This window comes from Pan paniscus, chromosome 5 (assembly GCF_029289425.2).
Source record: "Pan paniscus chromosome 5, NHGRI_mPanPan1-v2.0_pri, whole genome shotgun sequence".
NCBI lineage: Eukaryota > Metazoa > Chordata > Mammalia > Primates > Hominidae > Pan > Pan paniscus.
Genome location: NC_073254.2, coordinates 132,348,135 through 132,420,223, shown reverse-complemented (window position 1 = coordinate 132,420,223; position 72,089 = coordinate 132,348,135). Strand labels below are relative to the sequence as shown.

Genomic DNA, 72,089 nt, shown 5'->3' with positions numbered 1-72,089 from the left:
TGGTTAGCTGTATGCAGAAGATTAAAATTGGACTCCTTCCTTACACCATATACAAAAATTAATGCCAGGTGGATTAAAGACTTAAATGTAAAATCCAAAACTACAAAAACCTTGGAAGACAACCAAGGCAATACCATTCAGGTCATGGGCATGGGAAAAGATTTCATGACTAAAGACACCAAAAGCAATTGCAACAAAAGGAAAAAGTTGACAAATGGGATCTAATTAAACTAAAGAGCTTCTGCACAGCAAAGGAAACTATCAACAGAGTAAACAACTTACAGAACAGGAGAAAATTTTTGCAAACTATGCATCTGACAAAGGTCTAATACCCAGTACTTATAAGGAACTTAAAAAAATTACAAGAAAAAAACAAACGACCTCATTAAAAAGTGAGCAAAGGACATTAACAGACACTTTTCAAATGAAGACATACATGTGGCCAACAAACATATTTAGAAAAAAAAAAGCTCAACATTGCTGATCATTAGAGAAATGCAAATCAAAACCACAAGATACCATCTCACATCATTCAGAATGGCTACTATCAAAAAGTCAAAAATAGGTTGTGGAGAAAAAAGAACACTTACACACTATTGGTGGGAGTGTAAATTAGTTAAACCATTGTGGGATAGTGTGGCGATTCTTCAAAGACCTAAAGTCATAAATACCATTTGACCCAGCAATTCTATTACTGGATATGTACCCAAAGGAATATAAATCATTCTATTATAAAAACACATGTACACATATGTTCATTGCAGCACTATTCACAATAGCAAAGACATGGAATCAACCCAAATGCCCATCAGTAGTAGACTGGATAAACAAAACATGGTACATGTATTCCATACACCATGGAATAATATGCAACCATAAAAATGAATGAGATCATGTCCTCTGCAGGGACATGGATGTAGCTGCAGGCCATTATCCTTAGCAAACTAACACAGGAACAGAAAACCAGGTACCACATGTTCTCACTTATAACTGGAAGCTAAATGATAAGAACACATGGACACATAGAGGGGAACAATACACACTTGAGCCTATCTGAGGGTAGAGAGTAGGATGAGGGAGAGGATCAGGAAAAATAACTAATGGATACTAGGCTTAATATCTTCATGACAAAATAATTGGTAAAACAAACCCCCATGATATATGTTTACCTATGTAACAAACCTGCACATCCTGTACATGTAGCCCTGAACTTAAAATAAAAACTGAAAAAAAAAAAAGATTGCAGATGGAATTAAGGTTGCTAATCAGCTGATCTTAAAATAGAGAGAGTATCCTGGATTATCTGAGGATGACGTAACCATGAGAGGCCTTAAAAGTGAAAAAGGGAGGCCAAGGAGGAGAGTCAGAGAAAGATGTGATTAAAAATAAAAAGTCAGAGAAATGCTAAATGGCTGGTTTTAGAGGAGGAAAAGATCACAAGTCCAGGAACACAGGTGGTCTCTCAAAGCTGGAAAAGGAAAGAAAATGGTTCTCTCCTAGGGTCTCCAGAAAGAAACACAGCCCTGCCAGGGCCTTGATTTTAGCCCAGTGAGACATGTGCTGGACTTCTGACCTCAAGAACTAATAAACTGTTGTTTTAAGTAACTGAACTTGTGATAATTTGTTGCAGCAGCCATGGAAAACTACTACAGTGCTAAATGAATAGAAAAAGCCCACCCTCCAAGGCATCAAGGGGAATTCAATTATAGCAGGGGCTGCTGAGACCAAATCACTAAACATAGCTGCTTACGATAAGTACAGAGATTGATAAAATGAGCCAGGTCTGGAGATTGGTTGCTCAACAATGTGATGTACTTAACACTACTGAACTTTACATTTAAAAACTGTTAAGACAGTAGATGTGATGTTATGTATATTTTGTCACAATTATAAAAACCCAAACAAACCAACAAAAATTAAAAAGTCAAGCTCAGAAAAGTTTCACATGCCCCTGAATACTACAGGTCTAGGGTTATTATTTCACAAGGGGAAAGTCTAAGTTACGCTAATAGAAGAAATATCCTTTCTTCATATAAGACCAGGCAGTCCTTTGGAGCAAAAACAAAAACAAAACCAACAACATTGTTCTCTGTGGTTACATGTGTTTTCTTCTTTTATCTAAAGAAAAAAAAGGAGGGAGACACCTACAACCCCTGCTCCTGTACATTGAGGAGTCCAAACCACTACAGTTAGTCACCCCTTTGCCTTCAGAATCAGCAAACATGAAATGCAGAGAGGCATCATTTATTATCTGATCAAAGCCTGAATCTCTCTAGTCTTCAATTCACAAGACTAGACCAAAAGGACAGATCAAACACCTCCTGTGAAGACATGTGGAATTAGAGAATGAGGAAAGGGAGAGGATAGAAAGGTGGGAGGACTTTCACGGGCCCAAAATCCAATATTTCCCTCCAACAGACTCAGTCACTTTGTCAAGTTTCAACCCATATCCTCTAGGTATAACTGAAGTCTCTGACTGTCTGTAAAAGAGTGTGAGAGAGCTCCAGTTAGATATGACTGTTTGGTTTCTGGAAGACTAGCTCCTCAGAACACAGGAGGGACTTGGAGAAAGAACAGTAACAATAGAGACAGGAAGCAGACAAATGCCTAGGCAGATATGGATGGGTCCCAGCTGAAACCTAACCTTCAAGCTGAAGACAATTTAAAACCTAAGTCTCGGGTAAATCCACAGATTGGATTGAGAACCTGTCTTCCCATTTGGCAATGCTTTCCTCTGATTGATCCTACCCTTCACCTATTTTACATATACCTACCCATTCCTAATTGGTTCTCTACACTGTCGTGCTCACCTTAGAGTGGTGTCTTCACTTTAACCTCTTTTGCCTACTCACAAACCAATCAGCCTGCACTCCCCATTCTGAGTCCATAAAAAGCCCTAGACCCAACCACACTGGGAGAGAAATCACCTGACTGGGTGTGGGAGACCCTCCCAGATGCCCTCTCCACTGAGAGCTGTTCCATCACTCAATAAAATTATCCTCATTTGCCCATCCTCACCTTTCAATTATCAGAGTATCCTCATTCTTCTTGGACTCGAGACAAGAGCTCAGGAACCACAGAATGCAGATACAAGCTATAGCACAAGTGGGATGAGTGGGTGGGGCACCTCCAGTGGCAGGCTGGGGGCTGAGCAAGGCCCTGGCAGAGGGGTGTTACTGGCTATGGAGGTCCCTGGTTGGCAAAGTGGCCAAGAAAACTCCTGCATCAGTGACATCTCTCTGGTCATTGTGTGGGCTCCAGGAAAAAAATGAGCTTAGAGGTGTGTTTCAGTAAGAGTCTTTTTATTTTTATATGCATGTTAATATATATGTTATATATATGTAAGTAGGTAACATATGTGTAAAGAGAGAGAGGGATTTTAAGGAACTGGCTCACTTGACAATGGGAGCTGGCAAGTGTGTAGGGCAGGACAGCTGGCTGGAAACTAAGGTGGAATTTCTATGGAAAACTTCTTGAGGCTTTGAACTGATTGAATGAGGCCTACCGCATTATGGAGAATAATCTCCTTTATTGAAAGTAAATTGATTGTAAATGTTAATCATATCAGACAAAACACCTTCATGGTAACACCTAAATTAGTGTTTGAAGAAACAACCGAGCACCATAGCCTACCAAGTTGACACCTATAATTAACCATCTCAAGGAGCCTCAGTTCCCTGTGCTTTTCCCACCTTGGGGATTGCAAAGCACAGCTGCAACAGCAGAGGGACTCACAAGCAGCGGTGATAGAAATGAACCCACGAGCTAAAGGCCAGGGACGAGTATTACCCTGGTTGCCCCTGTCCCCTGGCGTATTTCAGAAAGGACTATATTCTGAGACAGAGTTTGTATGTCCCCTGGTTATTCTCACCAAAAGCAATTTTTCATGAGTATGTGGTGTTTTGCCAAGAAAATTAGAAGATGTCCTGCTTCTTCAACTTTCCCACAATAAAATGAAATGTGATATCTTCTTTTCATTGCGCATTTTGACTTCTTCTGATTGTAAAAGTAATATATGCTCATTTTGGAATATTTGGAAACTTCTGAAAAGTAGAGAGAAAATTAAAATCACCCTCATAATCCTTCTATTCAAAGACAACAATTGCTGACATTTAATGTATTTTCTTCTTCTCAGATAATTCTTTTTCATTGTATTATCTAACATATCCACAAAAATATTTTTTCCAAGAAAAAATATTGTTAGTAAGGCCAGGTGCAGTGGCTCATGCCTGTAATCCCAGCACTTTGGGAGGCTGAGGCGGGCAGATCACGAGGTCAGGAGATCGAGACCATCCTGGCTAACAGGGTGAAGCCCCATCTCTACTAAAAATACAAAAAAATTAGCTGGGCATGTTGGCGGGCGCCAGTAGTCCCAATGAGATCTGGCCTTGCAAATCTTGCAACCAGCCACATATCCTACCACATACCCAAGGGAACCTGAGATCTAGTCACACTAGGTTACATAATCTGTCTTACCTCCATACAGGCACTCTTTATCTTCCATCTGTCTCAACCAAAAGCCCTCAACTTTTACTCTGCTAAGTTACATTTTCAAACAGTAGAAATACTATCCAAGAAGACAGTAGGCAATTTCTAAGAGTGGGACAGGGGGAAATAGTCAACCAGATTATACTTCCTTGGTTTAAAAAATAGAACAAATGCTAGTTTTAAAAAGAAAATTATAATGACTAGGAATTTTCCATTTTTATATGAAACCTATGGTTATGAAGTAAAACCTTCAAGAAATATGGCTAAACAATAACATCAGTTATCCAGCCATCTTTACCAGCTAGAGTCTGCCAGGTGTTTTGCATGCATCATTGTTCATGTTCATGACACTGAAGCCTTGCACTGTATAAGCCATTATACAAAGAAAGAAACTGAAATTCAAAGAAGTTAAGTAACTTGTTCATTATAGATATAAGGGGCGAAACTGAGATTTGACCCCATGTTGACCAACTCCAAAGCCTATGCTCTTAAAATTTCTTTTACCTAATTCATTGGCATCAGAGCTTTGGCCAAGAAAAAACAAATGGCCAATTGTGATTTGGTCATAACTATGCCAGAACATATTTTGTCAAATTTGAAAATGTTTATTCAATTATGACAGATCAGAGAGTTTTCTCTTTTGAGGATCACCCACCATGAAGCAGTACTACACAAACAGAACTCATTTAACATGAAGAAGAAAAGGTTATGGAAAGAAATGAATGTGCTTTCTGATGATAAAATTCATAGTATCAACAATGAAATTAAAAGGTGAGAGCTGGATTCATAGTACTTACAATTTATTAAAACTAGTAAACCCATCAGGGAAAAATATAGCCTCATACGAATTACGTGTGTGTTATACCATTCTTCTGAAAAAGTTAAGGACTGAGCAAAAAGTCCTTGAAAACAAGGTTGCCTTCATCCAAAAGTGGCTAAAACTGAAACTGTGGTCTGTTTAGCTGTACCAAAAAAAATTACATAAGGACAGCAAAATGAATAGAAAAACAAATAATCCAATTTTTTTCAATAAGCAGTAGAAAATAAATGAGACAATAAAGTCCTTTCCTGAAGATGAATGAGGCAAAATATTTTGAACTTATAAATTGTTATTAATTTTGCCTGCCCAACCCCTCTTCATGCTGTAGACTCTACTGAGAACACCACAGAAGGATGGGATTTTTTTTTATTCATTCATTCATGCAATAAATACTTATTGAATAGCTACTATATGTCAGATGCTATGATAATCACTGGGAAAGCTGAGATAAATACAACAAAGAACTTGACCTCATCTCGCTTATATTCTAGTGGGAGAAATAGACAATAGCTATTTAAGCAAATAAATAAATAGTAATAAGTGTTATGAATTAAAATAAGAAAGGAGAATGAGGTTGGGAAAGGAAAAGTTTATCTAAGGTAGTTGAAGAAGGCCACCTTGAGGAATAATATTTGAACAGGGACCTGAATAACAAAAAAAGAAGCTGATGGGAGAAGACAAGTGTTCCAGGAAAAGAGAAAAGCAAAAGTAAACCATAGATGGAGGAAAAGTTTATGCCTAAGTAAAATCCAGATTACTCTGCCTGGGTGGAAAGAAGTTACAGAAAGAGAGGAGATTACATCATAGAAAGGGTTGGCATCCAATCAGGGACTTTTATGATTCGGAATCTGGAATGTTTATTTTTAGTGAGACTGAAAGCTAATAGGCAGCTGCCAGCAGTGGAGTGACAGGATAGAGAAACAACTGTAGAGGAGCAAGAGATGATGGTGACTCAGACCAAAGTGGAAGCAGTGGAGGTGAGGAGAGCTGGTCAAATTCCAGGTATATATTCAAAGTAGGGCCATTTGTGGTGATGCAGCTATATGGAATCAAAAGAAAATCGAAGACAACTCCGGGGTTTTCTTTTAATTTAAGCAGAAATTAGACCCCATTTGTCACTCCATACAAAAATCAACTCAAAATGGATCAAAGACCTAAATGCAAGACCAGGAACTATGAAATAATTAAAAAGAAAACATAGGGAAACTGTTTTAGGACATTGGTCTGGGAAGAGATTTTTATGAATAAGACCTCGAAAGCACAGGCTACAAAAGCAAAACAAACAAACAGAAAGAAATGAGATTATATAAAACTACAAAACATCTGCACATCAAAGAAAACAACCAACAAAGTGAAAAGACAACCTACGGAATGGAAGCAAATATTTGCAAACTATTCATTCAACAGGGGATTAACATCCAGAATATACAAGGAACTCAAACATCTCAACAGCAAAAAAAAACAAAAAATCCAATTAAAAAATGGACAAATGGTCTGAACAGACGTTTCTTAAAAGAAGACATACAAATGGCCAACAGATATCATTTCACCCTAGTTAGGATGGTTATTATCAAAAAGACAAACAATAACAAATGCTGGTAAGGATGTGGATAAAAGGGAACTCATACACTGTTGGTGGGAATGTAAGCTAGTACAACCAATATCAAGAACAGTAGGTTCTTCAAAAAAACTACCAATAGAACTAGCATATGATCCAGCAATCCTACTGCAGGGTATATATATCTAAAGAAAAGGAAATTAGTATATCAAAGAGATATCTGTACCTCCATGTTTATCGCAGCCCTATTCACAATAGCCAAGCTATGGAATCAACTTAGGTGTCCAACAAGAGATGAATGGATAAAGAAAATGCTGTGTATATGCACAATGGAATACCATTCAGCCATAAAAAATTAATAAATACTGTCATTCACAGCAATATGGATGGAGCTAGGTGACATTATGCTAAGTGAAATTAACCACAAAAGGAAAGTTAAACACTGCATATTCTCACTCATATGTAGATGCTGAAAACAGCTGTTAAAAGTAGAACAGAGGATAGCAGATACTGAAAAGAGTAGAGAAAATGGGGGAATAGGGAGAGATTTGTTAAAGGATACAAAATTACAACTAAATAGGAGAAATAATTGCTAGTGTTCTATACCACTGTAGGATGACTATAGTTATTGAATGTTCTCAACAAAAAGAATTAATATGCTAATTACCCCCATCTGATCACTATACATTGTATGTATCAAAACAGCACTATGTACTACATAAATATGTACAATTATTGAATGTCAATTTTTAAAAATTAAATTAAGCTTTAGAAAAAGTACTTGGTGATACCACTTCACACTAAGAAGGCTCTTTTTTAAAAAGCAATGGGAAGTAACAAGTGCTAGTAAGGATATGGAGAAATCAGAACTCTCATACATTGCTAAAGGGAATGTAGAATGGTACTGTTACTTTGAAAAGCAGTTCAGCAGTTCCTCAATAAGTTAAACACAAAACTACCATATGACCTTGCAACTCTACACCTAGGTATATACCTGAAAGAACTTAAAACAGGTGTTCAAACAGGAACTTGTACATGAATGTTTATAGCAGCATTATTCACAGGAACCAAAAGGTGGAAATAATCCAAACATCCACAAAACAATAAATGGCCAAACAAAATATCCATACAATGGAATATTATTTAGTTACAAAAAAGAAATGAAGTACTGACACATGCTCCATAGACGAACCTGTAAACATTACGTGAAGTGAAAGAAACCAGACACAGAAGTTCATGTCGTATGATTCCATTTATATAAAATGTCCAGAATAGGCAAATCCACAGAGAAGGAAAAGACTAGTGATTGCCAGTGGCTTGGGGAAGGGAAAAATGAGGAGTCATTGATTAATGGGTATGGGGTTTCCATTTGTGGTGATGAAAATGCTCTAAAACTAGATAGTGGTAATGTTTGTACAACAATTGTGAATGCATTAAATGTCAATGAATTATACACTTTAAAAAGGCTAAAAAGACGAATTTTACTTTATATAAATGTTACCACAATTTTTAAAAAACCATTTGTCGTCAAAACAAAAACAAACCAAAAGAAACATTCTGCTCAACAGGAATCATGGTAATTGTCTTGCCCAAAGTATCTTCCTTTAATATGGCAGAAATATTAGTGTGAAAGACAGAGGACTCTAATCAGCAGGAGCAGGAAATTTAAGAAAAACAGCAAAAGCAGACATGAAGCGGAGGAACCACAGAGGAGCCAAATTACAAGTAAGCAGAAACTTTGAGTCAACAAAAAGTATACCATAGAGTAAATCTGTGAGTAGAGGATGATAGTTAAGCAGAAGTCACAAAATCAGAGGGAACCCAGCAGAGAATTGAAGGCCTGAGCAGGCCCCATAAAGCCTGGTTCCACAGAGAAGCCTTGAATCTTGAATGACTCTTCCTTCTAGTGTAGCCTCTAAATTGTGTCTGTAAGCATGGCCCCTGTTCCTTTGGAATGACCTAGCTCTTCACAGACTTTGTAAAACCCCATCTCCGTTACTGCCACATCAGTAACTTAATAATAAATCCCCATTATTTGAGATACCATCATGGTCTTACAGCCAAATATCCTGAATATTCACAAACTCTATTTTTCAATGGCTTTCACTTTGCCATCAACAATTAATTAGCAACTGCAATTAATAGGATAATTAATTGCAACTGCAACTGCAATTGTAGGATAATTTTCTATTTTGTGGGGTTTGGAAGCACAGAAATGAAGGAAAGGTTTATAAGAGGAGGGAAATAATGGTAAGGAGCCTGACTGATGAGGCTTCAGGGTTTGGGGTTGCAGGGGTCTCATGGGTTTTGCAGTAAACTTATGTGATTATGTTGTAACAAATTCCCATTAGGTGACTTTATTTTCACAGCCAATTAATGCCTAGATGTTGGTGCAAGTTGCCCCAAACAGCAAGAGAGTAGTCCAGGTTTTAAGCGGATCCCGTGTTCCCAAACTAGAGTTCTGACAACCAATGAGACAGCAACAATCATCCTGATATCTTTCAGACCAGCAGATTTGCTTGGAATCCCAGCTTACATAAATCAGTGATCGTTTTCTCAATCTATTTCCATTGGCATTATGAGTAAAAGTCTTCACAGATTTATTCTTCACAGAGTCTAGCAGTAAATTGCTTGACAGTTCTAGTTTTCTGTGTGGTGAAATTAAATATTTTATTAAAATGTTTTTGTATAGATTCACATGTGAACTATGCAAGTCTCTTTCTCTGCTTCTTTGTTCCTTATTTTTTCTTCCTTCTTCTCTTTCTTTCCTTGGATTGGGTAGAGTAGGGTGGGTTGCAGGTAGTGAAGGCAGCAGACAGTCAAATGAGTCTTAATATTTAGTGTTTATAATAATCCCCTGTTCACTTGGCAGAAGATGAGCTGTAGATCTCTTCATTCTTATTACAGGCAGTACCTGAAACACATTCATCACAGTCAAAAGGAAGTGAAGAGACACAGAAGGGAAGCAAGATACTGAGATGCTGCCAAGTATCCCAGAGTCCATGATGGAGTAGAGATGAAACAATAGACCCAGGTCATTCCTCTGCTGGAGGTTCTGAGGCAAGCAGTAGTGCTCTGCAGATGAACATTCATGACAACTTGCCTTTCAACTGGAGGTGTGTGACAGCCAGAAAAACACCATCGAGGTAAAGCTTTTTTCTCCTAGAGGAGCAACTGACTCACCGCAGCATGTTGTTATGTGGACCTCGAGTCTGTGGACTAGTGGACCTTCACCTCCTTCAGTGTGTGGGTCTGTCCAGGGCTTCCATCCCTCCAGTAAGAACCCTAACCCACATTCCTGCATTTGATAACTTTGAGTTAAATCAAGAAAAGCTTGGAAATTTGGACATAGTTGTTTATAAGTCACTCATATTATCTATTAAAGTCTAAAAATGTTGTAGTCCCTAAATTTAGTAGAACAATGTCTGTAGTGAGAGCAAAAATCTTTCAGGGAAAGCTTACTCCTCCTGATCTTCACTCCACATACTTCACTGATATTGGACAACTAACCCTTTAAAAAGGTTTTGCTTGGGCTCCTTCAAAGCCATGACAAGTACCAAGGTATATCAAAGTTCACTATCCTTTCCATATCTTCCATAATCCCAGTCACCCTTTCTATCAGACACAAAGTGGGGGCACAGGCAATGCCTTAAAGCATCCTATCATCTACACCTAATTTGGGGCACATATCTGATAATACTGACTCCTAAACCTTAATTCTGAAAACCACCATCTCTCTATTAAATGATCAAGAACATCCCACACACAACACCGGGCAATGATACATCTTCATGTATTTCCTGAATCTAGGTTAATTAATCTACATGCAGCTTCATTTGGCCTAGTTTCTTCCACACCTTTACAACCCTGGTATTCATAAGGACTCTGAGAAACAGTTATAAATAATTCTTAAATATAGACTGTCAAATTATCTTTTTACCAGCCACTTTCTCTGGAATGCTCCCTCTACAGTCTGGTGTATTATGACTTTGTTTGAAGTCTACCAGCTTTAACAGAGCTCATATCCCACTGATGAAGGCAAAATATATGACTCCTAGCTCATAGCATCTCTTTTAATCTTCCTTTCTGTTCCCTGGGCACTGTGACGCTGCTAAAGTTAAAGCTGCAACGGAAACAGGAGATACATCCTCATACATTTCTGTCCTCACACTCACCTTCTGTCTCATCCCTGAATGTTTCAAATTTCAAAGATTTTAATGTGAGTTGAAATGAATAAGGCTCTAATGACTCTATCATCTACATTTATGTTAGACAAATATACAATGTAATCTACATAAATACGCATGCGTTCTTAATGCATTACCCTAAAGAGAATATCACAAAAGAGGAATTTTAAAATAATGTACCTAAATTCACAGCTATCTATCACACTTTACACATAGGTGAAATTATCTGAAATCACTGTGCATGTATATTTGGGGTCAGAGAGTTTCTGAAATTTTGAAGCAGAGAAAATTATAACAGTAGGGAATACTTCTGACTAGTCTCCATTAATGTTTTTGAAAACTTGCACTTACCAAAATATGTTTTCTTGCTTTTCAAAGTCAAGCATTAATTCTTAGGAGACTTTTAACAATTAAAAAGATGTGTTTTAAATTTTGAATATTCAGAGGCTAATCTACTTACTGACTATCATTACCAGCAATAAATCAGGTCTATGATATCTGCACTGATACACAAAGTAAATAATTCAATTTCCTCATCTTCAAATTGCAGGGAAGGATAACTCAGTATTAAATTATAAGTCTTGAATTGTTTGCACTTGCTTGAACAAGCTTAAATGCAAATTGTAATTCTTAACAAGTATTTTTAAACAATGAGAATGTAAAAATCACTGTGACAGCAAACCAACTGAAGAAATTCAAATTCAAGTTTGTGTCAATTCCTTTGCAAGGTATCAATAACTAGCTCTGACAAACTGTATGCGCTGAGGCAAGACGCAAATCTTCTATTTCAATTTATGTAATTTTATTAAATCATTCATACGCATACACCAATCATATTGTCAGAAATCACTTTAGTGACTGACTTAATGGCTATCTATCATGTTTTAAAGTGATTCTAATTCTAGGTTGGACATTTCACTACCATCAATATCCAAAATATTTACTGAGGTCTATTATGTTAAAAGTATTTTTCAATCCAGCATCCTTAACTCTGTTGCTCATAGTTCTGGTTGTCAATACCACAAGAAAGTTTTCCTGTTGAATGAATTGAAGTCAGTAAGTGCTCTCAGACTTCCTTTTTTTAAAGTGAACTATCAGTTTTGTTGCTATAAGCTGGTGTTTTCAGAGTAAAAGAGTGAAGGGTTTGAAATGACAAAAAGGTTTCCTTTGCCTCTCATAGCTACACTTTAAGTTGATGTGTATAAGGAACATAGCATTACCTGTATTTTGAACTTAGAGAAAAAAAAATGCTCCACAACTTTTTTGAGGACATGCCGCTGTCACCACAGCTTCCCTATCTAAATGATTCCCTTGGGAGATAACCCAGTCTTACCTGACCCCATGCTATGGCCTCAGTTGATTGGCTCAGGAATAGACACTTCATTCAAGCTGTGCCAAGTAAAGCCCTTCCCAGGGATATCTTTGGACTGAAATTGAAAAAGTAGAACTGTCTTTTGTTTTGGTGGAAGATATAGTATCGAAAACTCATGAACTTCTGGTGGCTTATATTCAGCCCTCTGTCGTGCAAACTAGAAATGATGATGGCGATATACAGAATAGCAAATATGAGACAGGTTATGTCCTGCTGTCATTGAGGTTCCTGGTCACGACCTTTTATGAGAACCAGATACTTCTCAGCTTTACTGTTGAATTCTTCTATGGATTCTGACAGATAATTTTTAGTTTGACTATGGTTAGTTAGAACCCAAAGAATCCAGGCTGATATTTTTAAGTTATTATCCAGAAAAAGGTTTTCACAAGGATAGAACCTAAAATTTTGATGTGGCTGAATCCAAATAAAATGTAAATAAGTATATTTTTGAAGGTTGAGGTTTGGAATCCAAGAATTCCATATGAACACTTTTATTACTATGTACACTTTTTGAAGGTGGTAAAGCAGTTGGTTAAACTACTGCCTGTCAGCTCTTGGGTTCAGATCAAGTAATCACGGAGACTTGAGCCTTAGGGAGATTGATAGGAAAATGCTGCCATAACTATCATAGGGTGTTGGCCACTTCCTTCAGCATTCACAAAAATAAAGTATGGGAGAGAGAAGCTGACTCACTGAAAACTGACAGAGAACAAAAAAGCATGTGGGATAGCTTTGTTATAAGACAATATTGACTCCATAACATGAAATTTCTGGAGATCAGATAATAATACAATTTGATGAATTGCAGCAAACTCTTTCTCACCCTGAAGTGTTTAGCTGACAGGCAGAATATTGGCTCCTAGAAATTGGAATAGGTGTATTCCAGAGGATCTAGAGTTATTAGTAGTCACTGATTCCTCACCTTTCCCAGAAAAAGGTGATAAAGCTTCCCATTAAAACAATGTATTTGGGTTCTTGTTAAACATGACAAATTAATCCTAGGTGCCTACTTCTTTGAGCACCACCCAAGTGATTACTAAGAGAAATAAAAATATATAAACCTAAAGCCAAAAAGAATGAGATAGAAGACAACTGCAAAGAAAATATATTAATAAAATTTTCAAAGGTAGAAAGAGGAAAGAGCAGTAGTAACTAACTGACTAAACAGAGTTGAGAAATATTTAACTGAAGTGCTTATAGAGGTAAGATACTAACAGGAAATGAGCTAACATATCCCACCCATGAAAGGCTCAGGGTTGAAGATACCAGATAAGTGTTAAATGTAGTTAAATGCATTTCAATTGATGGATTTATTGACAATCTATTTAAATAAAGAGTAGCTGGAAGTCCTATCTCTCCTTCTCAAAGAGAATAAGTAACCACCCCTTCAACAATTTTCCAAAAGAAAATAAAATATTTTTTCTTTGAAGAAACCTAACCAGAGAGGGTCCAGACTAAAGGATGCACAACATCCTTTAGTGTTGGCAAAGTATGAGACAAAAATGGGGATTAATGAAAATGCACATATTGAACTATTGGATGCCAAGAACTTTCATTGCTCCCAGAATTCTTCTCTGGAGAAACTGAACAGCTCTAGATGAAAGATATCTATGTACTGATTTTCAGCATCCTGCCAAAAAAAAAAAGAGAAGGTTTATCATGTTGACATCATACAGTGAACTCCATCAGAAAAACATTCTGGTGCTTGATACACACATTTACAATTTACAATCAACTTTTTAGTGACTCTTAATTATGAACAGCCAGAGATCACCAGACATTTGAGAAAATCTTCCAGTGTCAAGATGGGCACCAAATTAAACAAAAGGGATGCAAAGGAAGCAGACAAACCAGAAAATTTTTTTTTATCCTGTAACTAATAACCTCAGAGAGATAAAGAAAGCAGCAAATGCTTATGGAGCTCTTGTTACAGGTCAAGCAGTGTTCTAAGTGCTTTAAGTGTATTCATTCATTGAATAATCACAACAGTCCTATGATGAAGGCCTTATCCTATTTTACAGATGAGAAAATTTAGTAATTTGTCTGAGTTTGCACAGCCATTAAATGACAGAGCTGGGATTTGAATGTAGGTGGTCTGACTGCAGGTCTACCTCTTAACCACACACTACAATGCAATAACATAAGAAACTACTGTGTGTCAATAAAACAAGTTTCACCAATCAGAATAAGATAGAGCTCTTATAGATAGAAAAAAGGTAATCATTCTTTAAAATATAGTAGAAGAATCAAAAGATAATTCCAACAAATCTCCCAGGAAGCTGAATAAAAATACAAACAGAAAAATTTAAAAGATAATAAAATTAAAGACTCAGTATATGAAGCACAGAATATCCTAAAAACCTGCAGAAAGCAAACAGAAGCCCATGTATAAAGGAATGGAAATTCAAATAGCACTTTTCTTTTTTTTAATTAATTTATTTTTTAAGTTTCGGGGTACATGTGCAGGAAGTGCAGGTTTGTTACATAGGTAAATGTGTGCCATGGTGGTTTGCTGCACCTGTCAACCCATCACCTAGGTATTAAGCCAAGCATGCATCAACTCTTTTCCCTAATGCTCTCCTCCCACTGCCCTTCCCGAACAGGCCCCAGTAAGTGTTGTTCCTCTCCCTGTGTTCATGTGTTCTCATTGTTCAGCTCCCACTTATAAGTGAGAACATGTGGTGTTTGATTTTCTGTTCCTGCGTTAGTTTGCTGAAGATAATGGCTTCCAGCTTCATCCATGTCCCTGCAAAGGACATGATCTCATTCCTTTTTATGGCTGCATAGTATTCCATGGTGTATATGTACCACATTTTCTTTATCCAGCCTATCATTGATGGGCATTTGGGTTGATTCCATCTCTTTGCTATTATGAATAGTGCTACAATGAACATCCATGTGCATGTATCTTTATCATAGAATGATTTATATTCTTTTGGGTATATACCTAGTAATGGGATTGCTGGGTCAAATAGTATTTCCAGTTCTAAATCTTTGAGGAATCACCACACTGTCTTCCACAATTTACATTCCCACCAACAGTGTAAAAGCATTCCTATTTCTCCACAACCTCACCAGCATCTGTTGTTTCTTGACTTTTTAATAATCGCCATTCTAACTGGTGTGAGATGGTATCTCATTGTGATTTTGATTTGCATTTCTCCTGTGATCAGTGATGTTGAGCTATTTTTCATATGTTTGTTGGCCGCATGTATGTCTTTTTTAGAGAAGTGTCTGCTGCTCATATCCTTTGCCCACTTTTTAATGGGGTTTTTTTATTATTGTAAATTTGCTTAGGTTCCTTGTAGATTCTGGATATTAGACTTTTGTCAGATGAATAGATTGCAAAAATTTTCTCCCATTCTGTAGGTTGCCTGTTTGCTCTGATGATAGTTTCATTTGCTGTGCAGAAGCTCTTTAGCTTAATTAGATCCCATTTGTCAATTTTTGCTTTTGTTGCAATTGCTTTTGGCAATTTCATCATAAAGTTTTTGCCCATGTCTATGTCCTGAATGATATTGCCTAGATTTTCTTCTAAGGTTTTTATAGCTTTGGATTTTACATTTACATCTTTAATCCATCTTGAGTTAATTTTTGTGTGAGGTGTAAGGAAGGGATCCAGTTTCAATTTTCTGCATATGGCTAGCCAATTCTCCCAGCACTATTTATTAAACAGGGAATCTTTCCCCATTGGTTGTTTTTGTCAGGTTTGTCAAAGATCAGATAACAGTACATTTCTGGATTATTTCTGAGTTCTCTATTCTGTTCCTTTGGTCTACATGCCTGTTTTTGTAGCAGTACCATGCTGTTTTGGTTACTGTGTCCTTGTAGTATAGTTTGAAGTCGGGTAGTGTGATGCCTCCAGCTTTATTCTTTTTGCTTTGGATAGTCTTCGCTATGCAGGCTCTTTTTTGGTTCCATATGAATTTTAAAATAGTTTTTTTCTAATTCTGTGAAGAATGTCAATGGTAGCTTAAAGGGAATAGCATTGAATCTATAAATTGCTTTGGACAATATGGCCATTTTCATGATATTCATTCTTCCTATCCATAAGCATGGAATGCTTTTCCATCTGCTTGTGTCCTCTCTGATTTCCTTGAGCCATGGTTTGTAATTCTCCCTCAAAAGGTCCTTCCCTTCTCTTGTTAGCTGTATTCCTAGGTATTTTATTCTATTTGTAGCAATCATGAATGGGAGTTCATTCATGATTTAGCTCTCTACTTGTCTATTTTTGGTGTATAGGAATGCTTATGATTTTTGCACACTGATTTTGTATCCTGAGGCTTTGCTAAAGTTGTTTATCAGCTTAAGAAGCTTTTGGACTGAGACAATGGGGTTTTCTAGATATAGAATTATGTGATCTGCAAACAAAGCCAATTTGATGTCCTCTCTTCCTATTTGAATACCCTGTATTTCTTTCTCTTGCCTGATTGCCCTGGCCAGAACTTCCAACACTGTATTGAATAAGACTGGTGAGAGAGGGAATCCTTGTCTTGTGCCAGTTTTCAAGGGGAATGCCTCCAGCACTTGCTCATTCAGTATGATACGAGCTGTGGGTTTGTCACAAATGGCTCTTATTATTTTAATGTATGTTCCTTCAGTACCTAGTTTATTGAGAGTTTTTAACATGAATGGGTGTTGAATTTTGTCAAAGGCCTTTTCTTTGTCTATTGAGATAATATCTGGTTTTTGTCTTTGGTTCTGTTTATTTGATGAATTACGTTTATTGATTTGTGTATGTTGAACCAGCCTTGCATCCCAGGGATGAAGTCAACTTGAACATGGTGGATAAACTTTTTGATGTGCTGCTGGAATCGGTTTGCCAGTATTTTATTGAGGATTTTCACATTGATGTTCATCAGGGATACTGGCCTGAAGTTTTCTTTTTTTGTTGTATCTCTGCCAGGCTTTGGTATCAGGAAGATAATAACACCACTTTTCATGAGCAACACTGAATGCTAGAGCACAGAGCAGGAGTACCGTTCAACTTCTGAGTTAAAATTATTTTTAACCCAGCATTCTGACTCATCAGTGAAAAAGTTTGTATATTCATAATAATGCAACAAAAATATTAACCAAAATTTGAGTTATGACTGTATTGGTTGGCAGAAGAAGATAAAAGGATGTCTTGTAAGAGTCAATGCCTCAGCTGCGATAAAAAATGTTACAAATAAAGTCTAAATCAGCTAAATAAATCAAGAAGGAGCCCAACAAGTAACTTTTGTAAATAGACAAATGTAAATCCCAAAAGAAAAGGCTAAGAGTTGAAAGTAGTTACCTCTAGAAGTGGAATTAAAGATGGAGAGAGATAGGAAGGGAAAAGTCTTCTTAATATGAGCTTTTTGGTAATTCTTTGATTTGAAAACTGTGTGCTGACATTACTTTGATGAAGAAACAACTCGATAAAAACAAAAATTAAATTTTGTGAGTTGCATTCAACTAGGACTCTGAGTGACAACATTCTAAGGTACTCTATTCTCCCCACCACAGCCTGTGGTTTTCTTTCCCTGTTCTGTGAATGGCACAGCCCACAAGCTTAGTCTTAAGAAAGGGAAACTCTAAGTTCAGAATAAAGATTCAAAGGCTTGGCTGAACATGATTATTAGATAACTGAATCTCCCAAAATCAAGGTGACAAGGGACTCATTAGGCTATTAAGCTGCATTGCCATCGGGGGAATACAATAACAAGTAAGTCTGTGATTGTTCAACAATTCAGGCCATGCCCAGGTTTAAGTAGCCTCACCAGTGAGAAGGAAAAGTTTAGGCAACACAGAAGACTCAGCAAAAGAATTGTCCTTCACGTTCCTCTCAAAGTGATGCATAGGATACTAGAAAATGAATGTGTGCTGGTAAGTGGACCACAGGGAGGCTGCAGGCTGAGAAATTCAAAGATGCCCATGAGATTCTTAGGTCCTGCCATGTATCTCAGTGGTCTTCAAATTATTTTACATCTGTAGAATTTTGAAAAATTATGTACCTCTCACATACTGGCATTTAATATGTTTCATCAGAAATTTAAATTGTTGCAAATAACATAATCCCTGATATATTATAAATATTGAAACCAAAATAAAGACATTGTTGTCTAGTGTTTTCATCATCATAAATGTAAACAGTTAGAAGTAATTTAGTTGTTGGCCTATTTCAAGTATTGACCTTTTAATATCTTAAAATAAAACTGTTATATTACTCTTTTAAGTGTATCCAATGGAATGAAAAAACCATCAGGATTTTACATCTATCATCAGCCACTTAAAAAATACATGAACATGTCCATCTTTAACAGTCAAAATTTTTACATGCATTTTCTCCTTTATTTCATATTTCCAATCTACTTCTTCACATACTTTTTACTACTGAAATCTAATTTATGCTTTAATATAGTTATAGGTTTTTTTGGTCACACATTATATTTCTCTGTAGCCAAATTTCATATGTAGGTTAAAACATTAAAACATATTTTAATTTTATGATTATATGTTTCCAAGCATTAAAATAAATCTTAATGACATTTGTTGTTAATAAAGCTCAATTGGTTAAAATAATCCAATTGCACAATTCTGATAAACAATTATTAAACATAAAAATAAATGTAATGAATTTATATACTTAGGTGCTAGAATAAAACAGATCATTTAAATGTACAACCAGGGCTAATAACCAGTGTTTATAGAAGAGCCTAAGGAGTCAACTTCTAGGTGTTACAAATGGCCCATCCAGCTGCAGCCATGCTTCTCAAAGTGTAATTGCAGATGAAAATGCAGATTCTGACCTGACATGGTAGGTGTGGGGCCTGAGGTTCTGTGTTCCTGGCAAGCTGCCAGGTGATTGATGCTGATGTTACTGGTCTAGGGGTCATACTTTCAGTAACAAGAAGAAGTAGCAGTGAAGTAGTGGTTCTTAACCTAATCTACACTTTGGAATCCCCTGGGAATCTTTAACATGTCCCACCCACTTCCAGACATTTTGACAACTGATCTCACAGTTTGGACTGTGGCCTGGGCACAAGGGCAGATCATCGTGTAGTGTAGGAATTCACCACTGAGGTGAAGGAGCTAGTGCTAAATGCATTGTGAATGTTTCCTCTTGGGCCTCCTTTTGACTGAGCCTCATGCCCTGGAAGGCCTGCTACTCTAAAGACAAATCGTGTAAATCTCGAGGTGCTATCTGAACAAATTGACTGTTGCAGGCAAGGCTGGTTCCACGGCTTTATAACCAGTGCAATTGTACAGGAAGCCATGTGCAGAAGAGCCCTGCACTTGGTTTCATGCTCTAGCTGTCATCATCTTTGGATTCTTAATGATACTATCTTTGAACATTTTTGTAAGTGAAGTCTGAAAACACAATGAAGCACGAGCAGAGGAGCTGCACACAGTCCGCATTTAGGGCTTGCCTTGCTGCCCTATTTGCATATAGCATTCAAGAGTCCCATGAGTGTAAAGTTCCAGTGGACCAGCAATGCATGGGAGTCCAGCAACACTCAAAGTGCAGGATGAATGTGTTATATCCACGACTGAGTAAATGGAACATTGATAGCCACATTTTCCATTCAACCCAGAACTCAGAAAGGAGGCAATGATGTTCTAGAACATTCATGACTAAGAAACTATCATATTCTTTCTTACTTGTATCACTTTCCTGTATTATTCAAGGACTTACACCGAAAGTGATGACACAGAAGGAAAGGAAAAGAAAGAGAAAGACAGGGTAACCCATATTGCACACATATCAAGAAGTAAAATAAAAACATTTGAGTTATTTTCAGCAGGTTTTCCACTATGCTGGGAAGAACAAAATACATATGCACGTATAAAATTCAAATTATGTGAGTTCAGTGATTCTGCATCCAAGTTAAATACTTTTGTATTTGCATTTAAAACGGGCATTGTACATTATAAAGATGAATGGTAAAAATTTATGCTAATAATTTATTTCATTTAGGACATTAAATAACAAAAACCACCATGAGAAGACGAGAGAGAGGGCCCATGGAATACAGAAACAAAGCTTTATACTTTAGAACCTTAAAAGCACTTTTTTTCCTGTGTTTCATTAAGGGGACCAAAATTTTCATTTTGCATTGGGTACCAGAAATTATACAGCCAACTCAGGTAGTAGATTAAAGGCAGCATTGTTCCTGGTGACCAAGACTCAGTAGAGTTCCCATCTCCCACTCTCTCTTGTCCACCAGGGCCTGGTCTTCTCCCCTCAGTATTCCACATGCTAAGACTCTTAGAGCAGAGGTGGGAATTACTTATCCTTGGCTTATTTACTCTCCAAGAAGTACCAGTCTAATTATCAAAAGTTGGATTGCTTTATCTTACTTCAGGAAACACAGATTAAATTCCAGTTTAGTGACAGAATTTAAAGTATTTTGGTGGCTCGATTATGTTAATCAGTTTTAAATTGTCTCTATTTACTTCAAGCAGAAAATTCTGAACCAAAATATACTCAAAATCTGAATCCAAACAAATTCATTTTGACTCTTATTTTAGCTTTTCTTAAAAATATATATTTTGAAACTTTCCAATGCTGTTCTTTATTTTACAATCTGTGCTTTATATATTTTTCCAATATACACATCAAGGGAATTTAATTAGAATTGCACAGTTAATTGTTTTCTCAAAATAATCTTGAACTAGACAATTTAAATAATGCTGTGGATTAAAATTATGTCAACAATTTATATTTCTTAATGAAACACTTGTAATTTCCGTTCTTAGGAAAGTACACTATACTGACCTGTTAATATCTTGCAGAGTGCTTCCCTTTCATTCACCAAAGACTCTGCCTTGTTCCTAAATAATCAAAAAAATCATCTCTATGTGGTGCTTAATTCCTGCTAGAAAATTAAACAGGGCTGGACACAGTGGCTCACGCCTGCCGTCCCAGTTACTTGAGAAGCTAAGGCAGGAGGATCACTTGAGCCCAGTGTGTGGAGGCTGCAGTGAGCTGTGATTGTGCCACTGCACTCCAGCCTGGGCATAGAATGTATAAAAATAAAATAAAATACATAAGTAAAATTAAACAAAATAAAGCTTGCAATATGCCCTATGTGATGGTAAACTAGAATTACACACTAAATTCCCATTCTGCTAACAGGCAAGATCTGCCACACCAGAGAAGAATCCCCCTCTTCAGAAGCCCCACCAGCAACCATTTTACTCTCTACGAGCTTGACTTTTTAGGGTCCACATATAAATGAAATTGTACAGTATTAGTCTTTCTGTGTCTGGCTTATTTCACTTAGCAGAACGTCCTCCAGGTTCATCCATGTTGTTGTAGGGGGGATGTGGGGAAATGTTGGTCAAAAGGCACGAACTTTCAGGTATAATAGATAAGTTCTGCAAATCTAATGGTTAGCCATGGTGACTGATTAATATTGTGTTATTTACTTGAAATTTGCTGAAGGAGTAGATCTTAAGTGTCCTAACCACAAATACACCCCCAAAAAAGGAGTATGCATGGTGATGAATGTGTTGATTAGTTTGTGGAAATCATTATACAATGTATAGGTATATCAAAGCATCACATTGTACACTCTGAGTATATTTTTTTTGATTTCTCAACTACACCTCAATAAAGCCAGTGGAGAAAGAAAGAAAGCCTTCTAAAGAACAAAATGCCTTCTGAGTCCAAGGAGTGAATTAACTCTGGTGTTGATTAAAAACTGTAGTAGAGAATTCTTACAATTTGAGCAAAGCCTTCTTCTGGGGGTTGGCACCTTTAACCATTTCAGTTTTACTCCAGATATCTGCCAAGCCATCTTTGCCTCTCCGCCATGAGATAGTCTGGGACTGTCTTGCTTTTCCTGACTCTAGAGCTAATAATGGCTTTGTTCTAGAGAGCCCACTCTGCTTTTAGTAAAAGCCCATGCAAAGAATCGTGATCTGGGGGCTACCTGCAGGTGATCTCATTCCAGCCAAGTACTGGCAACAGATGCTCTTCCATCCTGCAGGTTGCCTTTTTACTCTTTTCATATTGAAATAGATAGAGTGTCAGCAGAGTAGAAAAAGTTGTTTTTGTTACTGAATAAGAATTTTTCAAAATCACAAGTTCATGCAAATGTTTTCTATTTAGCACTGTTTGTCACTGTCTCCTCTCTTCCTTTTCTAATTAAATCCCTCAGAAAAAGTACTATCTCTGCCCAACTTTCATTGTCTCGGTTTTTTTATATGATATATATAAACTACTTTCTTCAAGTTGCTTCAAATGTTTTCTGCACATTTCTATAAAGTGTTATAGCAAATAATGAATGTTAATTTATTTGAGTCAATATGCTTAAATATTGAAGGTTTCTGGATTCACTATCTCTAATCTACTCATTATATATATAATGGATTTGAGAAAGTATTTCCAAAGCTATTTATCACCCAAGGTTTCATTTATTTGATAGGATCTGATCATGTGAAAGCATATTAATAAGAAATATTCATAGTATGTGCCACAAAGACTCCATAAATTTAACTACTTAAATACTTACAGAATAATTTGGGATACAATCCATTCCTTGTAACAATAGTACCATTATTCAAATTTAAAAATATTACATATTTTTTAATTGTGCTACCAGGTTTAATTCATTGGATATCCATATGGAAAACAAAACGTATATCATTCTCAAACCATTAAAACACAGTCTAAGTAGACTGCAAATATAATTGTAACCATTAAAGCAATAAAAGTTTTTGAAGAAAATGTTGGAGGATGTTTTCATAGCAGACAAAGAGTTCCAAACAGAGCTATAATAAAGAAAAGATTATAAATTGGACTGCACCAAAACAAAACTCTGTTCATCAAAAGACATTATTGAGAATAAAAAGGCGACCCACATAATGTAATATATTTGCAATATATTTACCCAATATAGAATTTGCATCCAAAATATACCAAGAACTGCAAACTAATAAGAAAAAGACAACTTGTTGGAAAATGGAGAAAATGACTTAAGCACTTAAGGTACACAACGTGATTAGGCATCATGACTATGCAAATTAAAAGTAAAACGCAAAGAAAGAAATACCCAGTGTTGGCAAGAATGTATAACAACCTAAACTCTCATATACTGATGGTGGGAGTGAAAATTGATGCAAACATACTGGAAAAACTATCTGGTAGTATTTACTAATGCTGAACATATGCCTGTCTTATGACACAAAAGATGTGTATACATATGTTCACCAAAAGATACAAAATGAATGTTCATAGGAGCACTTTTTATAGTAGCCAAAAACTGGAATATACCCAAATGACCATCAAGAATGAAAAATAAATTGTGGTACATTCAGATAATAGAATACTATGTAGTTCTACTCCCCATTGATACTATTCAGAAAGAGTATATACAACAATAAACATAAACCTCATAAACATAATCCCAAGTGAAGGAAGCCAGACACAAAAGAGCAAATACTGATTTCATTTACTTCAAGCTCTTGATTGTTTTTTGATCTGGCTGTTTACATGAGTGTGCTCATTTTGGAAAAAAAAAACAAAAAACACGTAATTTGTACTCTTCGCTGAATGTGTATTAGACTCAATTTAAACAACTAAAAATACTGTGCTACATGGACAGTGTCTATATTCTTAGCAGAATATTATGACACCTTGCTGTGTTAGATAACATCGTCTCTATCAATAAGAAGCTAGTGTGTGTGTTTATGTGTGTATTTGAGTAAAGAGTTGCGTTTGTGGCCGGGCGCAGTGGCTCCTGCCTGTAATCCCAGCACTTTGGGAGGCCGAGGCGGGCGGATCACGAGGTCAGGAGATCGAGACCATCCTGGCTAACACGGTGAAACCCCATCTCTACTAAAAATACAAAAAAATTAGCCGGGCGTGGCTGCGGGCGCCTGTAGTCCCAGCTACTCGGGAGGCTGAGGCAGGAGAAGGGCGTGAACCCGGGAGGCGGAGCTTGCAGTGAGCCGAGATCTCGCCACTGCACTCCAGAGCGAGACTCCTCAAAAAAAAAAAAAAAAAAAAAAAAAGTTGCCTTTGTGGCTCCACAAAAGGGCCATTATCCTCAATTAAATTGCTAATTCAGGTGAATCAAATGTTTAAAGTACTTTTATCTGTTTTCCTTATATCTGCAGGGTTGAGAGGCTAATTGCTTTGGAAGGATAAGTTCTTTTATTTTTTAACTCTGCTTTACTTATTCTTCAATTCAAATTGAGTTAATTTACAACTAAGAATTGAACGCCATTTTCTGATATGAGTTCACAAAATCAAATTTTCTTAAGTTTATAAGATTTTCAAATTTGAGAAATTTAACCCTGGCCTTAAATTTTTCACATCTGGGAGTTTTAGCTATGAGTTAGCTAGTCCTGTCCACAGTAGCTGAACAATTTCACCATTGGTCATTTTCTGTCAACGTCTTCATACCATTGACCGCCTCCAGTCTATACACATGCCTGAACCTGCTCCCAAAATAAATAAAACGAAGTCACAAACCCTGATCATCACTACAGTTTCTGGAATTTTCTGAAAGCAAAGAGACATTTGACTCTGAGGAAAGTGAGGACCCCTGAGGAAATAAGGTGCACTGATGGTTCCAGGACCAACACTTGGTCATGATTCCCAATGCCCGAGCAGTCCTGGTTAAGTTATCTAAACTCTATGAGTTATATCACTTTTATAACCATTTCCTCATTGGTGTACTGGTGATAATAATTCTCGCTTTGCAACAGAACTATGAGAAGTTAAACTAAGTTGACAAACCATCTGGCCTTGAATAAATGCTCCACAATTAGTTCCTGTTATTTATCCATTTATCCATCTGGAGGCTTCTCAAGGCAGCAACCGTACATTGTTCATTTTATCCTCAATGACCAGCTAAATCCCTAGCAATTGTTAAGTGCTGGATAGTTAAAATGAATAAGTTAATAAGTTAAAGAATTCTTTTAAGAGGTACAATTCTTACAAGAGGTTTGTAAAACACACCAATCAACATTCTGTAGCTAGCTAGAGGTTTGTAAAATGTACCAACCAGTACTCTGTAAAAATGCTCCAATCAGTGCTCTGTAGCTAGCTAGAGGTTTGTAAAATGGACCAATCAGCGCTCTGTAAAATGGACCAATCAGCAGGACATGGGTGGGGACAAATAAGGGAATAAAAGCTAGCCACCCCCAGCCAGCAGAGGCAACCCACTCGGGTCCCCTTCCATGCTGTGGAAGCTTTGTTCTTTTGCTCTTCACAGCAAATCTTGCTGCTGCTCATTCTTTGAGTCCGTGCCACCTTTAAGAGCTGTAACACTCACCACGAAGGTCTGCGGCTTCATTCTTGAAGTCAGTGAGACCATGAGCCCACCGGAAGGAACCAACTCTGGACACAGAAGGACCATTTCAGCAGAATCTGTATTAATATAGAACTACCAGAGGACTAGAGAAGGGATGCAAGTTTGCCACAGGTCGGGAGAATAGAGATGCATAATTTGTGGAGTAGCAAACCATCCATTCCTCCTCTTCTATCTTTTGGGATAGGGCCATTCTATCAATCCCCCTGCGCCAGCCGTGTGATACTGGAGATACCTAAGCCACTGGGCTCAAGATTTTCAATTATCTTTCGTGTAAAAATGCTGAACCTCTGTTCTCACACAGTGCCTGTTTCCCCAAGTCTGATGGTGGAAGCATAAAGAAATGGGCAGAAGAGTGGCCTTGGTGCAGAGAGAGAACCTAGTTGGACTGCGTTACCATTTGATGTGTAAACATCTGTGGATTTCCTACAGATGTTCGAGCAAACCCTGTAGCAGGTGGTAGGGATTCAGCCACTCATTGTACTGGCCCCTTCAAGAGAGCCACTTCTGGGTGAGGCAACCCTAGCAGCAACAAGATAATCTGGATAACTTGTTGTAGGGGCTACAGGTGAGAAAAACACAAGTTCAATTGCTGGTCCTTTACCAGGGCCTCTGAAGGGACTGCCTCTCCAAGGAGCCAAACATACAACCCACCACCCAGGACAGCCTGCTGCTCTGAGGAAACCGACAGTCCCATCTGGACTCATTGATGAACAATAGGAGGAAAAAACCTGCAGGTATGTGTGAAACCTCCCTCCCTCATTTTCCTTCTCCTCTCAACACCAGGAGGGCAAGTGCAGGAAAGAAGGTGAGTGAGAGAATAACTATACCAATGTCCACAGTTCCCAGCTGGTAGAGCTTTAAGTCCACCTGTATTCATGGGAAGAGGAACAGAGGATGCACAAGGTTAGGTCTAATATTTGAAATTCACCTCTCTTAATAACTAAAAGTGTTTGAAAGATTACAGAAATGACTTGAGTTGTCATTAAGGCAGCCAAAGACCCCACAGGAAAACAAGGTTTGATGCAGTATAACAGTAGCACTAAAATAATAAAATAAAAAATAATGGTATTAAATCCAAAACAAGCCCATGTGGATTGCTGATCATTTATGTAACCATTTTGTAACTTTCAGTCACCTTTCTAGCCTGCAGTTTTTGGACTCATGCAAATAAGACAGCTTTGTGGCAGGATCTTAGGAAATTTTATATCACATGGTGAGCTTCACACCACGCAGTTAGAATAATTCATATGCAGCACAAACCTGAACCGAGATGATTATATCATTTACACTTCTCCAAATTCCTTCTGTCCTTGTGTGCTCTCGGACCCATTCCAGCCCTTTCTCTAATCTCTTCTGTAGTGGCCTGGGCTGATCCCTGCAAATTCCATTTCCTACTGCCTTGTAGTTGGGTTCAGGCAGTGGGAACACTGGCAGAATATTTGAGGGTGAAAAAAGAAGAGGCCAGGGCATTTCTTCACCTACCTCTCTGTTTTGGAGGCATCCTCAGAAGTGGCTGGACATTCTCCAGGACTTCCAGATTCCTCTGGACAGCCTCTCCTTCTGTGCTCCCAGCCCCTCTAGACTCTGGCCATACTACCTCCCTTTTCCCCCTTTCCTCCATTCTAAAGCTGGTAGGAAATTCCTGCTGTGGATAATAATGGGAATGCCTCTTTTTTCCCTTCCTGCCATTTTGGATCTTGCATCACTGCTGTAGTTTCCCATATTGGATGCCTTCTATTGAACTAGTTGGCATGAGCTGTTTTCCTGAATGAGCACTGACAAATATTCTCTCTTAATCCCATCCATCGTCTACCATTGTGTAGTGACACTCAGATGAATGCTAAATACACACATCTCATTTCAAGATATGCCATATTTATTCATTAATCTTTAACCTATTGTATTAAAGACAGTGAGAAATACATTGTCTATTACCAATCTCAAGTTTTCAAAAAGTGATAGCCATCAAGAGTAAAAGGGAATATCAAAGTAAGTTTCTCAATCATTGGGGAAAATGGGCATAACACTGAACTCCCCATGGTTCAAGAATGGACTTGTTCAGGGAGTCAGTGTATTCTTCCATATTAGAGCACAAACCCCTGGAAAATAGGCCACAAAACCAGTTAAATTTTTATTGGAAAAGGAATTGGATTTCTTTCACTACTTAATTCTAGGTGCTGGATATACAGCTACGCATGAAACAAACAAAATCCCTGACCTCCTGGAGTTTAGTCTCAAAGAAGAAACACTAAAAAAGTAAACAGATCAACAATATTATTTCAGCAAATTGCAAGTGCTATAAAGAAAGATGAAGTAGGAAAAGGGAAGGGTAGTGGCTGGGAAAGGAGTTTTATTGATGGTTTCATAGAAGGCTCCTGAGAGGTGACAAGATAGCAGAGTCTGACTGATTAGAGAAAGTCAGGAGGGCAAGAAGAAGAGCATCCCCAGCAGAGGAAGGAGCAGGAATGGAAGCCCTGCTGCAAGAATGCAGAGTGGGGCTGAGGAGTTCTGCCCTGGCTCCAGCACATGCCCTGAAGAGCCTGCATTTTGTAATGCATTCAGATTTGTATACCAGTGCAATTATATTTCAGTCATCGTTGGCCCACCTCCCAATTTTTCCAAAACACATGCAGACTTCTCAGAAATAACTATCACTGAACTTTTCTCAATAAATTCATTTATAAATGGTTGCACACCTCCACATTATTGACCTCAGGTCAGCTGGTGTTTCTCTCAGTGATAATCCCTAGACCAGTTGCTTCCAAGTCACCTGGGGTTGGGGTTCTTGTTTAAAATGATGCCTTCTCATCCCCCTCTCAGAACTACTGAATCCGAACCCCTGGGCTTGATGCCTACACATCTGTGACAGTCTTTCCACATAACATTTAAGCTCACTAAGTCTGGGAGTCACTGGGCTGTATACCTCCATGCCTCCATCCCACAAAATTTAGCATTACATGGTTAGTGAAGCTGCAGCTTGCCAGCAAGTATATACAATTTCTCAGTTTAAATTCACCCCCTCCACCAAAAAAGAGTCCTTTAAAAGAAAAGCAATCAGTCAGTATGGAAATGTCCAAACAAAACCAAAATGCATAATTTAATTTGTGATTCTGATTTCAAAGGGCCAGTTTATTTAATTCCATTTGGAACTTTACCAACACTACTAGGTATCCCCCTGTGTGTGTTTCTCCCTCTCACCCTAGAGAAGATTTGAGCCAACTTTTACTGTGGTCTAGCAAGATTTTCACTTCTGTCTCTGGGGCAACTGGTGAGCTTCTACGTACCTTTGATTAAAAAGAATCTCTGGCTATCTCAATTTCTGAGCACACTTCCTCTTTAGTGCCCTTTCCCAGTGAATTCCTGGCAAAGTCACAGAAAATCACTTTCAGGCTAACATTTCTTTAAAAGTTATTACATCTAATTTATATAAAGTACTTGATTGTTTAAAAATACTATATAATTATATGTTTAACCTTATAGCATAGAGTTCTGTTTAATCTTACATTTTGCTTTGAGAGAAAACCAAATAAATTGCAAAGTATATATAGTCAAAAACTTTTCTAATAAATCAAATTCACAAAGATTCTTGTTTGGAGGTTTGGAGCAAGTAACCATGATTTCAAAAATAACAAATTGCTGGCAAGCCCATCAGAAATGTCACACAAGAACAAAGTAAAAAGGCCCTTACTAGTTTCAAAATATAAATAAACATACATTGCAAATCAAACAATTCAAATTATATATATGGGGTTTATTATTTCTAACAATTGATCTATTTTTATTACCTTTGAGGCACACTTTTAACCTAGTTCATATATATTACATCTGTCTGAATTTTTAAAAAATTGATACTTGGACATTGTCAAAAGAAACATTACTTCAAAAAATTAAAAAATAGAAAAGAATAATCTCTGCTAGTAATGGCTTTTAGGATATTAGGTAACCATACTGCCACTTTTATCCATCACACTTTCTATCTCATTCCATGGAAATATTGCCATTCCACAGTCTTCCCAAAGTTAATTGACTGGGGTCGGTGAAGACAAAATCGTAGGATTTCAAGAGCAAAATTTCTTCCTGCTTTTCACAACTTAGCCAATTCTCTGTATGCCAAGTGACTTTAGTCTAATAAGAATTAAAATAATTTTTCTAATTTCACGATCACAGGTTTTTTTTACGTTTTTATATTTCCATGTCATGATACTCAGATGCTCCAATTTTCTTTTCTGTGAGAGAGTGTCTCTCCAAATTCCCTGCAAAACTTTGCCCTATTCTTCCTACACTCTGCAAAGGGCAGTAGAGTGAAGCAGCAAGGACTCTACTACATTCTACATACACACTCCCCTCTTCCAACCATTGTTGTCTTCTGGTCCTGTGGTTAGTCCTTCATACTCCTCATGTTACCACAAAGATGGCAACCAGTAAGCTACAGACTAAAGGGTGCCAAGGATGTGTAACGTTACTCCCCATTAACTGACCCAAATGCAACCTGTTTTGCACAGTGGTCTATGCTAGTCCTTAAAATGTTCACTAGAGGGTGCACTATTTCTTTCCAAATTATTGAAGATGACTCCTAAATAGTAATATTAAAGTCAATCTATTCAAATGCTCCAATATATTAAGTCCTCAACATTAGATTTCAAGAAAAATAATAGCCAGAAAAGTCATATTTAGTGGGTCTAGTGGACAAAAATGGAAGTAGCAACAACTATCTACCATTAGTCCAGTGGCAGAATAATTTCTTCATCTGGAATTCTCAACCTTAGGATGAATGTGGCTGGCACCATATGCACTATGGTCTGTGCTTTCTGCACACACACACACACACACACACACATACACACACATGCACACACACACTCCCCACTACAACCAAGCTTCTTGGAGAAAAGATGGAGGGGAAGAGATGCACCTCAGGATAGTAACCAGACAGAATAGCTATGACATGCTATGCAAAACCCTGTTTGACCAAAGAAGCTTGGCCCTTTTTATAGTAGCGCTTGTCTCTTTGCTGCTATATCAGAGGAGGGTAGTTGTTCCCATGAGCTTGTTAACTCAAAGCAGGCTTCCTTGTCAATGAAGAATCAGTAGGGGAAGCTGTTAACTGTCAGGTTATGGCCAACCCAACAGTGGAGGCTTTAACATCAGATCAGAGTTACCTGTTACCCCATGCAAACTTTCATAAGGAGAGTGGGAAGGGGCAAATCCAAAGCTGGACATCTGAGATTACTGATATTCATTATTAAGTAAATGAACAAAAACGTTTTCCCAATAGCAATTTTAGTATAATCCTCACAATATCCTCATTCCATATATTATATTTTCTTCAGCTGAAAATGCATGCTTGTGTTTAATACAATTGTCTTTCCATAGCCTCTTAGCACATGCCAAGACACCTGTTTTTTTTTTGTTGTTGTTGTATTTTGTGTGAGATATATATATATAAAACCAAGGCTCCTGTTTAAACTCAACCTGTTTCACATTGTGGTAATAGTTGACTTTCATTTGTCGCCACTTATTCATTTTTATAAGGCTGACCTCTTTTCACCTCTTAACACTACCCCAGAAATTTCTGAAAGTATCATCATCACTCCCATTCAGCTAAGATGTTCCAGATCTATCTTGCTCTTCCTGCCCAGGTTAAGCATTAGCTCCCCTCAAGGGTGAACTGGTTCATTTCGGGGAATGATGATACATAGTCCTGAAATCTGGGTGCTTGTCTGCATTTTATATCATTCTACACCACCACTGGCAATAAACTGCCTCATATTAGAAGCCATGTGTTTTTAGTAACGTAAGAGCAGACTTTCAAATTCAGTCCTTCAGCTATCAGTGTGGACTAACTGGTGCTCACCAGGATTGGGTCATGATGGTGAGTGTTTATTGCAAAGCATGTTAACCTCCAGTGCATATTGACGTCACTGCTCTCCTGGGTGGCAGCAAAGTGGGTTGAAATTCAGAAAATGGTTCCCCTAACATGGCACAAGTCCATAGTATGACCACAGCTACACATAGCCAAATGCAGACTTATTTTTTGTTGATTTTTTTTTACATTATCAAGTACAGCATTAAAAAAAATTATTAACACACTCCGGCAAAATGGGCCTTGGCTGTTAGTCTCTGTTAACAAAGAAGATATTCAATAAGGTGAAGTCCATTAGATTCACTGTTCTTGCTAATACTGCCCTATGAAAAGTAATACACATTCTCTACAGATGACCAATGTATGGAGGGGTCCTGTGTTTGCTTTGACTTTCCTTTGCCCTAAGTAAGCACTTTTATTGAAGCTCTCTTAATCTTTTTCCACCTGTTATACATCAGTGATGAATGTAGTAACTAACCTTATTTCACCTATGGCTTACAGACAAACCCTTTTCTTTCAAAAAGAAAATATCTTTTTTAAGCTGTTTTGAGATTATTTCTCTTACTTCATCCCAAAGAGTCTATTTTGGAAGGTGGCCTCAAGTTATTAGCTATTCTAAAATAGAACATTCTTAGCATTTTAACCAAAGAAGGTCATGACTGGAAAAGCTGCTACTTTCTGACAAGGGTCTACAGGCATCAGAATTAATTGGCACATTTTCAGTGGGGTAAATTGAAAACTTTAATCAGGGACTGAAAGTTCGACCATTTCCAATAGCAGAACGGTCAAAGGGGAAAAGAGGTGTGCTCTTCATAGGTCTCTTAACTGAATTATTCATGATGGAAGAAGATATTACACTCTTATAAAAGTTTCCTTATGGACTTCATTTAGAATTATTTCCCTTAATCTATTTGGATCTTCAGGGGGAGTCCTGCCTAGGGTGAATATTGACTTCAGTGCCTATAAAATTTCTGAATGGCTCTGTCTTTGGGGTTCTCAGCCCAGGCAACTTAACAGCATAGCAACAGCTTTTAGGATAAATGAATTCACTCCATTAGGCTTATGAAACTGGTCCATGCCCATGAGGTCACCTACTCCTGAAACCCCCTCTGGAACAAAGTTTTCACACCTCTGTAGAGCAGAGGCCTTAGTACAAATGCTTACAGAAACCAGAGACCAATAAACTTGTCTTCCATTGACTGGTGATAGACAACGGGGAGGGGAGCTGCAAAGCCTTGCTCCACATCTGTCTCACCTCCTGGCTTCCACCATACCAGATCTTACGTGGTCAAATCTTCCTATTTCTCAAGAGAAGCTGGTGGATTTATAAGCTTGTTTATTGTAGGCATGTCAGATGGGTAGAATGGGATTAATGGGATTAATCATGCCATCAATTCATGACACATTATCTTTGTTTCTTATCTTATTTTTATCTCCATCTTATACAATCCAATTTCTCTTCCCCTCCACAGGCTCCCAACCTAAAGTATTTCATATTTGTACCTTCAACCTCCAATATTTTTATTTGTACCTTCAACCTCCAATATATATATTTATATATCTGTGAATGTCTTTAAAATATGAACATTAATATTTGTGTACATGTAATTTACATAAATAGTGCTAGACTACAAAAATTATGTTTTCGAGATCTGTTCATGTGGCTAAATATCTACTTTGTTCATTTCTTGTGACTGCTGTATAATCTAAATTTAGCCTAATTATCCCCTGGTTATTTGCTAGCACAAATAATGCTGAGATAAACATCCTCTTAAATATCTCTGGTGCACGCTTGTGAGAATTTCTATAGTGTTTAGGGTCTACAGAGTAATGAATCAATTCCACTAAGTACTGCTTTATAGCTTTCTAAGGTGACCATACCAGTCCATATCTCCCAGCAGTACACGAGGTTTCCCATCTCTCCATAGTCCCACCAGCATTTGATATGCAATGTTCTAATTTTTTGCACTTCGGTAAGCAGTATCTCAGAGTTTTAAGTTATATTTTGTTGATTAAAATGAAGTTAAACAACTCATTTTTGCATGTCATTTGTCAGCCATTAGGGTATGTCTTAATCATAATCCTTGACTTTTTATGTTGTTTTTTTCTTATTTACAAAAATTTATTTTATTATTCTAAATATTAATTACTTCTTGGTGATACATATATTATAGATCTTCTCTCAAACTGTCACTTATCCTAAGTTTTGTTTTCATTTTCTCCAAATGAAACCCCATTCCTAAATTTTGTTTGTGGTGTTTTTGATTGTCCTTTATTAAGTACTGACTAGAAAGCTAAAATGCCACCTTTCCAGACTCTAGAAGTTAGGGTAGCCAGGTAACAGTTCATTTTGATGTAATGAAATATATTAATTTTTCTCTTTATAGTTTATACTTGAAGGATTTATTATTTATTTATGGTCCAAGGTCACTCTGATGGATTTATTTTAGAATCTTTCTACATGCCCAATCACAAAGAAAAATTTCTGACTTTTCTTCTATTAGCTTTACAGTTTTAGCTTTCAAATTTAATTTTTTAAATCTACCTGCTTATCTAACTTAATTTTTCCTCCTATTCCATACTTTATATTCTGTCCAAGTCTCCCAACACTATTTATTAAGTAACTCATTCATTTTCCAAAGATCAAATTCTAAGTGTATTTATGTGTATTTTTTTCATTTCTATTTCTTTGAATAATAAATTAAACTCAGATAATTTTTTGCCCCCTTACTACTCCTCATTTTCTAAATTAGCTTAGCTATTTATACACATTCATTCATCTATGTTCATCTGGAAATCAGCTAGTGAAGATGCAAACGCAAAAAAAAAAAAAGTTTACTGGGATTTTAATTCAACTGCCTTAAATATTTAAAATATTAAATTATCCCATCCATGAACATGATTTACCTCCAATTTTTTATGTTTCTTTTATATACTTTACTTATATAAGTATGATGCACTTAAAGGTAATTCCCAGATAAGTTACAGATTTTGTAACTGGACATTGCGATTAATACTCAAAAGCATTTGAAATCACTTTTTCCCCTCCTTCCACAATGGAGGCCAGTTCTGGCCAAAGAGAGAAGGTCCCTGTAAAGGGGGTTTCTTCCTCACCTCACATCCTCAAAAGCAAAGCTCGATAAGAAGGAACCCACTGAAATCCACCGGACATTTAAGTCTTTTTATCAGTAATCTTTATAACTGACAGACTCAGCAAAATCCTGACACTGAGATCTCTTCAACCCAGCTTCTTCAGCCAAAGACTCTCAAGGGAAAGAAGTGAAGGGGAAAATGTATAACTACATCAGCCAACAGCAATGTTTGTATCTTACTCGGATTTCAGTTCAAACGTACACACTGGATAAACAATGTGTAAGACAATTTAGGAAATGTGAACAATGGACGCTTGATATTATTAAAAAACTATATTTTTAGATGTGATAATGATATTTTGATTATTTTTAAAGGATTTGGTTCTCTAAGAGATATATACAGTAAATATGTATAGACGAAATGATACGGGAACCCCTCAGGTGGCGGCGGGGGGAGACGGTGAAGGCTGCCGCCCGCCAGCCCATCCGGGCTCTAATCCGCTGTCTCCGTGTGCCGCGGCGCCCAGACTATGTACCTCCGCGGCGCCCAGACTATGTACCACCGCGGCGCCCAGACTATGTACCACCGCGGCGCCCAGACTATGTACCTCCGCGGCGCCCAGACTATGTACCACCGCGGCGCCCAGACTATGTACCACCGCGGCGCCCAGACTATGTACCACCGCGGCGCCCAGACTATGTACCTCCGCGGCGCCCAGACTATGTACCTCCGCGGCGCCCAGACTATGTACCACCGCGGCGCCCAGACTATGTACCACCGCGGCGCCCAGACTATGTACCACCGCGGCGCCCAGACTATGTACCTCCGCGGCGCCCAGACTATGTACACCGCGGCGCCCAGACTATGTACCACCGCGGCGCCCAGACTATGTACCTCCGCGGCGCCCAGACTATGTACCACCGCGGCGCCCAGACTATGTACCACCGCGGCGCCCAGACTATGTACCACCGCGGCGCCCAGACTATGTACCTCCGCGGCGCCCAGACTATGTACCTCCGCGGCGCCCAGACTATGTACCTCCGCGGCGCCCAGACTATGTACCTCCGCGGCGCCCAGACTATGTACCTCCGCGGCGCCCAGACTATGTACCTCCGCGGCGCCCAGACTATGTACCTCCGCGGCGCCCAGACTATGTACCTCCGCGGCGCCCAGACTATGTACCTCCGCGGCGCCCAGACTATGTACCTCCGCATCGTGGTGTACGACGCCGCCCGCAACGGTAGCTGCAGCTGCTCTAGAAGGTGTTCACCTGCCGGAGCCCGGAGGAGCTGGACAAGCTGACAGGCGAGGTGGCCAGCTCGGGGGACGCCGCTGCTCATCCACCTGCTCTATTTGTTGGAGAAAGTGGAGTGCACCCCCAGCACGCTCCGGCCACTTGGACGCAGTAGGATACCCGGTGAACCGGTGCGGCGCGAGGGTGGAGGCTGACGGCTAGGGACCCTTCGGTGGCGAGACCATCGAGGGCTCGCCGCCGCTGTGGGCCGCCTCTGCCGCCGGCCACCTGGACGTGATGCGGAGCCTGCTGCCTCACAGGGCCTCGGCGAACCGCACCAGGCGCACCAACTCCACGCCCCTGAGCGCCGCCTGCTTCCATGGCCACTGGAGAGAACCAGACCTACCCGGAGGTGGCCAACGGGCACGGCCACATGTGTCTCATGATCTTGTGCTACAAGGGCCACCGAGAGATCGCCCGCTACCTGCTGGAGCAGGGCGCCCAGGTGAACCGGCGCAGCGCCAGTGGCAACACGGGCCTACACTACTGAGCCCAGTCTGGCAGCCTGGAGAGCCTGCAGCTGCTGCTGTGGTGGCAGACCCGCATGGGATTGCCTTCGCAGGACTCCGCTGCTGCTGCCAGCGTGACGGGCCACACTAGCATAGTGGAGTACCTCATCCAGGAGCAGCCCAGCCAGGAGCAGGACGCCGGGAGAGAGGCTCAGCCAGGGCTACCTCAAGAAGGCCCTCCACCAGCCAGGGGTGCACGCAGCCTCAGGGACTCCATGCTGCAGCTCCTCCGCGGAGGAACCACTGAACGGGGAATCTTATGAAAGCTGCTGTCCCACCAGCCCGGAAGCTGCCTTGGAAGCTGCCTTGGAAGCTGCCTTGGAAGCCTTGGAATTTCTGGGAGCCACGTATGTGGAAAAGAAGCGAGATCTGCTTGGGATCCTTAAACACTGGAGACGAGCCATGGAGTCACCTGCCCAAACCAGAACCCCAGAAGCTGGTCTTGGCCTATGGCTATTCCAGGGAGATCCCCACCACCGAAGACTTGGAAGCTCTGATAAACCACCCAGATGAGATGCGCATACAGACTCTGTTGATCTGTTAGCGAATCCTCTGCGCCTCTCACCCCGACACTTCCTGTTACATCCGTTACTGGGGCGCGGTGTAGGCGGCCTGCGGCAATTTCCAGCGCTGCATCCACTTGCGGAAGTGGGACCTGGCCATGCAGCAGGTCAGCCAGCCTCTGAGCCCCATGACCGCCAGCAGCTTCCTCTCCTTCGCGGAACTCTTTCCTTACGTGCTGCAGGACCGGGCGGCCAAAAGCAGCTTGGGCATACAAATTGGCTTTGCAGACCTCATAGGGGTTCTCACGAAAGGGGTCTGGCAAATGGAACGTTTCCAGGACCCAAGGAGCTGCCGCTGCCCAAGGAGCCTGAAGACGCGGCCCAGTTCACCAAGGCGCTGGACATCATCCTCTACCTTCTGTATCTGTTGGAGGAAGTGGAGTGCACCCCTAGCCAGGAGCACCTGAAGCACCAGACCGTCTACCACCTGCTCAAGTGTGCACCCAGGGGCAAGAACAGCTTCACCCCTCTGCACATGGCTGTGGGCAAGGACACCACAAATGTGGACCACAAATGGAGGCAGATTCACCTCCCTGCACGCGGTTCTATTATTTGCTAAAAAGAGCCCAGATGCTTTTTCTAAATTTCAGAAATCCATATAAAACATACAGTTTTCCAGCTTCCCATTCTCAAAATTGTTACAAGTTCGGTCTCTTTGGTACTTCTTTCTCATCATTCCAAGAGATGGTAACATGTTTTCTGGGCCTATGAACTTTAACCAGAAGGCTTTGTTCACACCTGCAGATATATTTAGATACAGTATCAAGAAGCAGACTGAGGTGGAAATTCTTTGAATGTCACCAATGTACACCTTGAGTGGGGAATGGGGGGAGGCTCCACGAGAAGGGGAGGGTTTGATTGCCAATAAGAAAATCAGGTCTAGAAAGAAGGAATCTCAAAATTTTCAGCACAGTGCTGATGATGAAGACATGACTAGTAGTCAGTTATTTATCATCACTACAGAGATCAGTCATTTCTTCTTTTATTAATACATAATATTTCACAGATTTATGGGGCACATATGTCTGTTACATGCTTAAAATGTGTAATGATCAAGCCAGGGTATTTGGGGTATCCATCACTTGAGCGTTTATCAATTGCATGTATTGGCATCATTTCAAGTACTCTCTTCTAATTATGTTGAAATATATTTAATATTGCCGCCAAGTATAGTCACCCTCGTCTGCTATCAAACATTAGAACTTATTCTATCTAAATGTATATTTACACCATAACCAACCTCTCTTCATTTCCCCCTCCCCTCCACCTACCCTTCCCAGTCTCTCATATCTATTACTCTATTCTCTGTGTCCATAAGATCAAGTTTTTTAGCTCCCTCATATGAGTAAGAACGTGCAGTCTTTGTCTTTCTATGTCAGGCTTATTTTCCTTAACATAACAACCTTCATTGGCATCCATGTTGCTACAAATCACGATTTCATTCTTTCTATGGTCTAACAATATTTCATTGTGTACGTATACCACATTTTCATATTTTCTTTATCCATTCATTCATCGATGGACGTTTAGGTTAATTTTATATTTTTACTATTTTGAATAGGTCTACAGTAGTCATGCAAGTGCAGCTATCCCTTTGAAATACTGATTTCCCTTTCTTTGGATAGATACTTAGTAATGACGTTGCTGGATCTTATGGTAGTTCTATGTTTAGATTTTTGAGAAATCTTCATACTGTTTTTCATAATGGTTGTACTAATTTACATTTGTACCAACAGTGTATAAGAGTATAAGGGTTCTCGTTTCTCTGCATATTGCTTGCATGTTATTTTTTGTCTTTTTAATCATAGGCATTCTAACTGGGGTGAGACAATATCTCATTGTAGTTTAATTTGCATTTCCCTGATGATTAGTGATGCTGAGTATTTTTTCATATACCTCTTGGCCGTTTGTATGTCTTTTTTTATTATTTATTTATTTATTTATTTATTTTATTTTGAGACAGGGTCTCGCTCTGTTGCTCAGGCTGGATTACAGTAGTACCATCATGGCCCACTGCAGCCTCGACTTCCAAGGCTCAAGCAATCTTCCTGCCTCAGCCTCCCGAGTATCTGGGACTACAGGTGTTCACCACCATGCCCAGCTAATTTTTTTGTTTAATTTTTGGTAGAGACACAGTCTCTCTATGTTGCCCAGGCTGTTCTTGAACTCCTGGGCTTAAGCAGTCCTTCTGCCTCAGCTTCCCGAAGTGCTGGAATTACAGGCATAAACCACCATTCCTGGCCTTGTATGTCTTCTTTTGAGAAACGTCTATTCAAATCTTTTGCCTGTTTTTAATGAGATATCTGTCTTTTTAGAGATCAGTATTTTTAAAATCAGATCCCTTAGTTTAACATCAGAGTGTTGTCCCCCAACTTCATTAATTACATTTATCACCACAAGTCAATGTCAATTTATATAACATTTAAATACATCATTCCAGAAAACTTAAGAAAATACCTAGTTTGTATTGAGGTTGTTACAAGAAGAGTCCTATTGATCCTTGTGCAAAGCATTAATGTTTCTGCAAGGAGAGTATCGGGGCAAGGGAGGAAGTTAGAGGCTTTTCCTTTATAGAGTCAGTAAGAATAAATAGATGACTTTGTTAATTAAGCTGATTTTGACTGGAATGAAAGAAACCTCTTATTGGACTGGCTTAAACAAAAAGTGGAGTTTAGAGGAAGGGACACTACAGTGTTTCAGGGCAGAACCAAAGAACAAAGGAAGCCAGGATGCTGTTGGGCCCCATACCTTTTAGAATCTGGGATGTGAAATGTCACAGTTAGTCTCCCACCACCACAGCCTCTCACAAAATGCTGACTTTTTTTTCTCCCTTGATATCAGCCTTCTCCACATGATGGAAATCACAGATGCTGTCTGCACCAAGATTTGCAACCTGCAAACTCACCCAATGCTGAAGGAATGTTGTCTGTCTAGAAGGAATGAATCAGCAGTCTGTAACAATATTGTACAGAAATGTTGTTACCTCTGAGAGAACTGTTTCCCCTCTAAGGTTTTTAGTGTATGAACTCATATGTTCTCTAAGTGATGATCATTTGATCTCCCCTTTTCAATAGTTAGCTTTATTACTAGCTTATAAATCAGTGTCATGCTAGTAAATGTCTAACAACTGATTCTCAAAAATTAAGAGAAAAGAGAAGCAAGAAAAAGAAAAAAGGTTTTAACTGTAACATTTGCCTGTTTGCCAGTATAATTACCTCTAACACGACCAATGTGAAGCTGCAACATGACGTCACTGAATGCAGAGTTGGGACCCAGTCAGCAGTCTGGAGCCCATACAAACAGGATCCGGCAGTGCTGCTTATAATTTATTTAGCCTCTATTTAGAGAGCAATGTTAAATAGCAATGATAGCAGCAAGCAGCCTTTCCTTCACCCTGATGCTTTAGTATCCAGCCGCAAATAACTTGCTCCCTGTGTGCTCCATTTGATTACATGCTAGTGGGTTCTTGGAGCTCTGTATCTGGACTTAGAAAAAGGGAATGTCGGTCGTCGGCAAAGCCTGAGTCCTGTCCCCTCGTTCTCTTCCTCGGACAGCATGAGCTTCACCACTCGCTCCACCTTTTCCACCTACTACCGTTCCCTGGGCTCTGTCCAGGTGCCCAGCTACACGCCCGGCCAGTCAGCAGCACAGCCAGCGTCTATGCAGGCGCCGGGGGTTCTGGTTCCGGGAACTCCGTGTCCTGCTCCACCAGCTTCCGGGGCGGCTTGGGGTCTGGGGCCCTGGCTGCCGGGATGGCCGGGGGTCTGGCAGGAATGGGAAGCATCCAGAACAAGGAGATCATGCAAAGCCTAAACAACCGCCTGGCCTCCTACCTGGACAGAATGAGGAGCCTGGAGACCGAGAACTGGAAGCTGGAGAGCAAAATCCGGAAGCACCTGGAGAAGAAGGGACCCCAGATCAGACACTGGAGCCATTACTTCAAGACTATCCAGGACCTAAGGGCTCAGAACCTCGCAAATACTGTGGACAATGCCCGCATCGTTCTGCAGACAGACAATGCCTGTCTTGCTGCTGATGACTTCAGAGTCAAGTATGAGACAGAGCTGACCATGTGCCAGTCTGTGGAGAGCGATATCCATGGGCTCCGCAAAGTCACTGATGACACCAATGTCACTTGGCTGCAGCTGGAGACAGAGATCGAGGCTCTAAAGGAGGAGCTGCTCTTCATGAAGAAGAACCACTAAGAGGAAGTAAAAGGCCTACAAGTCCAGATTGCCAGCTCTGGGTTGACTGTGGAGGTAGATGCCCCCAAATCTCAGGACCATTCCAAGATCATGGCAGACATCCAGGCCCAATATAACGAGCTGTCTCGGAAGAACAGAGAGGAGCTGGACAAGTACTGGTCTCAGCAGATTGAGGAGAGCAGCACAGTGGTCACCACGCAGTCCACCGAGGTTGGAGCTGCAGAGATGACACTCACAAAGCTGAGACGTACAGTCCAGTCTTTGGAGATCGACCTGGACTCCATGAGAAATCTGAAGGCCAGCTTGGAGAACAGCCTGAGGGAGGTGGAGGCCCGCTATGCCCTGCAGATGGAACAGCTCAATGGGATCCTGCTGCACCTGGAGTCAGAGCTGGCACAGACCCGGGCAGAGGGACAGCACCAGGCCCAGGAGTATGAGGCCCTGCTGAACATTAAGGTCAAGCTGGAGGCTGAGATAGCCACCTACAACAACCTGCTGGAAGATGGCAAGAACTTCAATCTTCTTAATGCCCTGGACAGCAGCATCTCCATGCAAACCATCCAAAAGACCAACAGCCGCTGGATAGTGGATGGCAAAGTTGTGTCTGAGACCAACCACACCAAAGTTCTGAGACATTAAGCCAGCAGAAGCAGGGGACCCTTTAGGGAGCAGGACGCCAATAAAAATTCAGAGGTTAAAAAAAGAAAGATGGAGTGTCATTGTCAATTAGAGATGCTGACCAAGGACTGGGGAGGAGAAAATGGCTAAGCACAGCAGTGCCCCACATCTGCCCCACGATGAAGACTATGCTCTCTGAGTGAACTGTTGAGATCCACAGTCTATTTTTATCTTTTCTAGGCTATAGACTACTTAGGAAGTGAGGAGACTTAATAATTAGGCAACTTATTTAAACTCCTTTTGCCTCAGTTTCCTAATTATTTAAATAGGGGTATTAGAATATATACCTTGTATGACTTTTATGAGGTTTAAATGAACTAATTCATGTTAGGCAACAAATCCAATGCCTCACACACAGTAAATGCTCAATAAATGTTTTAATATCAATTTTAGTTATTTGTCTTTTTCTCTTAAATACTGTCAACCATAATATTGGTTTAATATGGTCTATATTACATTTTAAAAATATCCTTCTTGTCCTTGTTTTCTAAGTTCTTTTTGAAAAATAAAGAATGTAAATTTTGTCATTTGCCTTTTTAGGATTTATTACTTAATTTTTCTTATAGATCTAAGAAGAAAGAACATTCAGTAACTCAGTAGAAGCCAATAAACTCCCCCCTCGTCTCTCTGCCTCACATGCCCTTTCTCCATAAGCCCTGGCCTTTTTCCAGCTGGGCTGACCCCCCCATACAGTCATGCTCATCAACAGTTTCCTTCCTGGCTACTCCTCCCGCTCTCTCAATTACAGCTCCCTGCACCAGCCCTCCACAGAAGCACACTTTCAGCCAATACAAAATACCTTGATCAAAGGAGTCTGCCTCAATTTGTGGCTGAAAAAAAATTTTTAAGCATAAGCTTCTAAAACATTCTGTTACACAAAGTGGGAAGGGGTGTTATTTAAAAACACAACTGACTGAAGCAGCTTTTCCTTCACAAGAAAGCTGAGACAGACTTCATTTGCTCTACGTAAAAAGTAAGAATTTGAGTTTTGGGGGAGGAAGTTGAGTTTTTTGAGTTGCCTGGGAGCAGCCCAGGAAGGAAAGGAAGCTGTCTAGAGGGGCAGCCAGGTGGCAGAGACAAAAGCAATGACGCGGGCAGGGGTTCCAACTGGGATCATGGTCAGTTAGAATGGTTATAAGATTTTTTAAAAACCTGAGTATTTAATATCCAGGTATGAATATTTAATATGCAATACATATCTTATCATCTTGAAAACATGATAAGACCTGCCATTTTCACAGCATTATATGTTCAGAGTACTTTCTAGAGAGAAGAGAAGATATTGGGTGGGGTCTCACTGTTGCCTTCTGCTGATCCAAACAAACAGATGCAAAAGAACTGACTATATAGGGAGGTAACCAACAGTAACGTTAAAAAAAATGTCATTTTCCTCAATTCAGCATCTGGGAAATTCCCACATAATGGAAGTATATTAGTTAAGAGTTCTCCAGAGACAGAACAAATAGGATATATTAATATGTAGAGAGGTATAGATAGGTATACGAGAGAGAGGATTTATTAAGGGAATTGATTGGCTTATGCAATTACGGAGCCTGAGAAGTCCCATGATAGGCTTTCTGCAAGCTGGAGAACCAGGGGAGCCAGCAGCATAGCTGTCCAAGGCTGAAGGCCTCACAACCAGGAAAGTTCATGATGTGACTCTCAGTCTGAGGCTGAAGGCCTGAGAGCCCAGGGGTCTGCTGGCGCAAGTTCCCAAGTTCAAAGGCCTAAGACCCTGGAGTTCTGATGTCCAAGGACAGGAGAAAAGAGACATCCCAGTTCCAGAATATCCTTTTTGGAAAAACAAACTCACCTTTCCTCTGCCTTTTTGTCCTATCTAAGCACCCTGCTGATTGGATGATGCCCACCCACAATGAGAGCCGATCTTCCCCCGTCAGTCCCCGGATTCGCACACAAACATACTTTCACAGACACACCCGGAAATGGTGCTTAACCAGCTATCCAGTCAGTTAACACCTGAAAGTAACCATCACAGGAGGTAAGGGCTAGCAGGTCTGGCCTGTGGACCAGAATTGGTGTCCTTAGAGGACCAGCCATCCTTCCAGTTTCCGTGAATGAATGCCCAGCAGACCCCCAGAGCCTATTCTCTCCTATTTCTGCCTCTCAGCATTGGCAGCCAGAGGTGAAGGGGGAGCATCCAGGACACAGAACACACGGTTGAATATCTTGGGATCATCAGTTAGACATGAAATTTCAGAGGCTTTGGAACCAGAGCAACTCTATCTTGCATAGGGGCTAGGTAAAATGAGGCTAAGACCTATGGGGTTGCCTTCCAAGGAGGCTGGGCATTTTTAGTCACAGGATAAAATAGGAGGTCAGCCAAAAATACAGGTCCCAAAGACCTTGCTGATAAAGCGGTTTGCTGTAAAGAAGCTGGCTAAATCTCACCAAAATGAAAATGGAGATGAAAGTCACTGTTGGTCGTGCTCAGTGCTCATTAGATGTTAATTATAATATATTAGCATGCTAAAAGACACTTCCACCAGCACCATGACAGTTTACAAATGCCATGGCAATGTAGGGAATCATCCTATATGGTCTAAAATGGGGGGAACCCTCAGTTCTGGGAATAGCTCACCCCTTTCCTGGAAAACTCATGAATAATCCACCTCTTGTTTAGCACATAATCAAGAAAATACCATAAAAATGGCCAACCAGCAGTTCTCAAGGCTGCTCTACCTATGGAATAGCCATTCTTTTTTCTTTTTTTTTTTTTTTTTGAAACGGAGTCTCGCTCTGTCACCCAGGCTAGAGGCTAGAGTGCAGTGGCATGATCTCAGCTCACTGCAACCTCCACCTCCCGGGTTCACGCCATTCTCCCGCCTCAGCCTCCTGAGTAGCTGGGACTACAGGTGCCTGCCACCACGCCCGGCTAACTTTTTTGTATTTTTGGTAGAGACAGGGTTTCACTGTGTTAGCCAGGATGGTCTCGATCTCCTGACCTCGTGATCCGCTTGCCTCGTCCTCCCAAAGTGCTGGGATTACAGGCGTGAGCCACCACGCCCAGCCCCCATTCTTTATTCCTCTACTTTCTTAATAAATTTGCTTTCACTTTGCTCTATGGACTTGCCCTGAATTCTTTCTTGCACAAGGTCCAAGAACCCTCTCTTAGAGTCTGGATGGGGATCCGTTTCTGGTAACAGAAAGATTTTTCCATGGTGGACACACCTTAGGTCATTAGCGAGGACAAGGAGGGAGGTGGTGGTGACAACATTGTGGGTCACATCAGTTGGAACCTCTGCATTAGATCACACATATTCAGACTTCCGTCCAGCAGGGTACAGTTCCATTTGATGAGAAATGATGGCTTCACAAGCCCTGAATTCATTCACATTAATCTCTTGGTTACTGCCTGACTCACTAAATAGGGAAAGCCTATCGCTTCCTGTTGTCTCATCTATTCCATGATGCACTTGAAGCAAAATTGTGCCAACGTGAGAAAATATGGGGATTCAAAAAGTAATCCAAACAAATGTAACGAGTCACCTTATTTTGAAACTCTGCCTAGTTTGTGAAGGTCAGATGCTATTGGTTCATCAAGTCTGCCAGCATTATCAAAAAAAGGAAGAAAAGAAGAATAAAGCTCAAATGGATGCTCAGTGATTATGAGAAGCAAAAGTAGATGTTTAAAAATATGTATTAGTCATTGCTGAGGTTTATTTACTTAATCTTCATCAATTTGTAACATTAAGGAGGTATAACCTATAGACTGGGCATGGTGGCTCACACCTGTAATCCCAGCACTTTGGGAGGCCTATGTGGGCAGATCACTTGAGGTCAGGAGTTTGAGACCAGCCTGGCCAACATAGCAAAACCCTTTCTCTACAAAAATATGAAGATTAACTGGGTGTGGTGGCACAAACCTGTAATCCCAGCTACTGGGGAGGCTGAGGCAAGAGAATTGCTTGAACCTGGGAGGTGGAGGTTGCAGTGAGCCAAGATCACGCCACTGCACTCCAGCCTGGGCAACAGAGTGAGAAAGACTCTGTCTCAAAACAAAAAACCAAAGAAAAAAAATCATTTTTACTATACCTAATAACAATGCTTGAAAAACAAAATTATGTCTTCTTTGAAAGATACAGGGTTTGAGGTCAATCTGATTTTACTGATATTTTGTAGTAATTAGATCTTCTAGAAGTCCTTTGATGGCAGCTATGATGTCATGCATTTTGGAGTGACAGGTGTTAATGACTTCCTAGAAAGCTTAAGGGAAAATTTATCTTATAAATCTGATTGAGAATTGTTAGCACAAAATTGACTAAGTTGATAAATGTAATACAAAAAGTTTTATCTGAGTCCTGAAAAAAGACTGTTTGAAGTCAATCTCCTTAAATATTCTTAAGTGAAAAAAAGGTGCAAACTAATGTATAGGTAGTACTAAATTTATATATAGGCGAAATACATACATATATATACACATATAGAATACCTTTGGAAGAATCCTCAAGCAATTGGTAACAGGAGTCGTTTTCAGGGAGAATGAATAAATGGGGAGTGTCAGGAAACAGTTTCACTATGTGGCATTTTAGATATTGGACCCCATGCGTTTATTAGCTGGTTAAAAAATTCTGAAGCCTTTCCACGCTACCCACAGAGGGGTCCATACAGCATTGTTCTGAATTCCTGTTGTAACTTAAAGGGAAACTTTCACAACGTCCAGAGCCCTTGATGTCCTGCAAATGAAGGAGGAGGATGTCCTTGCAGCAGGAACCCACTTAGGTGGCACCAATCTTGACTTCCAGATGGAACAGTACATCTGTTTTAAAAGGAAAAGTGATGGCATCTACATCATAAATCTGAAGAGGACCTGGGAGAAGCTTCTGTTGGCAGCTCATGCCATTGCTGCCATTGAAAACCCTGCAGATGTCAGTGTTATATCCTCCAGGAATATTGGCCAGAGGGCTGTGCTGAAGTTTGCTGCTGCCACTGGAGCCACTCCAATTGCTGGCCGCTTCACTCCTGGAACCTTCACTAACCAGATCCAGGCAGCTTTCTGGGAGCCACGGCTTCTTGTGGTTACTGACCCCAGGGCTGACCACCAGCCTCTCACGGAGGCATCTTATGTTAACCTACCTACCATTGCTCTGTAACACAGATTCTCCTTGTGCTATGTGGACATTGCCATCGCATGCAACAACAAGGGAGCTCACTCGGTGGGTTTGATGTGGTGGACACCGGCTCGGGAAGTTCTGCGCATGCGTGGCACCATTTCCTGTGAACACCCGTGGGAGGTCATGCCTGATCTCTACTTCTACAGAGATCCTGAAGAGATTGAAAAAGAAGAGCAGGCTGCTGCTAAAAAGGCTGTGACCAAGAAAGAATTTCAGGGTGAATGGACTGCTTCAGCTCCTGAGTTCACTGCTACTCAGCCTGAGGTTGCAGACTGGTCTGAAGGCATGCAGGTGCCCTCTGTGACTATTCAGCAGTTGCCTGCTGAAGAGTGAAGTGCTCAGCCTGCCACAGAAGACTGGTCTGCAGCTTCCAGTCTCAGACCACCGAATGGGTAAAAGCAACCACTGAATGGGTAGAAGCAACCGCTGAATGGTCTTAAGCTGCCCTTGCACGGGCTCTTAAGCAACATGGAAATAAGGTTAATGGAAAATAAACATCAGTTTCTAAAAAAAGAAAAGTCTGAAGCACAAAAAATCCCAAAATACTTTAGGAGGCCGAGGCGGGCAGATCACAAGGTCAGGAGATCGAGACCATCCTGGCTAACACAGTGAAACCCCGTCTCTACTAAAAATACAAAAAAGTATCCGCGCGCGGTGGCAGGCGCCTGTAATCCCAGCTACTCGGGAGGCTGAGGCAGGAGAATGGCGTGCACCCGGGAGGCGAAGCTTGCAGTGAGCCGAGATAGCGCCACTGCACTCCGGCCTGGGTGAAGAAAAAAAAGAAAAAAAATCCCAAAATATGCACATAGCAAATGAATGATTATAAACATTTATGGAAAATAAAGTTTAAAGAGGAAGAACTTTTTTATAGAAAAATAATAAAATTTTGTTTGAAATGTCATCTTAAACAATTAAAGACTAATTAAAATTAGATTAATTCTACTTTAGCTATAACAAAGGTTAGATGATCATTGCAACTGAGCACAACTCCTTCAACTGAGCAAAGACTGAATCAAGTAATTTTTCTAACATAATTGGATAAAATCTCCAATCCTAATTTGTGGCTAACTTTAGTGGCAAAACCATAAACAGGATGCTTTTGGCATGAATGTTTCCATTTTTCCAAAGGCCTCTCTTAGTCTTTGATACTTAAATCATTCTCCTAGGAAGAAATATAGATTCATTTTCACCTTGCTATTGATTTGGAAGATCACCCACAAACCTATGCTCTCTAATGCAATTTCTTTAAAAGGAATGTCTTCACTTGTTGAGGGACAACATTTACCGCTAGATAATCTGCCCACACTAAGAGCCCACAGGTTCAGTAAAGAGTGGATCCGGCCACTAATCCCAGAAATTACTCCCTCATTACTGAGGAACTTATAAAGAAAATAGAAACAATCTTCAGACAATGCTACCCCAGAGCCAAATGAGGAGTCCATAGAACTTGGATGTTGCTTAAGTAACGTGTCTCAGAATGTGACACATACGTGCTATCTATGAATGTGAATTTTTCACATTTTCACCTGGACGCAAATTTGAAAGTTGAAGTTTAAGATCATTGGTGTCCTTAAAGCAAACTATACCTGGGTGACTGTGGCAGGGATGCCCAGGAGCCCCAGGCAGGCATTAGGGTGGTATAATGACTTGGGGATGAGGAGGAGGTGAGGAGAGCCCTAGTTGGTTTTTCTTAAGTATCGAAAAGAGGACTGGAAAATAGAAAGTGACTGCCTATTTTGAGGTTGGAAATCTTAAATACAGAAAACACAAAGAGTCAAATGCAAGCAAACACTCATTAGACCAGTTCAGAAAAGTTGGAACTGCTTAAATGGAAACACTCACAGCTGAATCAGAAAGGACTGTGAATGTTGATTGGATATTTGATTATATTAAGGAATTATTCATTGATTATACTAAGGAATTATTCATTTTTATCTATGATAATGGCATCATAATTACATTTTCCTGAGTACGTTTCATTTAGAGATATTCATAAGAATTTATGAATGAAATGATATGATGTATAAGATTTGATCTTAAATAATCTGGGGGCAGGAGGTTGGCCATTGTTGCTATTATTGAAACTGAGTGATAGGTACATGTGGATTCATTATACTATTCTCTATTTTTGTATGTTTAAAATTTTCCATTAAAAAATACAACTGAGGCAAGTTTTACTTCTACTTTTTCATTTATTGAAGCTGGTCATAGAAAGGTAGGAGAAGGAAGCCAAGGGCAAACTGTGAGACACTTGGAAGACACTCACCAAAGTTCTAATGGCCAGAGCTGAGAAGGGCAAAGCAAAATAGAAAGCGTTTTTGAGGCTGCCCAGCAGGTCTTCAGAACTCTTGGTACAATAGAACAGGAGTTAGGAATAAGTTCAAGGGCAGGCAGAACACAAAAAATAACAGTGGCTTAAAACAGAAAGTGTTTATTCTCTTCTTAAGTTTTGTTTTTAATTGACAAATAATTGTATATATTTGTGGGTACTGCATGATGTTCTGATACATGTATACATTGTGGAATGATCAAATCAGGCTAATTAACACATTCATCACCTCAAATATTTCTCATTTATTTTTGCTGAGATATAGAATACTTTTTTTAACTTTTATTTTAAGTTCAGGGTTACATGCACAGGTTTGTTATGCAGGTAAACTAGCCTCATGGGGTTTCTTTATCACATTAATGAAGACAGAGGTAAGTGTCCCAGCGCTGTCAGAGTGACTCTGTAGCCCTCAGGGATCCCTGTAGACTCCAAGAGTGCAGGCCTATTCCAGTTCACTGTTCTCTCAGGCCCCTCATCCCTGTGGCCCAATCGTCTGCACTCCAGGCAGCAGGGGTGCAGGAAGAGAACTAAAAGTAGGCAAGGAGAGAGAACCAGCTGTCCCTTAAGGGAGGTTCCTAGAAGCTGCCATGCTAAGAGCTGAGATAGATGCATGCAGCATCTATACATACATTTTAGAGGCACAACTGAATCTGCCACCTATGAGAAGCAACAGCATTCCACCAAATTCTTAGCCAATATTTGCAGGCTGTCCAAAGACAGTAACCTCTTAAGGGGTAGAAGATTTCGCCATTTTTTCCTGGTTGCTTCCTATGAAAAGAGCAAGGCCTGCACAAGAGCCTCTGTCTTACAGAAAGTTCTAAATCTCAATATTAAGGAGAATAAACATTTGGGTCATTACAATAAGCAGCCAGTTTCTTTTTTTTCTTTTTTTTCTTTTTTTTTTTTTTTTTTTTTTTTAGTGTAATGTATTTCTGTCTTTATGTCTTTGGGGAATCACCACATTGGCTTCCACAATGGTTGAACTAATTTACACCCCCATAAATAGTATATAAGTATTCCTTTTTCTTCACAACCTCACCAGCATCTGTTACTTTTTGATGTTTTAGTTATAGCCATTCTGACTGGTATGAGATGGTATGTCATTGCGGTTTTGATTTGCATTTCTCTAATAATCATTGATGTTGAGCTTATTTTCTTATGCTTGTTGGCCACATGTGTTCTTTAGAAAAACTTCTGTTAGTGTCCTTTGCCACTTTTTAATGAGGTTGTTTGGTTTTTTTCTTGTACACTTAAGTTCCTTATAGATGCTGGATATTAGACCTTTGTCACATGCATAGTTTGCAAAATTTTGCTGTCATTCTTTAGGTTGCCTGTTCACTCTGTTGATAGTTTCTTTTGCTGTGCAGAAGTTCTTTAGTTTAATTTGATCCCATTTGTCCATTTTTGCTTTTGCTGCAATTGCCATCTTTGTCATGAACTCTTTGCCCATGCCTATGTCCTGAATGGTGTTGCCTAGGTTGTCTTCCAGGGTTTTTATGGTTTGGAGTTTTACATTTAAATCTTTCATCTATCTTGAGTTGATTTTTGTATGTGGTGTAAGGAATGGGTCTGGTTTCAATCTTCTACATATGGCTAGCCGGTTATCCCAGCACTATTTATTGAAAAAGGAATCCTTTCTCCATTGCTTGCTTTTGTCAGGTTTGTCAAAGATCAAATAGTTGTGGGTATGTGGTCTTGTTTCTGGGTTTTCTAATCTGTTCCATTGGTCTATATGTCTGTTTTTGTACCAGTACCATGCTGTTTTGGTATTGATACAAACTATACTACTGTAGCCTTGTGATGTCTCCAGCTTTGTTCCTTTTGCTTAGCTTTGGCTAAAAAATAGCCTTGGCTATTCAGGTTCTTTTTTGGTTCCATATGAATTTCAAAATAGTTTTGTCTAGTCCTGTGAGGAGTCTCAATGGTAGTTTAATAGGAATAGCATTGAATCTATAAATTGCTTTGGACAGTATGGCTATTTTAACAATATCGATTCTTCCTTTTAATGACCATGGAATGTTTCTCCATTTGTTTGTCATCTCTGATTTCTTTGAACAGTGGTTTATAGTTCTCGTAGAGATCTTTCACCTCCCTTAGTTAGCTACATTCCTAGGTATTTTATTCTTTTTGTGGCAATTGTGAATGGGAGTTCATTCCTGATTTGGCTGTCAGCTTGACTCTTGTTGGTATATAAGAATGCTAGTGATTTTTGTACATTTATTTTGTGTCCTGAAATTTTGCCCAGTGTTAGGGAAGGGCAATGAGTCCCCTGAAATAAAGTTGTAGAGATCAAAAGAGAATAAGGAGCGGAAAATGGCTATCTCCCTACTCCCAGTGAAGTTGGAAAGAGAAGGGAAATGACAATTCTGGGTCTCTCTAGAAAGGAAGTCAAAGGCAGATTCCAGAACATGCTCAGACCCCAGCCCTTTTGGGGCAGTTGTAATCTCAGAAGTGGCTGACTCAGTAAATCAGAAAAAATACAACCCTAAGAGACCTGAATATTTCGAAAAGGAGCCATCATGAGTGTATAAGGATGACATATTGGAAATCACAGTCTGGGACCATGTAGCTTTGGTGGAGGAAGAGGGGTACCAACTTCAGACTGTATGTGAGAGACGGACCAAACAGCATAAACATGAACACATCCAATGCTTTATAAATTTATTTGCAAGAAAATAAATTCTACAAATAAAAAATCCAAAAGCAACCTTGAAAACAATTTTTGATGAATATGTGTTAGTTAACATGGTTGATAAGAATTCTTATAAATCACAATAGTCCAATTATTGAGATGGGTAGATGACACTTCCCATAAGAATATGAATCACCATTAACAATGCATTTTGGTCAAAGTTCTTTGTCTTTCGAGAAAACTTATGTGGCTGTGTTTCAAAGAAAATAAAAATGAAAAACTTAGTTCTTCCCCAATATCAGTTTGTCTCTCTGAAATTTCATGCTGTATCAACAAAATAACTCAAACCGGCTGTTTAATTTTTCTTCCTCCTCAGACATTATCAGGAATTACACAAAACAGCTTGAAATAATGAAAAAGATATTGTCTATCCACAAAACCTAATATCTAGCTTACTTACAATCTAAGATTTCTCTATTTGTTATTTACTATAAGACAAAGGCATAGTATTGTCTCTAATTACCACAGCTGTTTGACTGAGATACAATTATCCACATCTACAGACTAGAAAACTGAAGCTTACAGTACTTAATAACATCCCTAAAGACCCCAGTTACCTAGCTACAAATTCCACAAAATTTACCCCAAAAATCCGAAAATTGTTTTGCTACAAAGTCTACAAAATCTACTTTAAAAATTTACCAAGTCTTTGCACTATAGCACATTATCTCTTCCTCAATCATGCTGACCTTTCTCAGGCCAAAATTCTCTTTCACCTCTTAGAAAGCTTCTAGGAAGGGCTGATTTTCTCATGGGCAGATGGTCAGGACGTTGCCACTCTCCCCTTCTCCCAAGAGCTCAAGACAGAAGAATGGACGCAAAAGCTCCAAAGAGAAGAAATCATCATGTGTATAGATGAGGACATTATTGTCAACATCAAAAAACTGGATTTCTTCTAAGTCAAAATCCAGGAAAATTCCCACACGGCGAAGGCGAGGGCTTGCAGGAATTCTCTCCAGGTCGGTGTTAGCATGGATTGCTCCTGCCTTCATGCTGATCCAGAAGCCATGCTCAGGGAATAAATCATTGCTCTTTCTGTCAGCCGACTCCTTGCAGACGCCCAGGGACCATGACTTCACCTCTCCCACTTCAACCTCCCAGTAATGTTGGCCGGAGGAGAAGCAGGGAGTACCCAGGACACAGGTCAGCCTGGGATATTTTGTCAGATCGTGGTGGATCTTCTCACACTGAGCGCTCCTTAGATCATTGGAGAAGACAAGGAGGGAGCTGGCAGTGGCTGCATCCAGGGTCACATCCTCCCGAAAATGCCGGCGCTCCTCCCTCACGTGCAGACTTTGCTCAAATTGGTTATTGTGCTGCTTGATCATAAGTGTTAGGACGCTCACTTGCCATTCTTCCAAAGCAGGTACCTTCACCACGTCTCGACACAAGGGGCACATCGCTCTAAAATCACGGTTTTCTAGCATATGCCTCTGGATGCAATCAAAGCAGAACACGTGTGAACAAGAGAGAGAAATGGAACAGGAGAAAAAATCCAGGCAAACTGGACAGGACAACTCTGCTTGCAGGCGTTTGGCCATGGTTCCTAAGGGTTACTCCTTAGCCGTGAAGTAAACTGAAGTGATCCTTTATTGGCTTCTGGAAGCACTTGGGAGCCCTCAGTACACAATCCACTCTTCAATAGTCTAAATCCAAGATTAAATAATATAAATTAATAAATAAGTTATCGGCATACATAAATGAATTATATTATTTAATAAATAATAATAAATTTATTAACTAAGAAATTAAGAATAACAAAAAAATAATATTTCTGCAGTTTGTGTATGAAAGTGACACTAAATTGCTAGAGAATCACAGTAATGTAGTCATGGTGATAAAAATGATTTCAAAACTCTTCAAACTCTAGATAATCACAAGACAGAAATAGGACAGTGGAAACTTTCTTTTCAGACAGTGCAGCTTACCTAGTCTGAAGACTTCCAGGTGATGTGTTGGCTGCTCTGGCCAAAGTTTCTCCTAATGGGGGCTGAATTCAAGTGGGTCTTTAACAGAATCTCAGTATAGTCTCCACTCAGTATTTCTTTGTAGATCCTCTGCAGTTCAGGAAAAAGAATGTTCATGTCTAAATTCAATAATGAAAATAAAGCCAATTCTACATTAATCATCACAGAAAAGTGACTCTAAGGAATGCTCAGAATTTCCAGGAAAATTACCACATGTGAGTAAAGCCAGCAAAATCCACTGCAAAATGAGAAGCCCATAAAAGAATCAAGTTTAAGGACAAAGTGTTATTAGATGAAATGCTTTAAAGCACTCTAAGAAAACTAATTAAGGCTTGAATTAATGTGAATAAAAATATAATAGTCATCAACTTCTCCAAAATAATCATGCCTGAATACAAACCAAAAAGATGTTCCAGACAAGGAAGATGCCCTCCAGTTACCCCAACTGCTCCCAAAGCTTGAGAGCCTCTGGTGCTCCCAGAGGACTTCCCACCATGGCTGTTATTCTTTGAGTGAGCTGTCTCTGACATGCTGGACACAGCATATTGGACCAGGCTAGACCCATGACCCAAAGACAGCCTCGCAAAGCTGGACAGCACCTTTGAGATGATGTGAACAGAGGACTGTTCTCCAATAAGAGCCTGCACTGAGCAGTAACTAGCAGAACTCCTTACCAAGAACCCACAATTCACACATTCAGTGGTGACAGTAGTAACAGAATGAGGGACAGAAAGAGGAGCAGCATCAACATTACCAGAGAGAGGAAGTGATGAACACCGCTGAGGCCAGCCTAAGACTGATTTACTAGAACTGTCCTACATCCCAGAACACATTCTCTAATCTCTTTCCAACAAATACTTATTGAGCCCCTTCTGTGCTCTTGGCCTCAACTGGACTCTGGAAACACAAACGTGTGTAATAAACAGGGTATCTGCCCACATAAAACTTTGTCTTCCAAGTCCTGATCAGCATTCCAATCTCATGGTGCCTGGCTGGCGGACAACCAGAGATTACCTCTTTCTTAAATTCTGTTATCTTTTTCAATTTAATGGGAAATTTAACATGGTGCTGGAAATCTAATTGCCTAACCCACCTTGGAATGTATCTAAGAAAACAATTTTACAAAAGAAAAAAAAATGCTACACTTATTCACAAGTTGTTCATTTCAGTGTTAACTACCATCCCAAATGATCAGGAACAATCGAATTATCTAACAATAATAAAATGATTCAGCTAATTATGACACAACTACTAAAAGTGGCCAAGTATATTTAAGTGAAAACCCGAAGCGAAGTCTTTTTTTTTTTTGAGACGGAGTCTTGCTCTGTCGCCCAGGCTGGGGGTGCAGTGGCTCCATCTCGGCTCACTGCAACCTCTGCCTCCCGGGTTCAAGCAATTCTCCTGCCTCGGTCTCCTGAGTAGCTGGGATTACAAGCATGTGCCACCACGTCCGGCTAAGTTTTGTATTTTTAGTAGAGACGGGGTTTCACCATGTTGGACAGGCTGGTCTCTTGACCTCGTGATCCACCCACCTCAGCCTCCCAAAGCGCAGGCGCGAACCATGGCGCCCGGCCGAAAACCCAGAAATCTTTTAAGAAATGTTGGAAAATAAAAAGAAACCATTTTAAAACCATTTAAATCCATTGTAGTTGAAAACACATAAAAATACAAGTTCATGCAAAGAGTGACCTGAGGTTCATATGTAAAAATTTAAATGGCAAAGTTATAGTTAAAGGTGAAGAAAGCTCCCTGGCACAGGAAAAAACTAGTTCTTTCTCCTCTAAAATAAATAGTTAAAGGCATTCGAAAACACCAGTTTGTAGCCAAAGACAGAATAGGACATTGGAAATAGCTTAAACAGAAGGTATAACTTACCTTGACTTGGAGACTTCCAGCAGAATTCTAAAAGATCCGAAGCCTAGGTCTCTACCTCTACAGACCTCTGCTCCTCTCGGAGTTTCCGCACAGAGAAACCGGCGTTTTTATACTGCCTGGAAAACATTGTCCAACCAATCAGAGTCAGAGGCTCCGCCCCAAAGGTTGTACCACTCTAATCTGAGTAAACTCATCAACCCACCCTTCCGTTTATGATGATGACATTAAAGCAGGCTTCAAATTATATAGTAAAAAAATTCAAAATTTCTTAATAACTCCCTGAATTAGAGTGAATCTACTGCCATCTGCTCTTGTCTCTAATTTCAGAACTCAACTTTAAAAAGCAAAATGTGTTGGAGATCAAATACAGAAATGCACTGCTGAAACCTAATCACCTCGTGGCTAATGTAATCATTGGTGTTCCTATTCCTGATAGAATCATGAGCGGACAGGATCTACAACAGTTTTCATGTCCTTTGACTCAACAATTCTACTCTTAGGGGTACTTACTGGACAGGATAAGAAAGATGGCAGCTAGGCAAGGCTATTGTCCTGTAATTATTAATAATTCCATTTTTTACTCTCAAAAGTGTTCTTGGATGAACGGTAAATTTTATGGTGTCTGTATATCGAGAGCAGAAGGAGCAGTAAAAGTCACAACAGAGGAAAGCTAAGACACAAACTTCCAAAAAAGGATTTGGAGGGTGAATGAAGTCCCATTGTAGAGAGGATCGCTGGAATATACGTTTTCCCCAAGAGAGGCTGCATTCTAAATAACCTCTCCTTTCTCAGGCTTCCTGTTCTGCAAGGCCCAACACACAGCTTACACAGCTTTTACTTCATTTTTACCTGGTGCTATCTCCATTTCTGTGAGTTAAATACTTGCAGGAGCAGGTCTCAAGCGTTGTTGGGGTTTTTTTTGTTTTGATTTTTGACACAATCTTGCTCTGTCTCCCAGGTTGGAGTGCAGTGGCTCAGTCTCGGCTCATTGCAACCTCCACCTCCCAGGTTCAAGTGATTCTTGTGCCTCAGCCTCCCTAGTAGCTGGGATTACAGGAGGCCAAGGTGGGCAGATCACATAAGTTTAGGAGCTCAAACTTTTTAAATTGTAATCTCAAGACCCTTTAAACTTGAGATTTTAATCTCAAGAATCCTTACACTCTCTTTTTTAATTATTCAAAAATGTCATTTTATTTTTTCTTTCATTTTATTTTGAAATAATTTTAGACACAGAAAATTTGTAGGAATAGTAAAAAGAGATATATTCTTTACCCAGATTTACTATTTGTTTTTTAATTGTCTGATGTATGTATACACTGTGAAATGATTAAATCAAGCCAATTAACATATCTGTCACTTCACATACTTATCATTTTGTCATGAAAATGTTCAAAATCTACTATCTTAGCAATTTTTAGGTGTGCTATACATTATCATTAGTTATATCCACCATGATGTACAATGGATCTCCAAAGTGTATTCCTTCTATCTACCTGAAAATTTTGTACCGTTTAACCAATATCTCCCCCATTTCAGTCTTCTTTTTATCCCAGTGCCTGGTAGCCACCATTCTACTCCATGCTTCCATGAGTTCATTTTTTTTTACTTTTTTCCATTCCACATATAGGTGAAATCATGCAGCATTTGCCTTTCGGTACCAGCTTATTTCACTCAACATAATGTCTTCCAGGTTCCATGTTGTTGAAAATGATAGAATTTCTTAAGACTCGATAGTATTCCATCGTGTACATGTACCATGTTTTCTTTATGTATTCATCTATTGAGGAATATCCTGATTCTTTATGCATTCATCAGTTGATGAATATAAGTTGATTCTGTATCTTGGCTACTGTGAATAATGCTGTTATGAACATAGGAGAGCAGATATCTCTTCAATGTACTGATTTTATTTTCTTTGGATATATATCCCGAAGTAGAATTGCTAGATCACATAGTAGCTCTATTTTTAGTTCTTTGAAGAACCCCCATACTAGTTTTCATAATAGCTGTGCTAATTTACATTCCCACCAATGGTGTACGAGGTTTCTCTTTTCTTCATATCTTTGCCAGCATTTGTTATCTCTTCTCTTTTTTATTTATTTACTTTTTTCTCATGCCTGTAATCCCAGCACTTTGGGAGGCCAAGGCGGGTGAATCGCGAGGTTAGGAGTTCAAGACAAGCCTGGCCAAGATGCTAAAACCCCGTTTCTACTAAAAATAAAAAAATTAGCAAGGCGTGGTGGCGGGCACCTGTAATTCCAGCTACTTGTGAGGCTGAGGCAGAGAATTGCTTGAACCTAGGAGGCGGAGATTGCAGTGAGCCGAGGTCGCGCCACTGCACTCCAGCCTGGGCGACAGAGCAAGACTCCGTCTCAAAAAAAAAAAAAAAAGAAAAAAGAAAAAAGAAAAAATTATTCTTACAGGTGTAAGGTGATATCATTTGCACTCTTATACATAAATGAGAAATCCAAAAAGCTTTTTGTTCATATGAATTATATTTCTTCATATTTACAATATTAGAAATTCAAACTGAGAATTTTTTAAAGCTCTATTTAATTAATTAAAATAAAACTATTACATGTTAACATAAATAATATAGTTTTATTTAAACAAATAACTATTTTCTAAAACAAAAACAATTACTTAGAAGAGTTCCATTGTTTTGAATGTTTGCAAACCTCTGTAATTTTTGCTTAATAAAAGACATCTGGATTCTTTTTTTTTTTTTGAGACGGAGTCTCGCTCTGTCGCCCAGGCTGGAGTGCAGTGGCGCGATCTCGGCTCACTGCAAGCTCCGCCTCCCGGGTTCACGCCATTCTCCTGCCTCAGCCTCCCGAGTAGCTGGGACTACAGGCGCCCGCTACCACGCCCGGCTAATTTTTTGTATTTTTAGTAGAGACGGGGTTTCACCGTGTTAGCCAGGATGGTCGACATCTGGATTCTTACATCTACTTTTGCTGAACCTGTTGTGATATGTTGCTTTGATTTAAATATGTGAAAAAAAATGTGGCTTCCCACAGATGTTTAGTTGGAAAAGGGAAGATTCTGCAGACTCACTAAAAGTGTCTCAGGGACCTCCAGGACCTCTCTAAACTATTCAAAGATCATTGCCCTACTACAAATTCTATAACTCTAAGTGGCAGCAGCAAATCTTAGTTCCTTGGTAACCAAAAACTCTAATGATGCATCCAGCCATCTTTTCGTCTGGCTTCTGCCATCTCAAAACTAATACATATGATATGGCTAAATATGGAACATTTTCTCTCCTTTTTCCAATAATGATGAGGCTTTTTTCACTTTTCCATTTAATTTATTTAACTGCAGTGATGATTCCAAATCAAGTTTTTCTCTATCACTGAATAACACCTACTAGGCCCTCAACAGATGTTGATAATAACAAAAAACATCATTCCTTATTGACTCTTACATTTTTCAGCCAGCTCTGACTGTGGCTGGACCATACACTGACTTCATGCCTCTAAGCTTTTGTCTGCCAGGAGAAATATTTTTTTTCCCAGAAATACTCACTTTGATTCCCAGATTCTCCGTTATTACAGGAATACTGAATTCAGAGAGAAGCACCATTTTTTTAAATTTTCAAGTGCTGGAAATATTGGAAGCCACTTATCTGTGATATCTTAATACTCTCATGACAACATATCAAAAATGTGCATGAAAATTTTTTTAATTTTTAAAATAATTTTTAATTATCATTAATGCTTCCATGAGTTAAGATTAAATCGCAAATTAATTTTGTTTCCATAGCTTCCTGATTAAAAAAGGAATCAACTTTCACACATGCTAATTAGATAAGATGAAGCCACTAGTGGGGAGGAGGGAATAATCAGATCTGTCAGGAATCTAAGATACTTACAAGTGGATGATATGTTTGCTCAAAACACAGTTTGCATTTTTCAAGAGGCAGCAGCTGTAGTGGGGCAGCTTTTCACAATTAGCTTCCATCCCCTGGTGTGGGGCAGGTGCTGGCTTGCAACCTCCTCTTCTCTCCCACCCGTGTCCTCTCCTCTTTTCTGCCTGGTTATACATTAAAAGGGACCCTTCTGTCTATCTTAAAGAAGATAGAGGGTGTCTCTCTGAATTATTAATGCCATCAAAGCCTGCTAATGGAGTTCCCTGGCTCTTCTCTTCAAAAGGAGCTGTGTTTTGCAGATCTGGCGAATTTCATGAAGAGGAATATTTTTGGCACTTAGGATATGTAGAGTGCTCCACTTCCACACTTGTTTTAGAGTACAGACTACAGTAAAAACCAGAGATGACAGATTAGACTCCATAGCTACATATTTGATAACATGTAGTTCCTACTATAGTTCTATTAATGAACTCCTTTATTTTTGTTCCTCTAAAATTTTTGTCAAACATGTTAAGAAAAAATTGAATAATGTTCGTGCATTTTATGCACATGGTGTGCTTATAGCTGTATAAGAACCAACAACAGATTTCCACATCTACAGCATATTATCTGCAAGAATAGTTTGCTCTCACCTGAGTCCCTATGTAAGTTTCAACAACCATAGCCACTGTGGAATAAATGAGTAGTGCTCAGTTACCCCAAGTGGGCGCACCCTTCTTTCACTGATAGGTCCCAGACCCCAAGCAGGGGCCAGAGGAGGACAGTGTGAATCCAAGGGAATTTGAGGAGTGCAAGAATACGGACACACAGGTGACCATGCCACTTGAACTCTTTACTTTTGTGGTTTCTAGAGCCAAATATAAGTGTTTTCAGGTTATGCATACATTCTCTCCTCTAGTTTAGGGCTTTCAGAATATTTTTGTGTGAATGAGGAAGTGTGAATCAAAATAAGCTTCCTTTCCACCCAGCTATCTGGCATTCAATGTGTTATCAAATGCACACTATGAATCTCTCAAAATGGCTGGAGCCCCACCTCTACTCCAGGATGCAAGATACGTCGAGGCAAGCTGTCTACGGTCAGTCCCACCTGGGAGCATCAGCCCCTGGGGGTTGGGAGCTCTGGACACAAGCAGAGATCCAGCCTCGTGGTAACTTCCTGCTCCAACTGATTGATCCTAGTTGGTGGTTGCCCATTACTCTCCAGATAAGGACCCAAATCCCTAACAGGTATCCTGGCCTTGGCCCTGCTCCTCTCCAGCCTCATCTTCTGAAATCAAGACACAAAGCCTCCTTTCACTACTTTCTGGTGCCCCTCCTAATCCAGGACAGGTGGTTTCTCTCTGATTGGAACCATCCCCAGCCGGCCACCCAACTAACACCTACTCATCTTTCAGATATATCTGGGGCATTAGTTCCTCAGAAGAGTATTCCCAGAGCCTCCAAACTAGATGAGAAACCCCTGTGATGTCCTCTCCTAGATACCTCATCCTTCCTCCATGTAAGTTATCAGAAAGTTAGTTACTATTTATTCATCACTTGAGTAATCTGTGGCTCCCTCACATTAATACATAACACCTATTGAGCATGTTATATGTGCCAGCTGTTTATTCAAGTACTTCATATGGTTTTTATTATTAAATCCTCTTAGCTCTATGAGGTAGGTGCTATTATCATCTTAATCTCTTGGATAATGAATTTAAGGGTTGCACCACCCCCAAGCTGTGTGATCTTGATGTGTCACTAACACCTGTCTAGATTGCCTAGCTCTGAACATCTTTCACATGAGATGGAAATAAACTTCTATCTTGTTTAAACCAGTGTATTTTATAATTTTTCTATTTTGTGCATTCAATCCAATCAAAGTTTAATTAAACCAGGTGCTAACCTAATTCCTTTACCTTCGTGGAACTATGAATCTATGCTATTTTGGCAGTCATAGCAACTCATCAGACTTCATCCATGAACCTGGAAATCCAGAATCACAAATCCCATCTTCATTTTCTACTATATCTTTTTTTTTTTTTTTGACAGGGTCTCTCTCTCTCTGTTGCCCAGGCTGGAGTGCAGTGGTGCAATCTCAGCTCACTGCAGCCTCAATCACCCGGGCTCAAGAGATCCCCCACCTCAGCCTCCCAAGTAGCTGGGACCACAGCTGTGTGCCACCACACCCAGCTAGTTTTTACTTATTTTCTGTGGAGACAGAGTCTTACCCAGGCTGGTCTCAAACTCCTAGGCTCAAGCAATCCTCTCACCTCAGCTTCTCCAGGTACTGGGATTATAGGCATGAGCCACCATGCCTGGTTCATATCTTATATTTTACTGATAGTTTACATCCTAACTGAAGAGACAGATATGATTCATTAGAACTACGATACTATTATTATTAATTTTTTTTTGAGACAGAGTCTCACTCTGTCACCCAGGCTGGAGTGCAGTGGCGCAATCTCGGCTCACTGCCACCACTACCTCTCAGGTTCAAGTGATTCTCCTGCTTCAGCCTCCAAAATAGCTGGGACTACAGGCACGTGCCACCACACCCAGCTAATTTTTGTATTTTTAGTAGAGACAGGGTTTCACCATGTTGGCCGGGCTGGTCTCAAACTCCTGACCTCAAGCAATCTGCCTGCCTTGGCCTCCCAAAGTGCTGGGATTACAGCACGATGAGCCACTGTGCCTGATCTTTTGCTATACTTTTAAATGTCCTTGTCAGTACTTGGCTGTCTGACTAGCTCTTCAGCTTTTAAAAAATTCTATTAGTGAGTTCCCTAGCATGGTATTATTGCAAAACAAGAAAAGATAATAACTAATTAGCAGAGTCAGCACAGTCCTGTGAACTCAGTAGAGAGAGTCAAATCTTTCAATTATGCAGTGAAATCTTTCAATTAACTGTCATCTAAACACAACACATGATCTTAGTAGCATGTTGCCCATTGTCAGGACGTTAGGCAAAATAAACTAATCAAAATAAATATTCTTCTTCAGAAGTCACCAGGAAAGCCAGCAACACCCAAGAGCACATGAACATCTATTGAGCGTCTACTATCTTTGAGGTACTCTGTTAAGTACTAGGATCCCTTCCAGAAAAAAATCATGGAATGGCACAGCCGATGTCCTTTGTGTTATAGCATGATGAAGGGAGATAAGACCAGTACATGAGAAGGGAAATAATGTTGTGAAGTAGACAAGACTGTCTATAGTATGTTGCAGTGGACTGCTGCTTACATATATACCTTTTTAATCACATCTACATAACAAAGGAGAATGTATTTTGACTTGTTTCAGACATTCTCTTTCCAGAACCTCCATACAAGTTACGTTTATTTCTTAAAATCATCAAAGACCTTCCAAACCAGTGTTAATGAACCTATCCTACATGAATGGATTCAAGATAATTGCTATAGCTTTACTTTTCTAAACAAGCCTTCCTCCCACCCTAACACAATTCCAATTACCCATCACCATAACCGTCCTACGGGAAGTGACCAACAAGTATTATGCATTGATAATTTGCAATGAGTTTATTTCTTCATGTATTCTTACCACAAATAATACACTACTATACCCCTGTATCCCATGTCCCTACAATATTTGGGGTAATTTCCTAAGTAATAGATATAAAATAGATGAGCAAGCTAAGTATAGTTCCTGAACTTGCAGACTAGTGAGGGTTAGAGACAAGTAAACTAGCAAATGTAACATGTTCTGTAAATGTTATGGTAGGGAAAGCACATCGTGCTATAGAGCAGATGAAAGAGTGCTTTGCACAAGCTTGAAAGGATCAGGATAGGTATTAAGAGAAAATGGAATCAGCCGGGTACGGTGGCTCACGCCTGTAATTCCAGCACTTTGGGAGACCGAGGCGGGTGGATTGCCTGAGGTCAGGAGTTTGAGACCAGCCTGGCTAACATGTTGAAACCCTGTCTCTACTAAAAATACAAAAATTAAGCAGGCATGGTGGCGCACGCCTGTAGTCCCAGCTACTCAGGAGGCTGAGGCAGGAGAATCGCTTGAACCTGGGAGACGGAGGTTGCAGTGAATCAAGATCAGGCCACTGCACTCAAGACAGAGCAAGACTCTGTCTCAGAAAACAAAAAAAAGAGAGAGAGAGAAAATGGAATCTAGGTGGACTAGGTGGAGGCCTAATGGCTGAGAAGAAGGAGTCAGAGCAAGGGAAGTAAGCCATAGAAGAGTTTTCTGGTTTTTTTAAGCAAGAAAAAACATGGTCAAATGAGCATTCAAGGGATATAATTCAGCTGCAGCTGAAATGGATTGCAAAGGAGCAAGGCTGAAGTCAAGGAGATCAGTCAGCAGGCTGTCGCAGAGATCCAAGTAAAAGATGATGGTGGCCTGATAGAAGGAAACAGCAGAAGAAACTGGTGAAAAAAAAATTTCAATAGTTTCCCAATATATTTAGGAGTCAGAATCAACAGGACTTAGTCATTCTTTGGAGGAACAAAAAGAAATCAAGAATGAATATGAGATTTCTGGCCTAGACACAGATATGGATGCTGACATCAGTGGGATAAGCAGGAAGAACAATATGTGGGATAAACAAAGCGTGAAATGTTGGTCTTACGGAAGTGCCAGTGAGACATGTCAGTGTCTCTATAGATGTGAGGGCCTACAGTTCTGAAGTTCAGGCAAGGGATCTAGGCTACCAACAACGACTTGGAAGTGATCAGCACGGAAGTGGAATGGCAACTGGGAACCAGAAAAGTGGTTGAGACGGCCCAGGAAAACTGTGCAGAGTGAGAAAGAAGGGCCTAGAGTCAGAGCCCTGAGAAACAGCAGCATTTAACGCAAGGGGAAAGGCAATCACCAAAAGCCTGTGTCTCAGACACTGAGGAAGGAGAACCCTGCAGTCAACAACCCAAGTTTGGAATTCCAAGACTTCTAGTCAAATGGTGGCAACTCTGAAAATGCCCAGTGGTTCAGCCTAACTGGGCCAGCCTTGGGTGCCAACAAAATGAGTCAGGCCAGGAAAAGCCAAAGCTGGGACTTCCAAGAGACCATGGAATTGGACAGAACTCTGAAATCTAAATGAACACGAGGTCTGGAAAGATAAATACAATTGAGCACATTAGTCCAAGTAGGAAAGTCTACACAGGCCAAACACTGTAAAACAGAGATCAGAGCAAAGCCCCTAATCCTAAGACACAAATCCAGCCAGGAGGGAAGGCTTGAGAAAATGTGTGTGGGTGTGTGTCTATTGAAATGAATAAATCTCAAGGTAATTAAGTGCTGTACATGATTTGTTTACAACATATCTCCTTTCCTCTGAGACCTCTTCCTCTCGGGAAATTCTCTTTTTAAAAATATCTGTTACTGGTGCTGAGTAAGGTCTCCTTTGCTAATGTTTAATAATAAGTATCATACTAGAAATGATTTATTTGCTTATAATAAGAAAGTAATTATATTAAGAAAGTAACTTTAATATTCAGCAAAATGACCCCAGTCGCCTATACCTTCTATAATAAAAAAAAGTTTAAATATACTTTAAGTCTATTGAGGAATTACTACTAAATTTTGGGGAACATATAATGCAGAAATATAAAAATGATTTAAAATATCCAACACAGTCACCTAATTAAATATGGTCTTTGAGAGTATATGGGGGTACTCATATTAGTCCACCTACGATGCTGAAAAGTCAAACCACCAAGTCCTGGTGTATCCAACATGTGCTTATGAAATGTCCAGAATGCTTATCTGTAGGTTATCCATAGTGATCTTGTTTTAATAAAATTAATAAAATATGAAGCACAAGGAGGTTCATATAAGTGACAAGTGAAGCACATCATATAAGTGAAAGATTATTTTATGCATTTAGGTAGAGTTTTGAAGTACAGACATTTTTCAGGCTTAAAGAAGCTTAACATTCTTTGGTGCCAAAGTAGCCCAAATAACTGCAGTTGACTGAATCAGCAAAACCAAGTTTATGCAGAAAAACCATTTCCTAGGAAGACAACCTCTCTCTCTGACTAGGCTGGAAAAACAGCATCCGTGCCCAGAGATTCAACCTCCTCCCAGTCAGTTGCCCATCCAAGGCTGAGACGGTCAGGAATCTCACACTTCTGTGTTGCACACTGCCATCTACTGTGTCTCTGCAGCAAGTGGAGCCCCAGACTTTATTTATGATCCCAGGCCTTGGTGGTGGGCAGGAAACCAATCCATGAGCATCACTTTCCTTCCTTTCACTTGTGGGAGGTTTTATGAATATCAGGAAAAGATGCAAATGAGAGATGTGCACGTATGCAGTTCGACTCATGGAGATCCATGGGACGATGGTTTTAGGAATGGTTGGGGGGTGCTAAAATTAGACAAGAAATTTCCTCACTGAGAAAAACCAGTTTATAAAATTTGTAATCAATTTTTTGACATCAGGGAGAACGGACAAAAGACATCCTGGTTTTTTTAAAATCAAACCCCAAAGCATACAACTCTAATTAAGATGTCTAAATTATGTATATGTGGAAGAAAAGAAAGCCTTCATGCAGATGTTTCAATTATAAAAGAAATACTTGTATAACATTCTTCTAGTGTAACTAGGCATCAGTTTTTTTAAAGGTCAACAGCCTACATTTGGTCTATATGCTCCTATTTTTAATCCTTATACCTAACTTCCTGCCATTTCTCTGCAACAGTAAGACCAAAGAAAGCAGATTGTGCATAACACTGAACTGTCACACACAGGCTTGTTAGCTGAGCTCTTTAGCAATTCTGATAGATCAGTGGGGAGGGAGAGATTTTGATAGGATTTCATTATGGATTTAATTCACCAAATCACCCATACTGCTAACTGAATACTGGGTGGGTTTCACTTTAATAGGTATTTATAAGCTGTGCCTAGTACATGGTTGGTACATAGTCCTAGTACCTAATTCTGGTGACCTCTTGTAAGGCCAAGTTTGCTAGGAGTTAGCCAGCTGCCGAAAAGCATTGTGCATTAACAGAGAGCTTAAAACACCCCAGTTCCAAACACATTTGTTCCTAATATGATAAACATGGTCTTGTAAAAATTACTCTAAGGAGAATAACAAGTTGAGATGATCCCTTGAGCAGGGAAGTGAGAATTCAGTCCCTGGAAAACAAAAGCATCTAAAAAGATGTAGGAGTTCTGGCAGCATAGTGGGGAGAAAGCAAGGGCATTGAAAGAAAAGGAAGAAGGAACTCCTGCTTTACTATTTGATTCTGGTTTGTTCTTACCCACTTGTTCCTCAATTTAAAAGCTAAGAAGGCTCCATTACAATTTTTTAAGTTGACTATGTCAAGGGAAGAATAGTTTTGTTGTTGTTGTTTTTTAGCAGCCAGTTTCACTTAAAGACCTTTGCAAGAATAACTTGCTTTTCAGCCTTCACAGTTCTGCAGATCTTTCAGAGGCGGTCTGAATTCCTTTTCAAGGAAAGTTAACGGTCGCAAAGCCATGGCTGTCCCTTAGGTAAGGGAGAACACAGCAAAAATTCTGCATTTCAGCTGTTCTGATTCATTTCCCCTCCAGACTGATCTGACATTTTAGTACAATCCAGCTCCTATAGAGTTAGAGGAGGCTTCAGACCTCTAACTGTGACCACCCACAGCTCTCATTACTCAAGGGACTAAACAAAATCACTGATTTTTCTCCTCTTCAAAGTGAGATGGGTTTGTAGAAGAGGAAAGTGTTTTGCTCTTTCTCATACTTCAAAATATTTATTTATGTCATTTTTCTAATTAGTTTCTAGGATAGGCAAGGCCAAGCAAAATGTGATTTGGGCCCTCATTTTAAACTTCCTCTTCTAGCATCATGCTTATACAAGTTCATCCAGAAATTCTCCAAGTCTTCTGTTTTTCCTTCCTTTCTGTATGTGCCTGCCCAAAGAACTCCCCACATCTCCCACCACCTTGGCCATTATCCCAGGCTAAGCCAATATTATCTCTAGCCTAACTGCCACAGCAGCCTCCTAAATGGTGGCTCTGTATCCACTCTGTACCCCTTTCAGCCTCAGACCCTTTACTCTGAGCCCCCTGGTTAAAACTCATTAGTGGATCCCCATTGTCCCTGAGATAAAGACTGAAATCCTTACACAAGCCTACAAGGCCAGGTTTTGCTCAATGTCTGGGTGTGTCTATCTCTTTGATCTGGGCTCCCACCACACTCCCCCTTTATTTGCCATACACAATCCTTCCTTCAGTTCTATGACATGCTACACCCTGCCCCACAGTACCTGAGCGTGTTCTGATAAAATACTCTCTTGTCCTGGAGGTCACCTCCTTCCCCTCATCATCTAGTTTATTTCTCCCCAGCCTTTAAACATTACTTCTCCTGAAAGCTTTCTCTGAGCATAAACCTAGATATCTTTCTTTGACAAACTATCTTCTGGAACTTCACCCTTTCCCTTTGGAGTAATTATTTTGGTATATAATTACTAGTGTGTTTTTATTTTTATCGATTAATCAAATTGTTTAATGTGATTATTGGTTTACAATCTGTCTCCCTTAATAGACTATGAATTACATGAGGGGATAAACAGTTTCTACTCACTGTTATATCCTGAGCACCCAGCCAGGGTCAGCTTCGTGGATGTGTGAGCTACACAGTTACATAGAAGAGCTTAGAAGGGCTGTAGGCCTTGTTTAATGCTCTGCTGTCGCCGTCTTAAAATTCTTAATTTTGGAACAAGGAACTCCATATTTTAATTTAGAACTGAGACCTGCAAATTATGTAGTCTATCTTGCAACTAGAATAGGGCTTGATATACTGAAGGTACTCAATAAATATATCTTCAATGAATGATTATCTACAGAATAATTAATACACAGATGACTATGCAGCCAATTTTGCACATGAAATTCACAAATTTGTATCTTTGTGAATTTCATGTGCAAAAGGAAGGCCCTTCAAAATATACCTGTCTCTTACTAACTTACACCTGAAATCCTCATAACACAGTTAAAACATTTTATTAACCATTAGACGGAGGCTAAAACTTCTGATCTCCCTAAGAGAAATAACAAAACTTAAGTTCACTGAGGTATATAGCTCTGTTATTGTGATTTTCATTAAGACAAGACTTGTGGAGGAAAGAGGAAAAGAATGGTGGCCCAGTCCTGTACTGAACATTATCAAAAGGCTGAAAGTGCTGAAGTCAGACCTCATCTACTTTCTGGTTTTACATGGAACCTACTCTATCACTTGTCAAGCATGTACTACCACTAAATTCCTTGATTAGGTCAACGTCAGACATTAATTTTATTAACTCATATAGTGAAATTTGGTTTCCAGGAGGCTTTTCCTAGATGCGTGATCCAAGACAAGTTATTTAACCTCTGAAACTTAGTTTTCTCATCTGTGAATTAGGGAAAATAGAGCCTAATTTATAGCACTGTGAGGATTAGAGATAATATTTGTAAAGCACTTATCATTCTGGCATGTAGTCACAACTCAAATCATCACAATGATAATACTAAAAAGAGGCAGAAGTCACCAGTGGGGTTTATATGTATACCACCATTTGCTTAACATTTACTCAAGAAAAAGTATTTTTCCTTGCTTCATTTACCATTTACTGATTGTACTGAGTAACAAAATTTAGAAGTTATTTAATAGAATTAACCTCTTGATATTTATTTGAAGCTGGCTTTATATTATACAAATAATGTTACTATTAATCCAAGTGGTTTGAAAGTGAGTTAACCCTTTCCCATCCTGTGGAAGTAATCAGACGGACTCAAAGATCTTTATATATGTGTGTGTATATATATATATATATATATATATGTGTGTGTGTGTGTATGTGTATGTGTGTGTGTGTATGTGTATATATGTGTATATATATGTGTGTGTGTATATATATTATATATATATATATATTTGGGGTTTCTTTGTTTTTTTGTTTGTTTGTTTGTTTGAGACAGAAACTCACTCTGTCGCCCAGGCTGGAGTGCAGTGGCACAATCTCAGCTCACTGCAACCTCTGCCTCCTGGGTTCAAGTGATTATCCTGCCTCAGCTTCCTGAGTAACTGGGATTACAGGCACACGCCACCACACCTAATATTTGTATTTTTAGTAGAGATGGGGTTTCACCATGTTGGTCAGGCTGGCCTCGAACTCCTGACCTAGTGATCCACCCGCCTTGGCCTCCCAAAGTGCTGGGATTACAGGCGTGAGCCACCACTCCTAGCCAAAGCTCTTTATACATTAAAAATATTTCAAGGATTACTTTTTATCACTGGAAGTAGTGTGTCCATTAAACCTAGACTTTATTTCTACTTACTAATGAGTGACTTTGTTACAATCTTTTCACTAACCTGCAGAGATGAGCAAGGAGCTCTGTTGTCCCAGAATTGAATTATTGACCTAGGATACAGTTGGTCCCAGAGGGAATTGGTGATAAAATGATAAAACTGGGCCAGAGATTGAGCAAGTAGTGAGTGGAGGTACAGAAGCTAATTTCTAAGATCATGGTAGTAGAGATGAAGATATGCTCTTGTATTTTTTCAGTTTGTTACAAAAGAAAAAATAGCAGATATATACATGAGAGAATCTAATTCCTTGTCATTTTTCTCACCATGGTGATTTCATCCCTGGGTTCATAAAGCAATATCGGTAAGAGATTGCAACCAAAGGTCTCCAAACCCTGAAGCTTGTATCAGTCTAATTATGGAAGTATTTAGAGATGTCAGCTTTTGGGATAACCATTCATCATCCTGCCAGCCACCCATTCTGTGCTACAATAATTTTCAAGGCCTTCCTATATACCAAAAACACTGATGGGTGCTAAAGGTATAAAATGAATGTCACTGACTTTGACTCAAGAAATTCACTCTAGACTGGTAACCCAACTAACCCTAATAGAGTAGGTAGTTGCCTGACTCCGGATATTGGGGGATGAGGAAGATGGACACTTGAATCATGAGGAAAGAGCCTCTAATTGTGCTGGAGTCATGGGTAAGGAATCCTTTGTTTACAACTCCCATGTGGAATATTCCATACACTACATAAGAGTAACTAGCACATGTGTCTTCTATTTCCTGCTGGGTCACATTCTCCTTACAAACCAGGAGGCCACATTCTACTCCTCCATGTCTCCCCTGCATTGCCCCGCACAATGCCCAGCATAGCATCACTAAAATTTCCATTGGAATGACTTGAATTACAGAATGCTTTTGAGAAAAAAAAATGAAACTTCAAGTACAAGTGGAACGAAAGAGTAAGTAATGGACAGAGAGGTTAGTCTTTCAAAGATATCAAAGAATTGGGGCCGAATTTTTAGGTTACTGATCTTGCCAAGGAACTGCTGAAAATGAGCCTTTTGCACCCATGTGCTGACTGCCAGATGTTCAAAAACGGTGACCCAACAAAAGAATAAAATGGTCAAATTTTGCAATGAGGATTCTTTTTTTAAAAAAAGTAAATTTCCTTCAAACTACTTTTGATATTGTTAAAAGAGGCTCCAAAGACTTACTTTAAAATCATGTTCAAAAACTCCCATATATGAGCAGGTCCAATACCCTGGGCAATCTGACCTATTAAAACACAAAGATTCTCCACTGGCTCATATAACCATGGATTTTTTTTTTCAAATTTATGAATCAAGACTTTAGTGTGAATAGATAGTGAGGGAATTTTTTCTGAATAGCCTCCCTATAATCATGGTTCATGACATTTTATAATGCAATTATTGTGGGACGTATCATAACATAATTGAGATTCTAGAAATGGGGATGGGAGGTAATAGAAGGGACACAGTTACTCAAGAAAATGCAAATGCCATTTTACTTGCAAATTAAATGTAAAATCTAATGAAGTGGGTGTAGAAATTGATTGAAAAATTAATTGAGAGAAACAAATTTGGAATATGTCTGTAAGGAACATCTGTAAGTAATTCTGCTCTGACACACCTCTTCAGAGAATCAAGTGCTTCCTGTTAGCTAAAACTTGAATGGAAGCCAGGCTAACGATAGATCTTTAGAACATGTCAGAATAGTCCAATTTATACCCTGAAGCCAATTGGTGAACTCATAGACTTGCCTGGACTTGAACAAGCAACAGGGAATTTTCCAGTGCGAGCTCCAAATCAATATTTAGCCCAGAATTTGTTTGTTTGTTTAACGTTTGCCTCATTTTCTTTCTGTCTATCTCTGTCTCTCATTGATGATAACTTTTAAAAATAAGCTGGACATGTCAAGACATTTTGTCTTTAAATACTTCAGCATGTAGCACCTAAGAAAAAAGGCATTCTCCTTTATAATCACACTATCACAATTAAGAATTAAGCTCCAAGTTTCTACATTCTATTTGCTTGTCATGTCCCTTAAATCTCA

The 72,089-nt window shown here is 39.6% G+C and overlaps 1 protein-coding gene and 3 pseudogenes across 1 annotated transcript; 3 read left to right on the top strand and 1 right to left on the bottom strand.

The window, feature by feature from the left end:
• Positions 1-35,202: 35,202 nt before the first annotated feature.
• Positions 35,203-37,950, top strand: LOC100976144 (protein fem-1 homolog A-like; annotated as a pseudogene).
• Positions 37,951-40,594: 2,644 nt separating this feature from the next.
• LOC100975803 (keratin, type I cytoskeletal 18-like) lies at positions 40,595-41,893 on the top strand (annotated as a pseudogene).
• A 1,972-nt stretch (positions 41,894-43,865) lies between these two features.
• Positions 43,866-48,030, top strand: LOC100985341 (small ribosomal subunit protein uS2B-like; annotated as a pseudogene).
• A 4,000-nt stretch (positions 48,031-52,030) lies between these two features.
• Positions 52,031-58,412, bottom strand: RFPL4B (ret finger protein like 4B). Its single transcript, XM_003822218.4, has 3 exons — positions 55,918-58,412; positions 54,004-54,132; positions 52,031-53,721 (listed from the first exon to the last, which is right to left on the bottom strand). The coding sequence occupies exon 3, from the start codon at positions 53,614-53,616 to the stop codon at positions 52,825-52,827; it is 792 nt and encodes a 263-aa protein (XP_003822266.3). The 5' UTR covers positions 53,617-53,721; positions 54,004-54,132; positions 55,918-58,412; the 3' UTR covers positions 52,031-52,824.
• Positions 58,413-72,089: the final 13,677 nt, after the last annotated feature.

Bases quoted from the DNA above. Each gene is read 5' to 3' on its own strand.
- RFPL4B (XM_003822218.4), bottom strand. From the start codon at position 53,616: ATGGCCAAACGCCTGCAAGCAGAGTTGTCCTGTCCAGTTTGCCTGGAT.